The sequence below is a fragment of the Neoarius graeffei genome, chromosome 12 (genome assembly GCF_027579695.1).
Source record: "Neoarius graeffei isolate fNeoGra1 chromosome 12, fNeoGra1.pri, whole genome shotgun sequence".
Taxonomy (NCBI): Eukaryota; Metazoa; Chordata; class Actinopteri; order Siluriformes; family Ariidae; genus Neoarius; species Neoarius graeffei.
In genome coordinates this window covers 25,481,599-25,553,687 of record NC_083580.1, presented here as the reverse complement: position 1 = coordinate 25,553,687, position 72,089 = coordinate 25,481,599, and the positions used below count along the sequence as shown (strand labels likewise).

General features: G+C 44.8%; 1 long non-coding RNA gene across 1 annotated transcript; it reads left to right on the top strand.

The window, feature by feature from the left end:
- Positions 1–39,847: 39,847 nt before the first annotated feature.
- LOC132895304 (uncharacterized) lies at positions 39,848–63,287 on the top strand. The gene is made up of 3 exons (XR_009655718.1): positions 39,848–40,094; positions 40,188–40,257; positions 59,994–63,287. It is a non-coding gene; the product is annotated as an uncharacterized LOC132895304 (long non-coding RNA).
- The last annotated feature ends 8,802 nt before the right edge of the window (positions 63,288–72,089 follow it).

Sequence of the window (72,089 nt, the reverse complement as noted above, 5' to 3'; positions counted from 1 at the left end):
TTTGAGCCACATGCTGTAACAGCAACCAAGCTGTTAATTAGTATCTGGCTGTAGGTGGCTCGTTCGTGCCTTAAATAAGACCCTGGGAATTAATTGCCAGGATTGTGTTCGTGTGGTTCCATCTATATGACTCAAATTTGTGTTTCAAGAAAGTGCTTGTGAGAACATGGCACAAAGAAAGTTATGCTTGGCTTATGGAAAATATTTGTGAATGGAGATTATGGTAATTTTTCTTTTCTCTCATATTTTTTTAACCCAATTTGAAAATTAAGATTTAAGTTTTCCCATATGCAGACTTTTCCAATTTGCATTTTCTCACATCTGTTCGAGATTTGAATTTATACACATGGATATGCTCTCAGTAAAACTTGAACATGTCACTCTTCATTAGCAAACAACCAGTCAGACCTCGGGATCCATGACAAATTTATTAACATGGGTCCTTGTTTATCACCCCATGCAATCCTCCTATGAAGTCTTGGATTATCTGAATACTGTAAAAGATGTGAGCGCGCACAGTCATATGCAAGGCATTTTATTTGATGTTCCTAAATGTTTCATAAACTCATCTGTTGTACATTTCTACTGTTAAAGTATCATTATTTCTCAATATAAACCGGTACTCACAACTTACTTCCATTGCTTAACTGACCTGCCTTTTTTTTTTATATCTTTTTTTTTTTTCCTCTATACATGATAGCTTGCTAAATCCTTTTTTTTTTTTTTTGGGTGGGGTGTGGCAATTTTACTTTTCTGGTCAACTGAATTATAGCCTCTAATGATAAAACAGCTCTAATGTCAGCAGTACCTCAGGCTTCCCTCCTGGGGCCCAGTGAAATATACTGTGCAACAGCAATTCAGCCATAAAACGTGGCCCTTGAATAAATGATAAATGTGTATAGTGTCTGTCTGTATGAGACAAATGCTGAACAGGCACAAAGCAAAGAGAAGGGGAAAATAAGTGCATTTTTGTTGTTAAATTATGCAGTGTTTGGCATTAGTTAATAGTTTAGCTGTGGGTGAGCTGTTAATCTCACAAGGTAGGAGCAGGTTTGAAAGCAGTAGTTGGATTTTAGCTTTCCATATATACTTTCTCCCCAATAACTAGAATTATGACTGGGAAATGACGGTTATTCTTTTGGTGTCATCTAGAGTAATTTACAATCATTTGGATTTTCCAAAATCCCATAGACACAGTGTATGTATGGAAATTGTAACAGGGACTTAAAAAGTGATTCCAAAATGTGTTGGAGGCCCTCTAGGGGCTGGCTGCAGTACAATTTTTAAACCACCTATTCCCATGATTGTCAAAGAGAGAGCTGACAAAACTATATTTTAGGTTATATCTCCATTAATTATTTTCAGGAATAGAGTGTTTTTTATTTTATTTGTCAGTCATTTTTACAAGTTCAGTTGACCTTGATATCTCCCCAATATTTTTCCTTGGCATTAATGCATTTTATAGAAATTGTTTGATGATGCGGTGGGGTTGAGGTAATTTGACAATATTGGACATGACAGTCAAGCCTCTTGAATGTGAACACACTTTCCAATACCCACAGGGAACTCTTAAAGCTCTTAGCAAAGCCAGATCTTGTTCTTCTGTATACTGTTGTAACAAACCCTCAGCATGGAGTTCTTCATAGTCTTTCTAGTATGTTGCTGACTTAAAAAAAAAAAAAAGTAAGTTACTTTGAGTTACATTTTAAGATCACATACAGTCAGTAGTAAATGATGAAATCTAGCTCGTGTTGGCTGCCTTGGTTTAATACCATCACTTAATTCACTCATTGGTTTGCTAGTTACAGTATAAGATTACAATGAGCTAGGTTAGAAATAAGCAGAACATAAAAGAGCATTTCTCATTCAGATGGGTAACTTACTGCAGGTTTGAGCGCTAAATGAAAATCAAGGAGAGCAAGGATTTTTTTTCTTCAAAAAATAGTTTGTGTAAATGTTGACTGCTGTTTACCAGTATATTTTCAACCATCCATGAACTACTTATACTAACATTGTCTATCATGTTAAAGTAATGTCGGCTAGCTCAGTCATGACTCAAAGCTCCAAAATCTTTTCCTGATCATGGTAAAATCAAGACGCACGGTTATATATGCGCTGCATTAAACAACCAAGCCTCCGTATGCAGGAAATACAAACCAAAGTGAAATTGGACCAAGGGAAGTTACTGTAAATCTGACATGAAATCATGTGCACACAACCCAAAATGGTCAATTTTCCAGGCACTGACTACAGATGATACAGAACCTTGTGAATCCATCAGGAGATGATCTCGACTGTAGATTATTGGTGAATTTCCCAGATTTGTTGAGCAACAGACCACAAAATGCTGCTAGGAAGGTCAAGAAAACGCGCGGTGAACTATTAGCGCTGCCAAGCGAATGTTGTGCGAAAACTGCGCTTGCATGATCAACGCATTCTCACTTCAAATCAAAATGTCATTCACTGATTTTTACGGCAGAAAGATCAAGGGGATCTTTATACTTGACTCAGTTGTGGATGATGTTAAAAGTGGTAAATGTACCCCATAGGGGCGCTATTGAGGTGATTATTCATTGATAGTTACCGGATCAGAACAGTGCAAAAATATCGCGCGCTTTTCAATGCCATTTCTGTGCATTCTGTAAACAGAGCATATAGTACAAAAATTCCATCCAGCCATTATCTGGAGCCTATCCCATCTGACTATGGGCAAGAGGCAGGGTACACCCTGGACAAGTCACCAGGTTATCACAGGGCTGACACATAGAGACAAACAATCATCCACACTCACACCTACAGTCAATTTAGAGCCACCAATTAATGTAGCCTGCATGTCTTTGGACTGTGGGAGAAACCGGAGCACCCGGAGGAAACCCACGCAGACACAGGGAGAACATGCAAACGCCACACAGAGAGCCCCTCATCGGCTGCTAGGCTCGACCCCAGGACCTTCTGGCTGCAAAGCGGCAGTGCTAACCACTAGGGGAGAGCGGGGTAAGATGAGCCACCCCCTGTTTCTAAGAAACAGTAAACAAATGTGACCATGTGACCACATTCAAAGGGGGGCGGGACCATTTACTTACACTTGTGGAGAGGAGCACCACATGTCAAACTAGGTGAGGGGGATATTTATAAAAATGTGTTTTTGTGCTTTCTAAGTCAATTCCATGTTTGTCCACAGTGAAGATGATTTAGAGAAGACAAAAGTAGAATAATATTTAGACACATTAGGGTTAAGTTAGTGGCTTTCTAAGCTATGATATGAATGCTAATTAAAAATAATTTTGATTAGCCTAATCCCCTTTATTAGCATTTTTCTACAAAATGGTGGCCACGGGGTAAGATGAGCCACTGGCTCAACTTACCCCATTGGTGGCTGAGCTTACCCAATATAGATGACACTTAAGTTTTCACATTTACTGGTCATATATGACATCAGATGAGGAAGACCAGTTGTTAGATGTGGGGGATTATGTTGTGGCAAAATTCACGGGGAAGAAGAAAGTGCATTTCTTCATTGGCCAGATAATCAAATTGGATGTCTTCGAAATAGAGGCAAGATTTCTCAAAAGAAGCCGGTCATGCCATGGCTCTGCAAGAAAGCCAACCTTTGTCTTCAAAGAGAAAGATGAGGCTGTCCTGTCAAGACAGGATATTGTGAAAAAATTGCCCCGCCCCTTTACTGTTGGTGGGACAGCACGGAGGGAGAGGCAAATGGTGTTCCCTTGCAATTTGAACGCTTGGAACATTGAATAATGATGAAATGATTGATGGAATGATTGCTGCATGTTTTAGCAATGTTTTAACCTACTGAAAGAAATAAGATTTTTTGGCACTGTTCTACTGTTTTAGTAATTTCTATAATATAGTATATCTCTCATTCCCTCTCTAACCATCCCTCTTTCTATCTATCTACGCATATCTCTCTCTATCCATCTATCTATCCCTCCCTATCCCATCTCGTTCTATCACCTCTCTCTTCATCCCCCCTTCTCTATGCAACGGCCCTATCCCCCACTTGATTGACTTGACTTGATTCACTGATTGCATTTCTAATAATAAAAGTTGTTTACTTTGTTAACCTAACATGTTTTGTGTTGGCTCAATTTACCCCACACAGCGGCTCATCTTACCCCGTGCATGGGGTAAGTTGAGCCACTTGACATTTTTTTTTCAAGAGGTAATATCACTCTAACCATAAGAGCTTATCAATTATGTTTTGCTCAGATAGTAACAGTACACTTTGAAATTTGGTATGGTGTGTAGACTGGAAGCAAAAATGGCTTTAACATGTAGTTATGATGAAAAATGTAAAAAGTGGCTCATCTTACCCCGCTCTCCCCTATACTGCCATGCCGCCCTTATATATGGGGCAGTGGGGGCGTGGTCAACCGCTGGTTTGTGAATGGACAGCGAGGCTGGGGAAGGTGAGTGGCAAAGTGGAAGCGCCTGTTGGAAATTAATGTGCTGTTTGTGTGCAGTGAGGGGGAGCGGAGATTGAGGATCTGTTCCTTTGGCTGAAATCACGCCCGTGCATCGGGACAGTGAAGCTTCGTCAAGGCCGCTGAAAAGTGTTTTTTGTTTTGATTACCATAGAAAATAAAAACCGAAAGTGAATTTGATCCCACCTGCCTGTTTCAGTGTCGTCCACTGGACACTTTCGGTTTATATATGCGTGTGTGTACGTATGTGGATACAGTTTCTACAACCCCAAATCACAGAATGTTGGTACGGTATGGAAAATCTCATCTTATCTTATCTCAAGCCGCTTTATCCTGTTCTACAGGGTCGCAGGCAAGCTGGAGCCTATCCCAGCTGACTACGGGCGAAGTCGCCAGGTCATCACAGGGCTGACACGTAGACACAGACAACCATTCACACCTCCGGTCAATTTAGAGTCACCAGTTAACCTAACCTGCATGTCTTTGGACTGTGGGGGAAACCGGAGCATGTGGACACGGGGAGAACATGCAAACTCCGCACAGAAAGACCCTCACCGGCCACGGGGCTCGAACCCGGACCTTCTTGCTGTGAGGCGACAGCGCTAACCACTACACCACCGTGCCACCCCGGTATGGAAAATGCAAATTAAAAAAAAAAGAAATCAGCAATTTCTAACTTTACTTGTATTTCATTGCAGATAGTATTGACCCAAGATATTTAATGTTTTGTCTGATCAACTTCATTTCATTTGTTGATGTATGTCCATTCCTACATTTCAGGCCTGTAACACATAAAAAAAAAAGTTGGGTTGGGGCAATTTAGGGCTCATAATGAGGTAAAACAATTACATGATGTAATTTGAAACAGGTGATTCTAATCATGATTTGGAACAAAATCAGCATCCAAAAAAAGCCTAGTTTTTGAGGAGCAACAATGGGTTGAGGATCTCCGGTTTGACAACAAATGCGTGAGTCAAATTATTGAAATGTTTAAAAACAATGTTCCTCAAATAAAGATATGAAGGGATTAAGATATTTAGTCCTCTACAGTGCAGAATATCATTAAATGATTCAAGGAATTTCTGTGCATAAAGGGCAAGGGCATAAGCTTAAGCTGAACACCCATGATCTCTGATCCCTCAGACAGCACTGCATGAAGAACCAACATTCATCTATAGGTCATAACTGCATGACTGCGAGTTGGCCTAGTGGTTAACGTGTCTGCCTCTCGACCGGGAGATTGCAAGTTTTACTTGTGGTTGGGTCATACCAAGGACTATCATAAAAATGGTACCTACTACTGTCTGGCAAGGCACGCTGCAATACAGATGCGAGTAGGGAAGTCAAACTCTCACGGTTACCAGAGGACTAGCCCCCCACTGTAACCCTAGCTGTATAGGTGAGAGGCCCAGGGCTATGGAAATAGAGATCGGTGCCGTACCTATACACCTTAAAAGAGTTGGTTAGTACTGGGACAGGAGACTGCCTGGGAAGACCAGGTTCTGGCCTGAGATGGACTTTGACTTGACATCACTACATGGGCTCAGCATTACTTTGGTAATCCTACAAGCACTACAAAATGGAGTTGCATTCACAAATACCAGTTAAAACTTTACTGTGCAAAAAATAAGCCTTATGTTAACTGTCCACAAGCACCGTCAACTTCTCTGGGCTCCGAGGCATCTGGGATGGACTATCACACAGTGGAAACATGTACTGTGGTCAAATGAATCAGTATACCAGGTCTTTTTTGGAAGAAATGGATGCTGTGTGCTGTGGACCAAAGACCAAAATGCTCATCCAGAATCTTACCAGCACCAAGTCCAAAAGCCAGGGTCTGTCATGGTATGGGGTTGTGTCAGTGCCCTTGGCAAAGGTAACTTACACTTCTGTGATGGCAGCATTAATACAGAAAAGTACACTGAGATTTTGTAGCAACATCTGCTGCCTTCAAAATGACATCTTTTCCAGGGATATTTCAACAAGACAAAACCACATTCTGCACACATTATGAAGGCATGGCTGTAGAAGAAACATGCCTGTCCCCAGTAGAGAATGTGTGGTGAATTTTGAAATGAAAAATATGACAATCATGACCCCATACTGTGTTTCACGCTTTAAGACCTGTTTGAAGGAAGAATGGGGCAAAATAACATGTGAAACACTTCAACACTTGCTCTTCAGACCCTAAACATCATTTCAGTGTTGTGAGAAGGAATTGCAATTTATAAAGTGGTAAATGCTTTACCTTTATGAAATGTGTTGCAAGAATCAAAATTGAAGTGTTTGTTTTGAAGAAGGAAAAAGCAATAAAATTTATTGGGTAAAACATCAAATAATGTGTTGTTGTTTTTTAAGTGCAATACAGGTCACAGATTATTTATAAATCATTGTTTTCACTTTTAATATCAATTTCAACAAATTGTCCCAAACTTTTTTGATTTGGGGTTGTAATTATTGAATTCAAATATTTCAACCACACCCACTGCTAACACATGCATAAAATCAAGCATTTGACTATGCAATCTCCATAGACAAACACTGGCAGTAAAATAGGTTGTACTGAAGAGCTCAGTGACTAACCGTGACACTTTCATCGGATGCCACCTTTGCCATAAATCAGCTCAGGAAATTTCAGTCCTGGTCAACTGTAAGTGCTGTTATCTAAGGAAAGGATCTAGGAGTAACAATAGCTCAACCACAAAATGGTAGACTGTGCATATACACCATTGCATGCTGAAGCATTATGGATCCTGTGTTGCATCATTCATGACAAAGTTCCAAACTGCCTCTAGAAACAACATCTGCACAGTAATTGTGCATTGGGAGCTTCGTGAACTGAGTTTCTGATGGGTTCTGATCTGTCTGTACTGAAGGAGGTTGAATTGACAGCGTAAGATCTAGGCATGTCAACCTCTGCCATCTAAGAGATTCATGGACAGCCGGGAGCAAAGTCATTGATGCAGACACAACTGTTCAGAGATGTTTCTCAGTTTATTGTAGGACAAACATGAATACATATTCACCGTTTCCATGGCTGAAGGATAATGTTTTTCAGGACTTGGGTTATGCCCCTTAGTTCCAGTTAATGCTACAGCATACAAAGACATTTTAGACAATGCTTTACCAATTGAATGTGTTGCCAACTTTGTGGCAACAGTTTGTGCCCCTGTGCACAAAGCAAGGTATATAAAGACATGGTTTGACTAGGCTGGTGTGGAGGAACTCTAGTGGCCTGGGCGGAGCCCTGGCCTCAACAACAATTAACACATTTGGGATTAAATTAAACATCTACTGAAAGCCAGGCATCTTTGTCCAACAAGAGCTGACCTCACAAATACTCTAACACAAATTCCCACAGACACTCCAAACTCTCCAAAATCTTTGAGGAAGCTGTCCCAGAAGAGCAGTGGCTGTTGTAGCAGCAAATGGGAGGACTGACTTTGGAATGGGATATCTGACCATCATATGCTTTCAGTTTCACTGCAGCCTCAGAAGCTCTGCTTGCACAGCTGACGAAGGACTTTTGTTCAAAATGTTGTTTCACTGGAAACTTTGTGAATTACACTGAACATTTACCACCTCTACCATTATTACTAAAGTACACTACAGTTACTTTCTAATATTTTATTTTATGACAAGTAATATAGATAACTGGTAGCAACTGGTAATTTTTCCAACACACGATTTTATTGATGGTGACCTCCGGTGGTAAAATGTGGGATTGTCAGATGAGGTTGTCAGTACCTTGACTATCTGAGAGAAAATTCTCTACCCTTAACCTTATACCTATAGTTCATGTGCTATTGTTTGGGTTTTTAAGCAGAATATCGCCAGCATGGAGGGTGTGTGTGTGTTTGTGTGTATGCAGGATTTGTCATGGCTAGCTTGTCACTCTTGTGTAAATAAGTGAAGATCTGTATGATGTATTTGGCTGTGATCATACATGGCGTTAAAGGTTATTCTGTTCAAGTCTTGCCAAGGTGAGGACTCCAAGTTCCACACCAATATACAACAGAACAATTTCCTTATCTCTGTATAGTGAGGAAAATCAATCATGATAACATGCAGTTGTGAATGCCATGAACCATCACTGTCCAGTATATACAAGTAGAAGTCACACTTACATTAAATTTCTGCACTTTGGCTTTTATTACTTCAGTTATTTTTTTCAGTCATGGTATTTTTCAGTATGTATTCAAACGATTATCCTTCATAGAGATGTACATTTGATTGCTAAAAGCTGTAATAAAATTCCACTTGATTACTGCAGTGCAATTTGTAATTGTTCAATAATAGCCTGACTAGGATGTATTCCTGTGATAAAGAGTGTTTTCTTTTCATGTCAAAATCTCCATTTAAGACCTAATGTCCCTCACTTGTTCAAAGGCTTAAGTGCCATCGTGGCAGGTGTTTTATGAGCACCTTTTTTTTTTTGTAAAAGCAGAAAGTGCTTTGATGGCAAAAGCTCAAAGTACACTCTACAGTGTCTTAATTAGCTTATTGTGCATCAAGGGGTCTGAAATGGCTCTACTGGAACCATAAAACATGGCTCAGTATGTTTTTAGCCAGTGAAGAAAAGCTCAGTTGGTTAATTAAAGGTAAACAGACAAATGCATATATAGGCGTGTGTGTGAGCGTGCATGTGCATGTGTGCACATATTAGTGTAAATTGGGGGATACAAGGAGGAATCAAAGTGAGTTAATATGAATTAATGAGCTGAAGGGCTTGAACGCTGAGAGTGGATTTGGGTGACATGCTTGACTGAGCTATTCAACACTAATTTGGCCGTGTAAAGGTCGCCCTCCTGGTAAACACACAGAGAGAGAGAAAGAGAGAGAGAGCGCGAGCAAGCGCTGTGCATATCTTCAAGCCGAAGCCTAACAAAGACTTGCATTACTGTCTCCTTCTTCATGGCCACCATTTCTCCCCCTTCCCGTGAAGCAAAAAAGCATGCCTCCAGCATTAAAAAATCCTATCTGCACTCAGTCTTCAGTCTGGCTTTTTACATTAAGGCTTCTTTCATAAACAATTAGGATGCCGTCACTGGCTTAATCAAGTGGGTGCTTTGTGAGAGGACTTTACAGAATGGTTGGTGGTTAAATAGAGCAGATACAAATCAGGGCATACAGGATACATTATTGAAGGATTCTTCTTTTCTCTGTGTGCAGTATATGTAAAATCTAGGGAGAAAACCTATAATAATTTAATCAGCAATAATAGATGTTATAAAAAAATTATAAAACTTTTAAGACAGAACAGTATAGAAGCTTCTCAGAACAGATCGTTTACAGTATCAGAACTGAGTCTCAAAAAACTTCATGACTACTCTGTCGGCTGTCCATTGCGAGCAATGATGACTGCTTCATTAGGGTGTGCAGAAATGCAGATAGGCCACGAGGCCTGGATTAGAGCGACAGAGTTGTCCGCAGCAGTGGCCTGAATGGCCTGGTTGAGCTGCTATGGAATGTCTGGTTTTGTGAGCTCTCGTATATGCCCTTTGATGCTTGTCTTCAATTGCAGACACTGAGCTTTTAACAATGCTTCGCCATGTTACTCTATCCAAGGCATCCCTTTCCCACATCTGATCGATAACTCCGGCATTCTTCATGTTCCTCTTCAAGATGTCTTTGTACTTCATTTTCTGTCCTCCTTGTCTCCTCTTTCCTCGGCTCACTTCTCCGTAGAAAACGACTTTGTGTAGTCGCTTGTCAGGCATGTGCCAGATGTGTCCAGCCCAACGAAGTTGGGAGGCTGTGATAAGGGCTTCCATGCTTACTGTTTTGGCTTGCCTGAGGACTCCTACATTGGGGACCTTGTCCTGTCATCTTATTTTGAGGATTTGATGCAGGTGTCTGAGTTGTAGCCTGGTCAGTTTCTTGTAATGTTTAGGGTAGAGCATCATGCGTTTGGTGGCGTAAAGCAGAGATGGTACTGTAAGACTGTGGCGTTGTATACTTTCAACTTGGTAGTTCTCTTGATGTCATGGCAAGACCATAGTTGCTTTTGTAATGCACCAAAGGCTTTGGTGGAAGCTTGAATCCGGCAGTCTACCTCCAAGTCTGATGAGTTTGTGTTGGTAACTGCACTGCCTAAGTAGTTGAAACTCTCAGAACTCCTAAGAGGCATTCCATTGACCAAAACAACATTGTTTGACAGTGCCTGTGGCTTGGGTGAGGGTTGGTACAGGAGTTCTGTTTTCGTGGTATTGATTTTCAATCTAAAGAGGGTTGCAGCTGTGGCAAAGTGATCAACAATTTCCTACATGTCATCCAAATCTGCTACAAATGCAGTGTCATCTGCGTACAGCAGTTCTTGCACGCAAATTAGAAGGCTTCTTTTTCTTCATCAGGATAGGTCATGGTAGGTGCATACACATTGATCAGATTTAGGTAGTGATCATTCCTTGTGGGTACATGTAAACTTTTGATTCACTCAGATATTCCCACTGGTACTGATGGCAGTTTGCCAGCTATCTTATTTGGAATGTCAAAAGCGACTCCTGCATTTTTTCTTCTGCCTGTCTTCCCACTCCAGAAGAAGGTATATTTGCTCTCTTGCACTTGTCCTTAGCCTTCAAGCCTTGTTTCTTGGAGTGCAGCAATATCTATGTTGTAGTGATCTAGTTCCTTCACAGTCAGAGGTGTTCTATGCTCAGGTCTCTTATCATTGTCCAACATGGTGCGGACATTCCAAGACTATCAATTTAATATTTTTCGTCTTTCTACCACTATTATGGAGACCCGCTGGCCGCGGTGAGCCAGCCAGGTAAGGACTGGGTAAGCTTTCTTTACCTCACCATTTCTAGGGGCTTCCCTTTCCAGAACAGGCAGTGCTCTCCCTAAATAGGGCTGCCTCAGCCTGCTGTTACCCAGAGCTTCAACAAGGCTGTGACCATCAAATGTGAGCCGCCTGTGCGCAAAGTTCCTGCTAACAACTTCCAGCTTCTCAGACCTGCTGCTGTTGCATTTACTCCATTGCCACAGGGCTTTCCCATTCTTCTCTCCTAATGAAGCACCTTGCACCATAAGGTCAGACAAACAATGTCATACCCCATCATGTTGTCTCTCTGGACTTCCAGACCTGATGCCAAGTGGTGCACACAAAGTGTCACAGACCTGATGGGTATTGAAGTTGCCCTGCAGTGACAACTGACTTGCTGAGTGATGCCATCCATTGGCCATTTGAATGGCTCTTCTGCATGCCATCTGGTGGTGTGCCATTGACCCTGTTGGGTTCATCTTCCACATTTCACCAAAAAGTGCCCTGCTGCCAGCACCTTATTGGTGATGTACCATTTAACCCATAGCTGGAACCCAGGCAGGTGCTACCACTCTGGGTAAGAGCAGACCTGGGAGCAATGGTGATTAAGGGATATTAAGTGATTAATTATTGGGGAAAGTGATAAGCACTTTCCCCAATACTCAAGTCTTCCTGGACCTGAGACTCACCTCCGGTTGCAGTTTAAAGTCATACCCAAGACTAGGAATGACAGTATAATACATTATAGATAGAAATAGAGAATAGAATAGGATAGAGTAGGATAACTTAGGAGAGACTAGAATAGAATCAAAGTCCCTTCCATGCCAGGATCTGGTCTTCCCAGGCAGTCTCCTATCCCAGTACTAACCAGCTCTTTTGAGGCACATGGGTGTGGCACCAATCTCCATAGCCCTTGGCCTCTCGCCTATACAGCTAGGGTTACAGTGGGGGCTAGTCCTCTGATAACCATGAGAGTTTGGCTTCCCTACTCGCATCTGTAAGGGCATAAAGGTACCATTTTTTATGATGGTCTTTGGTATGACCCGACCATGAGCAGAACTTGCGATCTCCCGGTCGAGAGGTGTACATGCTAACCACTAGGCCAACTCGCGGTAATAGAACAGAATATGACAAAATAGTATACATTAAGATAGAACATAGAGAATAGAATGCATGGTCACAGAAAGAAGAGAACATGACAAATAATAATAATAATAATAATAATAATAATAATATAAAATAGGATAAACAATTAGGACAATATAATAGAGTACATTATGAGAGAACAGGAGGGAATATGATGTAGAAAACAATGAGACAAAATGTGACCCCTTTTCTTTTTAATTGATAGAAAAGAATAGACAATCATGACTAGAATAGAAAGCATTATGAAGATACAGAATAGAATACGACAAAATACTCATCTCATCTCATTCTCATTATCTCTAGCCGCTTTATCCTTCTACAGGGTCGCAGGCAAGCTGGAGCCTATCCCAGCTGACTACGGGCGAAAGGCGGGGTACACCCCGGACAAGTCGCCAGGTCATCACAGGGCTGACACATAGACACAGACAACCATTCACACTCACATTCACACCTACGGTCAATTTAGAGTCACCAGTTAACCTAACCTGCATGTCTTTGGACTGTGGGGGAAACCGGAGCACCCGGAGGAAACCCACGCGGACACGGGGAGAACATGCAAACTCCACACAGAAAGGCCCTCGCCGGCCCCGGGGCTCGAACCCAGGACCTTCTTGCTGTGAGGCGACAGCGCTAACCACTACACCACCGTGCCGCCGACGACAAAATACTATATATTCTAATAGACGTACTACTACTCACCGTATTAACTCTACATGTTTGACAGAAGTACACTATAAACCAAATGACTGATTCTTGTGTCCTGCTTGTGTGTGTCACTATAGTCATTTGGATTTAACCAAAGGTTAAGTCATTAGGAGGATTACTTTGAACAATGTGGCACAGAGATGCCAATTTATTATGTCACTCTTTAGCCATTTTATCAGATACAACTACCTAGGTCACTTTGTAGGTTTACAATTAATGAATACAGGCCATCAGGTTCTCTATACAGCGTGTAAACCCACCGCTATCTCTTCCATCACTGAATAGGACCCACCACAGAAACACTGCTGAGAATAAAATTTGAGTGTTGTGAATTCTTAAATTTAAGAGTCCTGAACGAAGAACATATATATATATATATATATATATATATATATATATATATATATATATATATAGCTTTGCAAAAATTACGAGTTTCTTGCTATAGATATTTTTTTTTCTCAAACACCCCTCCAATAAATAAATAAAACACCCAAAGCGAGCACGCGCGCAGGTGCGCGTATAGTGGCCGGTACTGATAGGCGAATCTGGTGGAACAGCATGAGAGGTGTGTTCGCCGTGAGGGGGGAAAAGCGAAAAACAAAAGCGAGCGCTGCCCCCTCCTCGCAATATGGATTACAAATTGGTTATTTGTGTCGCGCCTCTTTAGGGGCCAAGGAAGCAATAGACGGACACACACACCTCCTGCCCCCAAGGGATTGAAGGTCTATATGGCATTCGGTTTCTAAGCAAGAGGCAGGCCTGGTTAAGGATGGGGCATAATGATGTCACGGGAATGTGCACGCCGTGTCATTAAATGCCGCCTCCTACCACCCTTCTCTGTCTCTCATTTTGCTCCTATTTTGCCACGCGCTCTCATCAGCATGCTAATTTCTCCATTTAGAAACATTCTCCCCCATGGTGAAATGACTTTTTCCACAGATTTAAAAAAAATGATTATCAGGCACAGGCGCAAATAATTAAGTAGCGTACTAAGGCGGGGCAGGTATGGTCACGCGAGTTTAAATGCGCATCTCATTTTGCGCGAGTATGATTCAGGTCACTTTCGGTAAAGAAAAAGTGGACGTTTTGTACCCGCCCTTGAATATTTCTCATCCAACATGTCCCTGTAGGCCTCGCATGAGATTTAATAGCCTCAGAGGCAGCTCGCAAAAAAAAAGCGCATTTAAATGTGGTTCCTTTGTTCAGCTCGCGGTCCTGCCGCCGAATGCTTCAAATAGAGAGCGACTGGGCTCTAATTGCGCAGTTAAATAGAGAAAGTTGAACGGAGATTTTGGAGGGTACTTCACGCTAATCCACTCCGTTTTAGAGCTTTAAGACTAACTCGGGATCTGTGATCGCTGTGTGTGTGTTGCAGTGAAAGCCTGGGGATGTAAAATCTGGGATAACATAAATGGGCTACACTTACCCAATTAAAATTTGCGCTACTCTATTTAGCGTCTAAATGTCGTCGTTTTGGGCCGATCTAGTGTCAGATTAGAAAATAATAGGCCTAAGCATTTTTTTAGGACCGTAAGAGTGTAAGGTGTGTGTGTGTGTGTTTAATTCTTTCTCTATCTAGTTGGGTATATGAAAAATAAAAGCATGCAATAATATTGACGTGTGAAATGCATGCAACGGTAAACAGTTTGTATGGAAATCTCGTATAGAGTCTAAAAGCCGGTGTGCGCGTGTTGTACACCTAGTTTATGAAGTGGTGTGGGGGTGAGCGCGCGCGTGTAAATGGCTTCACTAATCACTGCGTTTGCAGTGCGATGATTTATGGCGGCTGCTGAATGCGGTCCATGATTAGAGGGGCTGGCACTAAGTGCATTCTGGGGCGTCTCAGCGTGACGGGGGAGAAAATAGGAGCTTTATTTATCGTCCTTTTTGCTGGGCGAAAAAGTCCTCTCCAAATTGAAATATAGTGCGAGCTTACTCTCCTGATTAGGGCCCAAAGCTATCATCAAAACGAAGAGTTACACCTAATTGTGACCGGATTAATGTGCTCCGAGTGACAGCAATAAACCTAGCGAACGACTGGTGGCCTACAGAAAGAGGGAGGCTCTAAAAGTCATGGCTGCGCGGGTGTGTGGGGTTAGCTCGGCTATTCTAGATCTAGTGTAGCCCGGGGCTGGGGGCAGATTATGATGTAAAAGTTTCTTTATTCATTTTTGTAATATATTGTGACAGGACCGCGCGTCAAGTGGTGTTGCGCGGTCCAGGGTGGTATGTTTTTTACGAGGCATGGGCTGGGGGAATGTTGCTTGTGTGTGCTGTGCAAATGAGCTATTAAACTGAAAACAACCAGTGCAGAAATGACAGCACAGAAAAATAAACACTGCACACCATCTTCTCAGATCTTTGCTTTAGCATCATAAATGGCAGGGACATGGCAAAATAAAACACATACAGAAAGTAAATATATTGCTGCCTATCTAATGCAGACTTTTGGGGTAAAAGAAAAGGTTTGCCTTTTTTAAAAATAGTTTTTGTAGACACCAGTTTTAGTTTACCAAGTTTTATAGTTCTCAGACGCCACTGCACAATACTGATTTATTATTACTACTTTCTGTCCTAAAACGAATGGTACAGACAAGTCGTAGCATGAAACTAGGTCAGTAGGTAGTACTCCCTCTTGTCACTCAAACAAGCGAGAAGTACTGGTCGGACTGATGGTGGCACTATAACACAGTGTTTTCGGCTTACGAGGTGGCGTGAAGACATGCAGTTTATCTTCGAGTGGTGAATATATTCACGAGTGAGCAAAGCAAACGAGTGATAAATGTATCAATTTGAGAAGATAAAATTAATATCTTTGTGCCACCGTGTAATATTCTTTATTATATGGAGACACACACAAAAAAAACAATACGCAAGTTCATCAAAAAATTTTTGATTTTGAACTGGTTTGCCATTTTAACAACGTGTGCCAAGTCAACGGGAAAACATTGGGAGTGACGTCATCTTAGTGAAGATACTGGGAAACATGTCACTCAGATCCGGGGTGTATTTCGTTTGAAAAATATGACTTTTTTTCAACACAAGAAGATAAACTTCATATCTTCAAGCCAATGTGTGAGTTTCTTTTTATTATATAAACATTCACAAACAAAGTGTGCAAATTTATCAAAACAATTAACTGATATCCTCACGAGTGAGGATATTGGAAATTATTATACATACAGAATACTTTTTCGATGGAATAAAAACATGTATTCTATTTCCTTCTAGTAGATTTCATTCATTTGGTTTGATCTAATGGAGTATTGTTAGCATATCCCTGATCCTATGTGTATTACATTTCTCTACCCAATGGAGAATGAGCATTGTATATGGCTTACAATATTGCATGGTCGTCAAGATATATCGTCACACTTTGGAGCTGATGTGAATATTCAATGAGAGAGTTTTCTGCTGTGCATGCACAGAAGCATTTCTTTGTTCTGCTGGTGGTGCCCACAGTCAACTGTTGCAGTAAATTGAAAATGCCATAAGATATGTCCATCCATCCATTATCTGTAGCCACTTTATCCTGTTCTACAGGGTCGCAGGCAAGCTGGAGCCTATCCCAGCTGACTATGGGCGAGAGGCGGGGTACACCCTGGACAAGTCGCCAGGTTATCGCAGGGCTGACACAGAGACAACCAACCATTCACACTCCATAAGATACGTATTACACGTAAAACTTTTACACTAGCGAGTGACTCTGACAATTTGTTAACAAACATGGCCGCCAGGTTTGCTTCATTAAATACAGATGTTTGAGAGAATTTTGAAAGGGAAAAACATGAATGTGTATGTATAATAATAATAATAATAATAATAATAATAATAATTTTGGCTGGGTTTTTTTGTGGTATATCAGATACATTCCATTCAGCTAGCAGGATATTGAACTCGTCTTTGACTCGTTCAATATCATGGTAGCTGAATAGAATATATCTGATATACCATGAAAACCCCCCCAGCCAATATTATTTAAATATGTTACCCAATGTCTCGGATGTAGTTCCTATGAAAAATACAAGTGGCATATTTAAATAATATTGGCTGGCTTTGAGTGGCATAACAGATATATTCCATTCAGCTAGCATGATATTGAATGAGTCGAAGATGAGTTCAATATCATGCTAGCTGAATGGAAAATATCTGATGTACCATGAAAAAAGCCATTATTATTATTATTATTATTATTATTGTACATTTGATGGAACAATTATAGATTTTACAAAAACTTAAGAACGGGGGGTAGGGGACTTGTAATATGTATCTTATGGCATTTTCAATTCACTGTGACCGTTTACTGCGGGTGCCACCGGCAAACAAAGAAATGCTTTTGCACATATGCAGCAGAAAACTCTCTCATTGAATATTCGCATCAGCTACAACGTATGACATCATGTTGTCTTGACAACCATGCAATATCGTAAACCATATTCAACGCTCATTCTTCATTGGGTAGAGTGATGTAATACATGTAGGATAAGCAATATGCTAACAATATTGCATGCCATCAAACCAAATGAATGAAACCCGCTAGAAGGGAATAAAATACAAATTGCAGAATAGGCCTACCGGTATGCTAAATCACCTTTGTGAATTAAAACTAAGACTTTTTTCCTATCTATCTTCACAAACTTGAGAAAAGAAAATACAGTGTAAGAAAGCTTAGCAGACTCTAAACCTCAAGTCTCTCTCCCTCCCCCCCATATATATAAAATATTTTTTTTCTTCTTCTGGCTGCTCCCAAGTGAGGGTCGCCACAGCGGATCTTTCGTCTCCATAGCTCCTTGTCTACCGCATTCTTCTCTACCACACCTGCCACTTTCATGTCCTCTCTCACCACATCCATGTATCTCCTCTTTGGCCTTCCTCATTTTTGTGTGCCTGGCAGCTCCATCCTCAACATTCTCCTTCCAACATGCTCTGCATCTCTTCTCAGGATGTGCCCATACCATCTCAGCAGTGTTGTATAGTAACGAAGTAAAAATACTTCACTACTGTACTTAAGTACATTTTGGGAGATTTTGTACTTTACTTGAGTTTTCAAATTTTTGAGAACTTTCACTTTTACTTCACTATATTTAACTTAATTGCATACTTTTACTCCGATACATTTTCAAAGAGCCATTTAGTTACTCGTTACAAAAAAAAGAAAGGAAAAAAAACGTGTTTTAACCTCACTGACTGCAACGAAGTCAGGATGTGCCTGGGCTTGTTCACCACTTGTGCATGACAACCAATAGGCTACACCTGTTGGCTTCACGCAGTAAGCAGAAAGCTAGCTTCGCAATCAACAGCCCTGATAGAAGAGGAGACGGAGACAGCCGCTACTTCAGCTACAAATGAAGAGGAACCTGATGATGAGCACCCCTGGCCGTATTTGAACACAATGTTCTCTTACGTTGATGTGAAGGATTCGTTCTATCGAATGAAGTGCCTCTTATGCCTTCCAAAAAACGTGGAAATTCTCTCTTATAGAAACTCCCCGTCCAATCTAAAGAAACACATTGAGGTAAGTTCTAGGTTTATGAAATTGTTACAGTATATTCCCATTTCAGCAACCATAGAATGAATATTCTAGACACAATTGTGAAACCTTGAGCATTCCTGTACAAACGAACTTTGTTCTTTGGTTCCACGCGGTTTTGGCATTTGTTGGCTGTAGCAGGCTACCTAGCTGCGAGCCTTTTCGGCTCAAGGAAAGGCATAGCTGTAAGTGTAATGAGGACAAATAGGGAAAACTGGCATACAAGTTCAAAATGGAAAAAACATTAACACAATTGAAATAAGCTTTGTGTGTGCTTCTTGCTTGTCATGAACCATTGGTGACAAGTTACCTTCAGTTTACCAAAATATTAAAAATATTACAAATTCAGATTGCCTTTGCTTGTTTACTTTTACGTGTACTTTTAATTACATTACTTGAGTACATTTATTTTTTGCATTACTTGTCATACTTAAGTGCAAGAAATGTCAGATACTTTAAGACTTTAACTCAAGTAACATTTCAGTCAGTGACTTTGACTTTTACCAAAGTCATTTTTTGGAAAGGTACCAATACTTTTACTTGAGTGTGATTTCCCAGTACTTTATACAACACTGCATCTCAGTCTCATCTCTCTTAGCTAAATTCCCAAGCTCTCCACATGTGCTGTTCCTCTGATGTGCTCGTTCTTTATCCTGTCCAGCCTTGTCACTCCCATCACAAACCTTAACATCCTCAACTCCGCCACCTCCAACTTTGCCTCCTGTCTCTTCGTTAAGGGTACTGTCTCCAATCCATACATCATAGCTGGCCTCACTACTGTCTTTATACATCTTACCTTTCACTTTTGCTGGGACTTTCCTATCACAAATGACTCCTGAAATCCTCCTCCAACTGCTCCACCCTGCCTTCACTCTCTCACCTCACTATCGTAGCCCCCATTTTCCTGCACAGTTGACCCCAGATACTTGAATTCACCAACTTTTGTTACATCTACTCCTTGCATCTTCACTACACTCTCATCCCCATTCTCACTGATGCACATGTATTCTGCTTGCTACTGCTGACCTTCATTCCTCTTCGTTCCAATGCATACCTCCATCTCTCCAAACCCAGCTCAACCTCCTTTCTACTTTCACCACATATCACAATATCATCCTCAAACATCATGTTCCATGGTGACTCTTGCCTCACTTCATCCGTCAAGCTATCCATCACTATGGCAAACAAAAAAGGACTCAAAGCAGATCCTTGATGAAGTCCCACTTTCACATTGAACCATTCAGTTGTTCCAACTGCACACCTCACTGCTGTTTCACTGTTCTCATACATGTATTGCACCACTCTGATATACTTCTCATTCACTCCACACTTTCTCATACAATACCATAACTCATCTCACGGCACTCTATCGTATGCCTTCTCCAGGTCTACAAACACACAATGTAGCTTTCTCTGGCCTTCCCTGTACTTCTCCATTAACATTCTTAAAGCAAAAATTGCATCAGACATGCTCTTCCTTGGTACTGTATAAACCCGTACTGCTGTTCACAGATTGCTACCTCTCTTTTCAATCTCGCCTCCAATACCCTTTCCCATAACTTCATGGTGTGGCTCATCAATTTTATCCCTCTCTAATTACTGCAGCTCTGTACATCTCCCTTATTCTTGTATATTGGGACTAGCACACACTTTCTCCATTCATTTAGCATTTTCTCATTCTCTTGGATCTTATTAAACAATCTCGTTAGGAACTCCACAGCCGTCTCACCCAAACATCTCCAAGCCTCAATCGGGATACTGTCTGGTCCAACTGCTTTCCCAGTCTTCATTCTTTTCATGGCTGCCCTCACCTCATCCTTACTAACCAACTCTGCTTCCTGATTTGCCGTCTCCAACAAATCTGACCTTTTCTCTCTTGGATTCTCTGCATTTAATAAATCCTCAAAGTACTCTTTCCACCTTCTTAATACACTGTTTGTCAGCACATTTCCATTTACATCTTTCATCACTCTTACCTGCTGTACATCCCTCGCTTCCCTGTTTCTCTGTCTAGCTAGTCTGTACAGGTCTTTCTCTCCTTCTTTGGTCTCCAGTCTTTTGTACAACTCCTGGTATGAATCTGGTTTTGCCTTCGCTACAACTCTTTTTGCCTTCTGTCTCATCTCTCTGTATAACCGCCTGCTTTCCTCATCTCTCTGATCATCCCAATTCTTCTTTGCTAGCCTCTTCTCTTGTATAATTTCCTGCACTTCTTTGTTCCACCACCATGTCTCCTTGTCTTCCTTCCTCCTTCCCAATGACCACCTTGACCGCCTTCCTTGCTGCTTCTCTTACTAGTATAGCAGTAGTATCCCAATCTTCTGGCAGACTTCCATTACCACTCTATGCTCGTCTCATTTCTTCCCTAAACTCCTTCTGATGTTCAACCTCTTTTAGTTTCCACCACTTAATCTTTGGCTCCACTATTTCACGCTTCCTCTTTTTCACTTTCAAGCTCATCCTACACATGACCACTCGATGTTGTCTAGCGACACTCTCCCCTGCCATCACTTTACAGTCTCCAATCTCCTTCAGGTTACCCCTTCTGCAGAGTATGCAGTGCACCTGTGTAGATCTTCCTCCACTCTTAAACATCACCCTGTGCTGCTCTTTCTTCTCAAAGTATGTATTGACTATTGCCAAATTCATCCTCTTTGAAAAATCAACCACCATTTGCCCTTCCACATTTCTCTCTCTTACACCATATCTGCCCATCACACCCTCATCTCCTCTGTTTCCCTTGCCAACATGTCCATTGAAATCTGCTCCTATCAGCACGCGCTCTTCCCTCAGTATACTTTCTACCACTTCATCCATCTTTTCCCAGAAAGACACTTTCTCTTCATTGTCACAGCCAACCTGTGGGGCATACGCGCGCACAACATTGATTACCACTCCTTGAATCTCCAACTTCATTCCTATCACTCTGACACCCTCTTCACATCAATCACGCTGTTGACCAACTCTCCCCTCAAAACAATACCAACATCATTTCTCTTTCCATCGACTCCATAATAAAACAACTTGCATCCACCTCCAATGTTCTTGGCCTTGCTTCCTTTCCACCTTGTCTCCTGCACACACAATGTCCAACTTCCTTCTTTCCATCATACCGGTACCTGCTATCACTCTTGCTCTGTCAGTCAGTGTTCCCACATTCAGTGTTCCTACCCTCAATTCTAAGCTCCTTCCCTTCCATCTTTCATGCTTTCTCCTCACACGCCTCCCCCCTCTCTTTCTCCTTCTCCATTTTGATGCAACAGTAGCATACATTCCACTGGCATCCTGTTGACCAACAGTATCAGAGGTAGTTGTTATTAACCTGGGCCCCAACCGATCCGGTATGGTATTTCTCTTTTCAATCTGCATGTTAGATTTGGCACAGTTTTACGCTGGATGCCCTTCCTGACGCAACCCTCTCTAATTTATCCGGGCTTGGGACTGGCACCAAGAGTATGATATATATATGGTTCCACAAAGATATGAAGTTTATCTTCTTGTGTTGAAAATATTTTCACTCGTACTCTTTGCTAACTCGTGAATATGTTCACCACTCAAAGATAAACTTCATATCTTCGCACAACCATATAATAGCCTCTCTCTCTCTCTCTCTCTCTCTCTCATATATATGGGGAGGGAGAGAGACCAATTTTTTTTTTTTTTTAATGAAGATCTTCCACATTTTTTTTTTTTTAATTTCCTAATTTTTGACACAGGGAAAAATATGTCCCCCTCCGTTCAAGATGTACATGCCTCATTTGCCTCTGTCTGTATACATGTTTAAAATTACAATACCACATTTAAATGAGTTATGGGTGACAGTTTGGGCCAGGGATGCATTTGTTGTTGGGCATTCTACTTTTAAAATAATGATTCTTCACAGGTAATTTGGTAAAGGCAATAATTTATATAATAGAATCATGACAATTCAAAGAACTAATTTAAGTTCTTAGAATGGTTCTTTGTGTGCGCTATTTCAATAATGCAGCAGTTAGCTCCTCAGCTAAGTTACTCTATTCTCTCTGGCAGTGTATACAAAGCAGTTAATCATCCTGCTTTAAAAAAAAAGTGTATCCATCCATCCATCCATCCATCCATCCATCCATCCATCCATCCATCCGTAACCGCTTATCCTGTGCAGGGTTGCAGGCAAGCTGGAGCCTATTTATTTATTTCGAACATGTATAAAAAAATGTAACTATTTGTACATACAAGAGAGAGAAAATGAGAAATCAAAAAAAATAAAGAGCTAAGAGATTACAAAACACCGCAAATTGTTCAAAAAAGGAGTGGGAAGAAGTACAATACTTTTTTAAATTTCCCACCCCTTTTTAACTACCCCAAAATCCAAACTACATTAATACACCTATAAAAATATATACCATATATACACTTCATGAATATTTATATAAATATATAATTACAAAGGGCGGCACGGTGGTGTAGTGGTTAGCGCTGTCGCCTCACAGCAAGAAGGTCTGGGTTTGAGCCCCGTGGCCGGCGAGGGCCTTTCTGTGTGGAGTTTGCATGTTCTCCCCGTGTCCGCGTGGGTTTCCTCCGGGTGCTCCGGTTTCCCCCACAGTCCAAAGACATGCAGGTTAGGTTAACTGGTGACTCTAAATTGACCGTAGGTGTGAATGTGAGTGTGAATGGTTGTCTGTGTCTATTGGCCCTTTTCCACTACCCTTTTTCAGCTCACTTCAGCTTGCTTCAGCTCACTTCAGCCCGACACGGCTCACGTTTCGACTACCAAAAACCAGCACGACTCAGCTCGCTTCAGCCCTGCTTAGCCCCTAAAACTCGCACCGTTTTGGAGTGGGGCTGAAGCGAGCCAAACCGAGCCGAGTGTGGTTGGGGGCGTGAGCAGACACTCCCCTGTGCACTGATTGGTGAGGAGGAGTGTCCTCACATGCCCCGCGAGCGCGCTGGGATCTGTAAACACCGCAAACCCGGAAGGAGAAGAATTACGAATTACGAGAATTTCTGAAGCCTTATGCGCCGCCTCGCCTCATCTATACGCTCTTGCCAGTATCTGTTGGCGTTGTCGGTGACAACAAGCCACAGCACCAAGACCAGCAACACTAACGACTCCATGTCCTCCATGTTTATTGTTTACTATTCGGGTTGTGAGACTACCGCTTAAAAGATCACTGATGTCACTGTTTGCGCTGCTTAACGACATCACCTGACGTCCACCCACTTTCGCTAACTCCACCCAATGTGTCCACCCACTTCCAGCCAGCACGGTTCAGCGCGGTTGTAGTCGAAATGCAACTCCAACAGCCCCGCTCAGCCCGACTCAGCACGGCACGGCTCAGCCCGACTCAGCCGCGTTTGTAGTGGAAAAGCGGCATATGTGTCAGCCCTGTGATGACCTGGCGACTTGTCCAGGGTGTACCCCGCCTTTCGCCCGTAGTCAGCTGGGATGGGCTGTAGCTTGCCTGCGACCCTGTAGAAGGATAAAGCGGCTAGAGATAATGAGATGAGATATAATTACAAAAATAAATATATACTACAGACCATATATACACTTCATAAATATCTATATAAATATATAATTACAAAAATAAATATATACTACTGTAGCGCTTTCGAAGTGTGGGTGGAGCACAGAGGACGGCAGGACAACGCTTTGGATGCAAGAAGGCTTTTTATTTCCCAACTTTTCAGTCTAATCGCCAATTCTTAACATGCGGCGTAACACACACACACACACACACACACACACTGCGTTCTTGTTCCGGGATGCGCTCCCCTCTGCCTCCTTAAATAGGGAGCGGTTACTGGGAAAACACACAAAACACAGGTTAATTACCGTCAGGTGTAGCGATTCTGCCACTCACCTTCCCTGGCTCCGCCCTCCTGTCACAGACCGGCGCTTGACCACGCCCCCGCTGCCACAACTACATACCATATACACTTCATATTTATATAAATATATAATTACAAAAATAAATATACTACATACCATATATACACTTCATAAATATCTATATAAATATATATTACAAAAATTAATATCTACTACATATCTATCCCTGTAAATATAAATATATAAACTATCCCCATAAATAAATATATACCATATACAGTACTAAGTTAGTTCTAATATAACAATCAACCCTATTCTATTTATAGATTTATCCCTCATCATCCTCCGTTAACATACTTCCTCTTCCATATACTTGTTTAAAAAAATTTTTTGTACCTTTTTTTAAACAGATTTATATTTGCACTTTGTTTCATTTCTGTCTCCAGTCTGTTCCATAAAGTCACCCCACAGCTCGATATGCACATGCTTTTCATATTTGTTCGAACCTCTGTTTTTTTTTTTTAAATTTAGGTCTCCCCCCTCCATCTCTCTCACTAAACATTCCTTGTATGTTTTTTGGCAATAGATTATTTCTCACTTTGTACATTATTTGTGCTGTTCTGAATTTGACCAGATCCATAAATTTCAACATGTGTGATTTTATGAATAGTGAGTTTGTGTGATCTCTGTATCCTGTTTTGTTTATTGTCCTTATTGCTCTTTTCTGTATTGTACATATCGGCTGCAGAGTGGTTTTGTAGGTGTTTCTCCAGACTTCGACACAGTAAGTCAGATATGGCAAAAACAACAAGTAATATAGAGTACACAAAGATTTGCGATCAAGAATGTTTTGTTTTCCACAAAATTGCAGAGCACTTTGCCAGTTTTGCTCGTATGTATCCTACATGAGGTTTCCAGCAGACCTTATGATCCAAAATCTCTCATCTTATTATCTCTAGCCGCTTTATCCTTCTACAGGGTTGCAGGCAAGCTGGAGCCTATCCCAGCTGACTACGGGCGAAAGGCGGGGTACACCCTGGACAAGTTGCCAGGTCATCACAGGGCTGACACATAGACACAGACAACCATTCACACTCACATTTCACACCTATGGTCAATTTAGAGTCACCAGTTAACCTAAGCTGCATGTCTTTGGACTGTGGGGGAAACCGGAGCACCCGGAGGAAACCCACTTGGACACGGGGAGAACATGCAAACTCCGCACAGAAAGGCCCTCACCGGCCACGGGGCTCGAACCCGGACCTTCTTGCTGTGAGGTGACAGCGCTAACCACTACACCACTCCTTGCGTCGGCGGGGTCCACCAGCGCTCCTACCACAGTCCCGTCTCCCCTCACCATCACCAAGATGGGCCCGCAGGACGACCCCGAGGCGTTCATCACGCTCTTTGAGCAAGTCGCCAAAGCCTCGTGGTGGCCGATGGAGCAGCGCGCAGCACGCCTCCTCCCCCTGCTAACAGGAGAGGCACAGCTGGCCGCGCTACAGCTCCCCGCCGACTGCAGGCTGGCCTACGTGGACCTCTGCCAGGCCATCCTCCAGCGCGTGGGGCGCACCCCAGAACAGCAGCGCCAGCGCTTCCACGCGCTGCGCTTGGAGGAAGTCAGCTGGCCGTTCGCGTTTGGCCAGCAGCTCCGGGACGCCTGCTGGTGGTGGTGGTTGAGGGCCGACAACCGCGACGCCGAAGGAATCATCAACCAGGTGGTGCTGGAACAGTTCATCGCTCGCTTGCCAGCAGGAACCGCGGAGTAGGTCCAGTGCCACCGCCCGGCATCGCTGGATCAGGCAGTTGAGCTGGCGGAGGACCATTTGGCGGCTGTCCCGGCGGCAGGACAGCAGACGGCATCTTCTCTCCTCTTCTCTCTCTCCCCCTCCTCCTGTGTCCCGTCCTTGCCCCATTCCCCCACTGCGGAGGCAGGGGCCGGCGCCTCCCCAGCCGGCCCGCCGCACCTGTGGTGCCCTCCCGTTTCTCCCTTCTGTGTCTGTCTCTCCCCCACCTCAGGTGAGTGAGCCCCAGAACACCGGTGCAGAGGGAAAGCCTGGGCCGGTATGCTGGTGCTGCGGGGAGCCGGGGCACCTCCAGCATCAGTGCTTGGCGATGGAGGTGGGCGCGGTGGTCCAGATCCCCGACGCGCCAGAGGCCGCCCTCGATCGGGCCGGAGAGTATCGCATACCGGTGAGTATCCAAGGGGATACATATCAGGAGTTGGTGGATTCTGGTTGTAACCAGACCTCGATTCACCAAAGCCTGGTGCAACACAAGGCATTGGGGGGTGCATGGGGGCATTCACAGCTACCCTTTGGTGTCGGTCCACATTTTTTTCCGAGGGGAAAAAATTTATAGTGAAGGTGGCGGTTAATCCTTGCCTTACCCACTCTAATTTTGGGGACTGATTGGCTGGGATTTCACGATTTAATGACACGCTTAGTAAAGAGTGGGTCCTGCCATTTGACAGGGGGAGGTCCCGGTGTCGCTTTGGCGGGAGCAGCTGTCACAGAGCCGTCCACGTCATCTCCGCCAGCTCCTCCTCTCTCTATTGGGGAATCCCTCGCTGATTTCTCATTAGATCAATCGCGGGACGAGACTCTGCGACATGCGTTTGACCAAGTGAGAGTAATCGATGGTCAAACGCTCCAGCTGAACGCCACCCCGTCCTTCCCCTACTTCGCGATTATGAAGGATAGATTATACCGAGTGACACAGGACACTCAGACAAAAGAGCGAGTCACACAACTTTTAATTCCAAAGAGCCGCTGGGAATTGGTATTCCAGGCGGCTCACTTTAATCCCATGGCTGGACACCTAGGGCAGGACAAGACACTAGCCTGAATAATGGCCCTATTCTATTGGCCAGGGATTCGCGGCGACGTTCGTAGGTGGTGTACGGCGTGCCGCGAATGCCAATTAGTAAATCCGGCGGCCATTCCGAAAGCGCCTTTGCGCCCTCTACCTTTAATCGAGACCCCGTTTGAAAGAGTTGGGATGGATCTCGTCGGGCCATTAGACCGGTCAGCACGAGGGTACCGCTTTATATTAGTTCTGGTGGACTATGCAACGCGATACCTGGAAGCAGTGCCTCTGCGCAATATCTCAGCACGCAGTATTGCAGAGGTGCTCTTTCGCGTTATCTCCCGAGTTGGAATCCCGAAAGAGATTCTGACTGATCAAGGCACCACATTTATGTCACGGACACTGCGCGAACTGTATGGGTTATTGGGGATTAAGCCGATCCACCCCAGCGTGTATCACCCACAAACAGACGGTTTAGTGGAACAGTTCAACCGCACCCTCAAAAATATCATTAAAAAATTTGTAAGTGAGGACGCACGTAATTGGGATAAGTGGCTCAAGCCCTTGTTGTTCTCAGTGCGAGAGGTTCCCCAAGCCTCCACGGGGTTCTCCCCATTCAAATTATTATATGGGCGTAAGCTGCGCGGCATTCTAGACGTGCTGCGGGAAAATTGGGAGGAGGGACCTTCACAAAGTAAGAACAAAATTCAATAAAGTTATGGACCTGCGCGCAAAACTCCACACGCTCACCCACCTAACCCAGGAGAATTTGCGGCAGGCCCAAGAACGGCAAGCCCGCCTGTACAACAAGGGTATGCGCCTTAGAGAGTTCACACCGGGAGATAAGGTACTCATACTGTTGCCCACGTCGAGCTCCAAATTGATCGCCAAGTGGCAAGGACCCTTTGAGGTCACACGGCGAGTCTAGGACGTCGACTATGAGGTAAGGCGACTGGACAGGGGTGGGGCACTACAGATTTACCACCTCAATCTGCTTAAACTCTGGAATGAGGAGGTCCCCGTGGCGTTGGTGTCGGTGGTTCCGGAGAAGGCAGAGCTGGGGCCGGAGGTTCAAAAAGGGGCATTGACATCACGTACCTCTCCCCGATCCAACTCACAGAGGTCGCCCAGTTGCAGACCGAGTTTTCGGATGTGTTCTCGCCCCTGCCCGGTTGCACTAACCTCATAGAGCACCACATAGAGACGCCCCCGGGGGTAGTAGTGCGTAGCCGCCCTTACAGACTACCCAAACACAAACAAAAAAAAAGGTGGTTCGGGAAGAACTTGAGACCATGCTCTAAATGGGCATCGTCGAGGAGTCCCACAGTGACTGGAGCAGCCCGGTGGTCTTGGTACCCAAGGCCGACGGGTAGGTCCGGTTCTGTGTGGACTACAGAAAAGTCAACGCGGTGTCTAAATTCGATGCGTACCCAATGCCTCGTATTGAGGAGTTGCTCGATCGACTCGGCACTGCTCGCTTTTATTCGACACTGGATTTGACGAAGGGATATTGGCAGATCCCCTTGACTCCCCTATCCCGAGAAAAAGCAGCCTTTTCCACACCGTTTGGTTTACACCAATTCGTCACCCTTCCGTTTGGGCTGTTTGGGGCACCCGCTATGTTTCAGAGGCTGATGGATAGAGTCCTCCGCCCCCACGCCACTTATGCGGCCGCGTATCTAGATGATATCATCATCGATAGTAATGACTGGCCGAGGCACCTTGAACATCTGAGGGCCGTCCTTAGGTCGCTGAGGCGAGTGGAGCTCACAGCCAACCCAAAGAAGGGTGCGATTGGGCGGGTGGAAGTACGGTATCTGGGCTTCCACTTGGGCAACGGGCAGGTGCGTCCCCAAATTAATAAGACGGCAGCGATTGCGGCCTGCCCGAGGCCCAAGACCAAAAAGGGGGTGAGATAGTTCCTGGGGCTGGCTGGCTGTTACCGTAGGTTTATACCTAATTATTTGTACGTCACCAGCCTGCTGACTGATCTCACTAAAAAGGGGGCCCCAGATCTGGTCCAGTGGACGGAGCAATGCCAGCGGGCTTGTTCAGAGGTAAAGGCTGCACTGTATGGGGGGTCACTTCTACACTCCCCTGACTTTTCTCTCCCCTTTGTGTTGCAGACTGATGTGTCGGACAGAGGGCTGGGGGCAGTTTTGTCCCAGGAGGTGGAGGACCGCCCCGTCCTCTACATCAGTAGGAAGCTGTCAGTGCATGAGGGGCACTACAGCACCATTGAAAAGGAGTGTCTGGCGAGCAAGTGGGCGGTCCTCACCCTCCGTTACTACCTGCTGGGGCACCCGTTCACCCTCTGTTCGGACCATGCGCCCCTCCAGTGGCTCCACCGCATGAAAGATGCCAACGTGCGGATCACCCGTTGGTATCTGGCACTCCAACCCTTCAACTTTAAGGTGGTCCACAGGCCGGGGGCGCAGATGGTCGTGGCGGACTTCCTCTCCCATCCGGGGGGGGGGGGCGCCCGGCCTGAGTCGGGCGGTGGGGGTATGTGGCAGCGGGGGCGTGGTCAAGCACCGGTCTGTGACAGGATGGCAGAGTCAGGGAAGGTAAGTGGCAGAATCACTACACCTGATGGCAATTAACCTGTGTTTGTGTCTTCCCAGTGACTGCGCCCTATTTAAGGAGGGAGAGCGAGAGCAGAGGAGCTCATCCCCTGGACGAGACGCTAGTGTGTGTCTGTGTCTCTATTTGTTGGGTGTAAAAATTGTTAGACTTAAAAGTGTGGCAATAAAGCCCCTGTATACACCTGATCTCTGTCCTGCCGTCCTCTGTGCTCCACTCACTCATATTGAACTGCCACAAACATGATCTTTGTTTTGCTTAGATTTAATGATGATTTATTTTTGTCAAACCATAGTTTTAGTTTATTTATTTCAGTTGTGATTGTCTCCAAAGTCTGCTGCAAATTCTCACTGGAACAAAAAATATTGGTGTTGTCTGCAAACAAAAATTTCAGAACTTGCGAAACTCTACATATGTCATTGATATATAATATGAATTATTTCGGACCTAATATTGACCCCTGTGGTACCCCGCATGTAATGTTCATGAAATCAGATTTATGGTCACCTATCTGCACAAACTGTTGCCTGTTTCTTAGATAGCTTGACAGCCAGCCCCACCCAACTCCCCTAACACCACACTTTTCTAGTTTACTTAATAATATACTATGATCAATGGTATTGAATGCTTTTTTTTAGGTCCACAAATACTCCAATTGCTATTTTTTTATTGTCTATACAGTTTGTGATTTCCTCTATTAGTTCCATTAGTGCCATCGATGTTGATCTGTCCGTTCTGAATCCATATTGACTGTCCGTAAGGAGGTTGTGTTTTTCAATGAATTTGTCCAGTCTATCTGAAAAAAGTTTGGAGTATTTTGGAGAATTGGGGGAGTAAAGAAACAGGCCTGTAGTTTGTGAAATGGTGTCTACCTCCGGTGTAGGTACAGTCCCTTTTTGAAACTACATTTCCCATCAGCCCACTTCCGCATTGGCCTGCGTCACGCTGGGGCGGGATCACCAACATCACGTCCTCTATATAAAAATGGGTGTCCGGTGATGGACAGGGTAAAGGACTGTATAGGAGGGACACTGGATCAGGTATACAGCAAGCTACACAGGCTGTCCGGTTAGAACAGGAATTAATGGATGTCCACTCATGAGAAACAGTGTAAACCGTGGTTTTAATTCAAGGACGCACGGAATGCTCACACGGCACAAATGATGGACGTTGGATCCTGACACGTCCGCGATAGAAAGATAGAAAGCAAGAAAGAAATGAAACCGAGAGAGAAAGAGAGAAACGGATCCAAATATTCACTGATGAGAAGCAGGTGTTGCATGGAGTCCCCGTCTGATGTGTGCTGTGTTTTCCTCGATGTTTGTGCGCATCTTATATAGTCCACGCAGCACAGTGTGATGGACAGTGGCGCCAGGGTGTCTGAAGTTGGCGTGTGATGGACAGTGGCGCCAGGGTGTCTGAAGTTGGCATGTTGTAACATGCCCTGACAACTAACGAGTTGGGAGCCACTATGTCTGACAAGGGTGCCTGTTTACTACTTTTAAAGGTCAAAATAATTAAGACCTGGCACCGCAATTCTGAACAGCCGCCCCCAATTTTGTGGAACAAAGTTGTGTCCATGATGTCAGGCAGAGGTGTCCTGAGGGAGTGAAGGGAGTCTCACCAGGCGTGAGACTGGGCGTGTGTAGGTCCGGTCCTTGACCTGCACCTGTGCAGTACGTACCCTGCCATCTGCTCCAGGGATGACAGCAGTGACCTTGCCCACAGGCCACAGGGCACGTGGGAGTTGAGGGTCGACAATCATCACGATGCTGTCAACGATGAGGTCCTCCCGGTCTCGTTGCCACTTGGAGCGGGTTTGAAGAGAGGGCAGGTAGTTCCTGATGAACTTAGCCCAGAATTGGTCCGCAAGGGCCTGGCACTGTCTCCACCTGCGCCTGCTCAGGATGTCGGAGTCGGTGTAGACCACTTGTGGTATGGAGGGGTCGTGCCGCCCCATCAGCAGCATGTTTGGAGTGATGGGATCTGGATCTGCGATGTCTGACGAGGTGTAACCCAAGGGCTTGGAGTTGATGATGCTTTCCACCTCGATCAGCACTGTCCTCAACACCTCCTCAGTGACTGTCTGTGCATCGAGTGTAGTGTGTAGGCCAGCTTTGATGGAACGGATCTCCCGTTCCCAGGAACCACCGAAGTGCGGGGCATGTGGAGGATTGAACTTGAAGTCAATCTGTTGACTGGCTAAGTGGGACTGTAGCTCTGGGCTGAGGGCTTTGAAAGTCTCCTGCAGTTCAGACTGACCCCCTCTGAAATTGGTGCCTTGGTCGGAGAGCAGCTCATGTGGCTTCCCTCGGCGTGCGATAAAGCGCCGCAGGGCCATCAAGAAAGCATCAGTGTCCATGCTGGTGAGGAGGTCTAGATGCACTGCATGGATTGTCAGGCACTTGAAAACGATGGCCCACCGTTTCTCAGTGCGTCGGCCGATTTTGATGAGGTACGGCCCGAAACAATCCATTCCAGTGGAATAGAAGGCTGGCTTGTGCAAGCGCAGACTTGATGGTGGCAAGTCAGCCATTCTGGGGATCACTGGTGTGCCTCGCCACTTCTGACACTCTGGACAGCTGTGCTGATGTTTCTTGACAGCCGCTCTCCCACGCACGATCCAGTACCGCCGGCGCAGCTCAGCAAACACTCGCTCTGGTCCTGGGTGCGCCAGGTGGCTGTCGAAGTCTCGGATGATGAGCTATGTGATGGGGTGCTGAGGGTCAAGCAGGATGGGGTGTAGAGTCTCCTCCTCAACCGTGTCACACCTGCGCAGACGACCTCCGACCCGGATCAGCTGTGTCTCAGCATCGTACTCCGGGGACAATGTGAGGATCCTGCTGTCAGTGGAGACTGGCTTCCCCGCTGAGAGCAGGGTGAGGTCTTCGGGGAAGGAGTCACTCTGTGCCTTCCTGAGGAGTGCCATCTCCGCTTGCCTGTAGTCCTCAGCTGTGATGGCGGATGTGGCCGCCCCGTGACGCGCTCTGACTGTGGCCTCCAGCAGCTCTGGATATTGACTGAAGTTCCCTGCATCAGGCAACGCAGGGTCAGAGGTCACGGTGATGTGGCCACAGAACTGGGACTTCCGCAGCTCGGTGGCGTCAGCAGCGATAGTGGGTGAGGGGCCTGGACCAGTCGGCCATGCTGTCTCGTCCTGCCACAGGAAGGGAGGTCCGCGACTCCAGCGATGCTCCTGGATGAGCTGTGACAGAGTCAGCCCCCTGGTGATATCATCAGCTGGGTTGTCTGATGAGTGGACGTATCGCCAAGTGCTGTCCTCCGTCAGCTCCTGGATGGCCGCGATCCTGGTCCCGACGAACACCTTGTAGCGGCAGGACTGGGACTGAAGCCAATCTAGGACTGTGGATGAATCAGTCCAGTAGATGATGCTGGTGATGGGCAGGGACAGTTCCCTTTGCAGGACAGAGCCCAACTGGGCACCTGTATGAGCGGCGCAGAGTTCCAGTCGGGGGATGGACTGCTGTCTGACAGGGGCCACCCGGGATCTGGCTGCCAAGAAGGCCACTTGGATGTCGCCAGACTCGTCCACTGTTCGCAGGTAGGCCACAGATCCATACGCGCTCTCTGATGCGTCTGAGAACACGTGAATGGTCTGTGTTGTGGGCCGTGTCCCTGGTCTGGTGTAGCATCGTGGCAGGGTGATGAAGGGGAGGTGCTGGAGTTCACTCTCCCAGGCACGCCAGGACCGTAGAACGTCCTCTGGAAGCTGTGGATCATCCCAGTCCCTCTTCTTGTCCCACAGGCGCTGGACAAGAATCTTGGCCCGAGTGGTGTATGGGATGAGCAATCCTAGAGGGTCATACTGACGTGCAAGGACCCGGTAGATGCTCCGCATGGTGGGCTCAGCATGGTCTGTGGAGCGAAGACGGTAGCTGAGACTGTCTGACATGCAGTGCCACAACAGGCCAAGAGCCCGTTCCTGGGGGTCAGCTGTGTCATGGGAGAGCCAGAGTTCACAGCTCTCGGACCGCATGTCAGGTGGCATGTGCCGAATGAGTGGTGGCACGTTGGTGGCCCACTGGCGTAGCTCGAATCCGCCAGAGGGGAGAAGATGCTGCAAGTTACTGATCAGCTGCCTGGCTTCTAATGTGGAGGGGAAACTTTGCAGCAGATTGTCCACATAGAAGCAGTGCTCGATGGAGTATCGGGTGTCTTCTGTGCTGCTGTGATCCAGGACGTGTTTCTGGAGGGCGAACGTGGCGCAGCAGGGACTGCACGTTGTGCCGAACGGCAGCACTTGCCATTCGTAGACAGTCGGGGCACTGCTACGGTCCAGGTCTCTCCAGATGAAGCGGAGGAAGGGCTTGTCCTCAGGTAGGAGACGGACTTTGTGGAACATCCCCTTTATGTCACTTGACACTGCTACCGGGTGTTGCCTGAAGCGGAGTAGCACACCCAGCAGAGAGGATCCGAGTGTGGGCCCAGGATGGAGCTGCTCATTCAGGTTGCCACCCTGGTATGTGTAAGAGCAGTTGAACACGATGCGGTCCTTCTCGTTGTGCGTGACCATGTGGTGAGGGATGTACCACGCACTGTCTCCCGCCTGGACCACCTCAGGAGTGATTCTGCTCACATAGCCGGCGTCCACCAGCTTCTTCACCTCACGGCTGTACGACTTGGCCTTGAGGGGGTCTTGTGACAGCCGCTTCTCTGTGCCGCGTAGATGGCCCAGTACAGCCTCAAGCGGTGCATTGAGCTGTGGGCTCCCTGCTTTCCACAGCAGAGGAGTGGCATATCGCTGAACGCCGTCGACTGTCACTCTGACGGTCTTCTCCTCCAGCAACTTGACAGCTGCAGCATCCTGCTTGGACCGGGTGATGATCTTCTCGTTTCGGTACGGCACCACATCCATCTGCCACAGCCTGGTGACGTTCTGCAGCAACTCCACTGATGGTGACGGTGCACTGATGAACAGGCACGCTGAGGTGGAAGACCGATGCTTGACAGCCTTGGCGGGGCCTTGAAGTGTCCACCCAAGGCGTGTCTTCAGGGCAATGGGTCCACCTGGTGGGCCTATGTGCACAGGCTCGATGGGGATGAGGAGGTCTGGGTAGTCAGACCCAATGAGGAGCAGCGGACGGGCCTGAGTAAAGGAGTGAAGGGGCAGCCCTCTGAGGTGGTGGTAGGTCCTTTGGAGAGTCTCGACTGGGTGTGAATGAGGGGACAGTCCCAGTTCGGGTGATGTGAAAGCCCGCTGTATCTTGTACCGCTGCTGCGGTTGACTGAGGGATGACACAGAGAAGGACACTGACCTCCCCGGCACCGTTCTGATGTCATGACGGATGGTGCGGAGGGCCAGATTCTCACTCTGTCCTTTGAGGCCAAGCTGCTGCGCTGCTTGGGGGAGGAGCATGGTGCGCTCTGACCCGTCATCGAGGATGGCGTAGGTCTCCATCTTCTTGCCCCCGTGATGAAGGAGCACCTTCACCATCTTCAGCAGCACACAACTACCTCTCCGTGCTGGGTCAAGGTAGTAGGTGGATGGCTGGCTGGTTGAAGACAGTGTCGCAGTCTCCGGCCTGCTTTGTGCATTCACCTCATGCAGTACCTCGAGGTGCAGGCGATTGCACTTCGGGCACCGTGCCTTGAGGTAGCACTGAGCTGCTTGATGGTCGCGTCCACACCTCCAGCACTTCTTCCCGGTCTTGATCCACTGGAGCCTCGGTTCCAGTGACATACTCTTGAACGCAGTGCACTGGTTGAAGTAGTGCTCCGTGCTGTTGCAGAAGGGGCAGTACTTCTTTGGAGGCTCCACCTTGGCGGGTGTGCGTGGAGCTGACTTTGATGGCTGCTGAGCTGACTTGGCTGGGGGGTCTACCAGCAGGACCGTGGTGGAGCGTGTGGCTGCCGGCTGCTTGCCTCTGGTGCTCCGCTGCCGCTCTGCCTGGCTCGCTGTTGCCTTTGGCGGGTCGTTGGTCTCGTCCAGCTGCACACCAACCTCGTGCTGTAACCATGCGGCGAAGTCCAAGAGTGTGGGGACAGGCACACGGTCTGGGTCGATGTACCGCCTGAAGGCAGTACGCAGCTCGTGAGGCAGCTTGGGCAGCAACCGAGACACATGCGAACCACACCGTAGCTCAAGCTGTTCCTGGGTCCCCATCTTATCCAGCATCCCCACCAAGGACTGCACCTTCAGGGCGAAGTTCCTGAAGCCTCTCTGGTCACCGCTCCTGACAGGGGGCTCAGCCAAGACCTGGTTGATCTGCCTGAGTGCCAGTTTGCGGGGCTGCCCAAAGAGCTTCGTGAGGGCTGCCATCGTATCACTGTAGGGATAGCTGCTGTGGCAGTAAGCATCCGCTACCAGGACAGCATCCTCTAGCTTCAGGTGGTCCAGCAGGATCTGATATTTGAAGCGCTCTGTCGCGTCGGGTGGTAGGACGTTGTCGAGTGCCAGCTGCATCCTGTTGAACTGCCGTGGGTCGTCCTCGGTGAACGCTGGGATTCTCATCTTGGGCCCGCGGTAGGTCAGCTCCTGAGGGGGAAGAGATGTCAGTCGCTGTGGGACAGGTGACAGCCTGTGATGATCTGGTGCCACTGCCCTCTGACCGGCCGACACCGGTGATGACGTCCGCTGTCTCTGAGCAGACGAAGGGCGCCGTGGGCTGAATGGTACTGAGTACTGTGGGGTGGCAGGAAAGGGTGAGGACGACGTGAATGAGTGACCCCGTGGCAGATTCATGCTCCTCAGGTGCTCTGTCAGCTCTGCCGTCAGTGGTGTTGGCAGATGGGGAGCTCCTCCGTGTGGCGGTGTGGACGTCGCTGCCTCAGCTCCTGCGATGTGTGGCCGAGGTAGAGGTGACGACTGCTCTGCCACCGGGGCGCGGCGATGTCCACTGGTTGAGTCAGCAGGGCTGTATGTCCTGTCATGCTGCAGTGGTGATGATAAGACTGCTGGGGGGGTTCCAGGCGTGACGGCTGGAACCTGGATGTCCCTCGCTGGAGTGCGTGGAGGTGATGCATAGTGTTGTTGTTGCAACAGGTACTGCACATCCCGCTGCAGCTGCCGATTGTCCTCCCGTATCTGCTGAAGGGCGAGGAGGATAGCTGCTGACGTGTCCAGGGGAGTCTGCCCAGCAGGGGGAGTGTGTGATGTCTCCCAGGGCCTGCTGTCTCCCACGTGGGAAGAATCATCCTGGGTATGTGCGCCGTCCTGTGGCAGCCGTCGCTGAGCCTGGGTCACCACGTAGTCATCCAGGTGCCTGGGGTGGTGGTGCTCACGGCGAGGACGGCCACTGCCATCATGAGTGGACATCCTGACTGTGTAGAATGCTGTATCCGGCTCGAAGGACCATATAAAAATGGGTGTCCGGTGATGGACAGGGTAAAGGACTGTATAGGAGGGACACTGGATCAGGTATACAGCAAGCTACACAGGCTGTCCGGTTAGAACAGGAATTAATGGATGTCCACTCATGAGAAACAGTGTAAACCGTGGTTTTAATTCAAGGACGCACGGAATGCTCACACGGCACAAATGATGGACGTTGGATCCTGACACGTCCGCGATAGAAAGATAGAAAGCAAGAAAGAAATGAAACCGAGAGAGAAAGAGAGAAACGGATCCAAATATTCACTGATGAGAAGCAGGTGTTGCATGGAGTCCCCGTCTGATGTGTGCTGTGTTTTCCTCGATGTTTGTGTGCATCTTATATAGTCCACGCAGCACAGTGTGATGGACAGTGGCGCCAGGGTGTCTGAAGTTGGCATGTTGTAACATGCCCTGACAACTAACGAGTTGGGAGCCACTATGTCTGACAAGGGTGCCTGTTTACTACTTTTAAAGGTCAAAATAATTAAGACCTGGCACCGCAATTCTGAACACTCTATGAAGACATAAATAATGGAACGACGCGGGACCAGCGGTCTGCGCACACAAAAAGAATGCTCACCCGAGCAAATTTAAAAACACCTCTTTCTTGCAAGATCCACGATTTAGCGCGATTTCTTTCTTACCCTTGGCCAAGGTAAACTCCAGAGTCGCGCGATCTTTAAACTCAACCTGAGTTACAACCGGTTTATTCGTATTAGAAGTGACGTCACGACTGCCGCCCAAACGCAGTTTTAATTCAAAGTTAAAAGAGTGGCTGGACCCTTTTTTTTTTTTTTTTTACAAAGCGCTGTGCACATTGTTTTAATCAGAGTTTTTCTTCCCATGAGCCACGAAGTGCTCTCCGAGGATCCTCTGTCTCCCACAGAAGTTTTTCCAAGCTCCTGTGAAGTCTACCGCTCCGAGGACTCTCTGCTTTCTACAAAAAGGCGAGATTTTGAAGTAACAAAATTTTGGGCATAAATAAAGATCAGTCTTAGGAATTTAGCTTTTATTGAAATAGTGTGAATTTAAACCCAGGTTTATTTGTTGCACTGTTAAACACGCAGCGTGTTGATTTATTTTGTTCTATGTTTTCTCAATTGTTTAATAGATAGGCTGTGCATGCTTTTCTTTATTCCTACTAACATTTAATTCTCTTATTATACATTTTGATTGTATCAAGATTTCAGTGAATTTGGTAATGTTATAAAGCTAGTGGATTAGCTGCTACGGCTAATTCTTCTATCTTATTAGCATCCAGAGATAACTTTTGTCTCCAACACGTGGCGGTCCTTCCCCCACACTCACACCTTTCCTTTGTTTAACTCCACGAGGTAGGGTCCTTGGGCTTTAGCTAGCCACACGGCTAATTCCTTTGTCTTGTTAGCAAGCTAGGCTAACCTTTGCTTAAGCCACAAGGCCTACACCACATGGGGGGACACACACAAACACCCTCCTTAGCTAGGCCATAGGGCCTTTCACAGGCCACACCCACACAAGGTCTCTCTCTCTCTCTCACACACACACACACACCCCCCCTCACTGTTTGTATATATTTCAATCTGCTATTATCCATTTTTTATCTTTGTTATAATAAATTCATTTATTATTGAAAACTGTGTCTTTATTTGTTGCGTCTAACAAAATCTTTGAAGTCCCCAATCTCCCAAAGAATTCAGAAAGGTGCATACAAGTTATGTAATACGGTAAGTGATCATAATTTGGAATATACCATAATTTGGCTGTTTGGTAATTTATTATTAAGCACCAAAATTAACGGTACGATTCACTTTACTAAATGATTCACTTTGAGTGGTTCACTTTAAACGATTCAAATGAGACTGATTCAATTTAATTATTAACCTTCAAATTTAATGAGACTGATTTAATGAGATTGATCACTCAATTACCCAAACGCACCTACACCGGTTTTAAACAATGGTATTACTTTTGCAATTTTCATTTTGTCTGGAAATGTACTTGATTGAAAAGATAAATTGCAGATGTGGGCGAGTGGTTTCACAATTCCCTCAATAACTGTCTTTACTGTTATGTCTATATCATTCCAGTCTGCAGAGGTTTTGCTTTTACATTTTCTTACAATTTGCATAATTTCTTCATCAGTTGCAGTTAGAAAAATTGTACTTGGATTTCTGTCCCCCATATCTTCTATGTCCCCACATTGTGTTGTCTTGGGTTCCTTTATTTTTGCCGCTAAATCTGGTCCCACATTTACAAAGAATTGGTTAAAACCATTCACCACATCCTCCATATTATTTATGGTCTTGTCATTTTCAGTGTAGTACTCCGGGTAATTTGTAGTTTTGGATCCATTTCTCACAATACCATTTAGTACAGTCCATATACCTTTAATATTGTTTTTATTTTTCTCCACTAATTTATTATAATAGTCTCTTACATATCCTCATAATATTAGTTAATTTATTTTTATATTTTTCCTCTGCCTCTATAGTTCGATGCTTTAAGAATTGTCTGTATAATATATTTTTCTTTTTGCAGGCATTTTGTAGTCCCTTGGTGACCCACGGACTATTTGTACATTTATGTATATTACTGTATTTCTTTATAGGACAATTTTTATTATATAGTTCATTGAATATTAAAAATTCCTCATATATGTGTAGCCAGGTGGATAGGGGGCACTGTGTTGTTTTTTTTTGTATCGGTTGTGCCCTGGTAGTGTGTGATGTCACGGCGCGGCCGGCCGGATCGGAGGGGTCTCGTGAGAATAAGGAAATCACGTGAGACTTGATGCGTGCGAAAACATTCCTCCTAACGCGGGCGGTAGCGAAAGGTGTGTAAGAGAAGAGCTAAGTGAGCTGTGTGCTGCGGGAAGAGTACATGTTTGGAGAGTGACTGGGGATTTTGCGCTTGCTTCTCATCAGTGACGTGTGCGCTTGTCTCGTCTCTGTTGTGTCTGGAGTTGACCTGGATGACCACGGGTTAGCGTAAGTGGTCAGATATAGTTCACATTAATCCTTGTTAAGATATTTTCAGTGTTAAATATTGTTTATTGATATTGGGTGTTATTGCTCATGTAGAGGGGAGACTGAGAACTGTGTGTGCTGCGTCCGGTGGGGGGTGCGGCCCTGGGCTGCAAGCTAGGAGTGGGTGAGCACCTGATTTTGTTTCCTGATTCCTAAAGTGTGTAGTATGTTGATTTCGAGGTCATTGTAAAATATATGTTGCCAAGTGATGTATGAATATGTAAATTTAAATTACTTCATAGTGTTTATTAAGTTAATCCGTGGAGTTTACTGAGTTCAAACCTGGTATGTACTATAAAATGTATAAGTTAAAAAGAGAAGCGTGGCTTTGAAATGTATTTATGTATGTTTTCTGTTTGCCTAGAAATACGGCCACTGCTCTTGTCTGTTTTGCTCTGCGTTGTCTGTTTTTTATTTTTTTTTGGGTTTGTTCTGACGGAGTCATAAGAGTCCGTATAGAGGGAAAATAATTTGTTTTATTCTTTTATTTCAAATGTGACGAATAACTGTCTCAAAATTATAAAATTAATGCTGTCCTTACTTTGGGTCAGTCGGGGTATTAAAGATCCTACATATATAACTCTGTGTCCAGTCCCATCCTTAATAATCTGGCCACATATGCTTTATCAACATCTTTTTCTTTATAAACTACATTCCAGTCCTGTATCATTAAGTCATTCTTTTAGTGCAATCATGGTTTCTTCAGTTTTCACTCATATATTTATAATCTTTAGTATCCTTTTTTCTTGCTATAATTACAGTAATATACATTAAAAATAGTTAGGTGGTCACTGATGTCTGTTAATAGTAGTCCACTCTCTGTATTATTTTCCAGGATATTAGTAAATATATTATCTATTAAAGTGGTGCTGTGAGAAGTGATCCTGCTTCGTCTGGTAATAGTTGGATACAGTCCCATACTGAACATTGAGTTAATGAACTTTGTCATTTTATGTTTCTTATGATTTAAGAGGTCGATGTTAAAATCACCACAGATGTACATGACCTTCTGTGTTGTTTTTATAAACATACTCATCTCATTATCTCTAGCCGCTTTATCCTGTTCTACAGGGTCGCAGGCAAGCTGCAGCCTATCCCAGCTGACTACGGGCGAAAGGCGGGGTACACCCTGGACAAGTCGCCAGGTCATCACAGGGCTGACACAGACAACCATTCACACTCACATTCACACCTATGGTCAATTTAGAGTCACCAGTTAACCTAACCTGCATGTCTTTGGACTGTGGGGGAAACCGGAGCACCCAGAGGAAACCCACGTGGACACGGGGAGAACATGCAAACTCCGCACAGAAAGGCCCTCACCGGCCATGGGGCTCGAACCCGGACCTTCTTGCTGTGAGGCGACAGCGCTAACCACTACCCTAAACAATTTTTCCATCCAATCTATAAAAACTTCTATGCTTGATCCAGGTGATCTGTATATACAGCTCACCATTATATTTTTCCATTTTTTCACAACATATTTCTACTGTAATACACTCCATCCAATCATCAACAGCTACCGTCATTTTATTATTAATTTTATATTCCAAACTATTATCAACATATATTGCCACTCCCCCTCCTCTTTTGTTCTTTCTGTTGATATAATTAAGTTCATGCCCATTTAGCTCAAAATCTACTCCCAACTCATCATTGATCCAAGTTTCTGATATGGTTATTATATTGAATGGAGTATTGAACTGACCAAGATATTCCTTCATTTTATGGAAATTGGCATACAGACTTCTGGTATTGAAATGAATAATTGATATCTTATTTCCTTCTCTGATCGTTGCATTGTATTGATTTTCAGTGTAATACCGGCAGCTGATATTGATGTTGCTGAAAAGATTATTTTTCGGATCAATATTATTTTCCATATCTTGTGTTTTATGCTCAGTATAAAGGAAAGTGTCCAGTTCTTGTGTCCAATGTCCCGTCCTTGTGTCATGATTGTAAGTTGCTTTGATTGGCTCCCTCAGAATTTGTCCAGTTCCCCAATATCTCGGATGACCAGGATCTTGGCCTCTTCTGGAGATCCCTTTAGCTTTATGAATATTTTGCAGTTTTGTGTCCAAGTGTTTTGGATTTTCCCCTGTTTCCTCAGGAGTCTCGCCTTTCTTGCAATGTCTGCATTTTTTTTGGTTAAGTGCTCATTTAGAAAAATGTCTGAGCTTTTCAGTTTCCTCCCTTGCTTTAACAGTTGCATTTTATACTTTCTGTTGGCAAATCTTTTATTAAAGCCGGTTTGTCTGTGTTGCTTCTCCGTGGGAGAGGGTGACATGCTTCGATGTTTGTGCTTTTTACCTCTATCCCTTTGGAGTGCAGGAATGCTACCACCTGTTGCTCCACAGAGTTAGCATCCTCCTCGTTCTGCTCCGCTCCATCTCCTCTTGCCACTGCTCCAGCATATGACCGGGGTTTAATCTGCAGTCCGGTCACAATGATGTTATTTATCCGGTGTATTGCTCCAGATCCTCCACTCGGTTCTCGAGAAAGGCAATCCTCTTTGCCTTCTCCGTGTTCTGCAGCCGCAGAACTTTGACCTCTTCCACCAGGTCCAGGATGGTCTTCTGCTGCATCCTGACAGCAGAGATTTCCTCACCCAGAAAGTCGAGGGATTTTTTGATGTCCTCAATCTCCTCGACCATAGGAGCTCTCTTCGGGGACATTGCGTTTGTTGTTGTTGTTATGCAGCCCGCAGGTAGCTCTCGGCCCACTCCCGCACAGCCTCTCAGCCCGCTCTTGCACTGCCTCGCTCCTGTGCAACCTCTCAGCCCGCTCTCGCGCCGCCTCGCTCCTGCGCAACCTCGATCTCGCGCAGCCTCTCAGCCCGCTCTCGTACAGCCTCGATCTCGCGCCGCCTCGCTCCCGCGCAGCCTCTCAGCCCGCTCTCGCGCCGCCTCGCTCCCGCGCCGCCTCTCAGCCCGCTCTCGCGCCGCCTCTCAGCCCGCTCTCGCGCCGCCTCGCTCCCGCGCAGCCTCTCAGCCCGCTCTCGCGCCGCCTCGCTCCCGCGCAGCCTCTCAGCCCGCTCTCGCGCCGCCTCGCTCCCAGCTGACTATGGGTGAGAGGCGGGGTACACCCTGGACAAGTCACCAGGTCATCGCAGGGCTGACACAGACAACCATTCACACTCACGGTCAATTTGGAGTCGCTAGTTAGCCTAACCTGCATGTCTTTGGACTGGGGGACCGGAGCACCCAGAGGAAACCCACGCAGACACAGGGAGAGAATGCAAACTGTACCCAGAAAGGTCCCCATGGGCCACTGGGCTCCAACCCAGAACCTTCTTGCTGTGAGGTGACGGTGCTTGCCACTACACCACCATGCCATCCCCCTTTGTGTACCTGGACATTGGGGGGGGGGGGAGATTGTAACAGGTCATGCATCACTTCACTGTAGCACCATTCAGATTTAAAAAAAAAAAAAGAGACAGCTAAAATAATACCAATTACAATAAAACCTGTAATAAAACATCCCATTAAAAACAACAACTTTGATGAAAGTTCTCAGAATTGCATTGCATCCTTACTGCTCAAAGGGCTATTATGTTTAATCAATTATGTCTGTATATTTCAGGGCTTTAAGAGTGTTGTGCAGTGTGATAGTGTTGCATCTTCAGTGGTATTGGTAGATGGTATTCTCTCACACACACGCGACCTATTACATTACATATCTAGTTAATGTTATACCAGAACATGCTGTCTCACAAGCTTAGCAAGCTCAGCAATCCAGGTCATAAACTGTATACAAGATAATATGCTATGTATCATACACAGTGGATTCAGAAAGTTCTTTTCAATCTCCATTAGTTTTTGCATTCTTTCTTTTATAGATTTTATTTAAAATAGATTAAACTGACTTTTTGTCATTAATCTACAAACAATAACTCATAATAACAAAGCAAAAACAAGTTTTTAGACATTTTTGCAAATCTCTTAAAAAGTAGAGCACCTGGGCAGCATGGTGATGTAGTGGTTAGCACTGTCACCTCACAACAAGAAGGTTCTAGGTTTAAACCTCACGGTCGACGGGAGCCTTTCTGTGTGGAGTCTGCATGGGTTTCCTCCGAGTGCTCTGGTTTCTCCCACAGTTCAAAGACCTGTAGATTAGATAAAATACTCAGCCACTGGGGTTGCACAAGCTAGTGTATTCTTGGGTTTCACGTGACATCACATCTCCCTCATTAATTATTCAAAACTTTAGCTGGTAGTCTACTAAAGCTCCGTTGACAAAGCGTTTGTATGAAGGTGGTGCATTGCTTGCATGAAAAATGCCTTATACTTGCATTGTTTTAGGTTGTTCAAATCGATCAAACCCTGAAACTGATAAGTTTTTTCAGGGTTCCCCATGAGCAAATAAAAAAGGGTGAACGAACACAGGATTTCACAAAAAGATGTCGAGAAAGGTGGCTTTTGAACTTCTCACTGAAATCGAAGGGAGCAGAGTTGAAGCATGCTCGAGTTTGCACTGATCACTTTGTGAAAGGTTTGTATATCCCTCTCAGCTATGTCCTTAGTGTTTTCCAAATACTCTTCTTGCTTTAACAGTTATTTTACGGTACTTTTTTTAGTCACGAAGTGCTAAAGTCCCCAGCTGTTTCTTTGTTTACTCCTCACTCGATGGCCGCCATACTGAAAACAATGCATGTCTTGCTTTCTTTAGCAGGGTGTCCTAGTGGTCTTTTCCATGAGTCTTTCAGCAAATGCACGTGATCAAACCAACCACGAAAAATAAAGTCCATATGGATGAAGGTTGCGACAAAATTCTCACCCAGCCATACAATTACAATGCACTGAGATCACTTCTCCGTCTTTAAAGGGGTTTCTGATCATCTTTGTGAATGATTTACCTGAGAGATAAAAGCGAACACAAGTGAGAATCAAGCAATTGTTGTTTGTTTACACTTCAACTTGCAGTGCTTGGTTGTAAAGATGTGAACAAAAAGCTTAAAAAAAACAACACCACATACTTACATGGGCAAAACCAATACAGGATTCATTCGGCAGTGACTTGATACTGAGGTCCTTTACCCAGCCACATACTAAAAGTTGTAAGCCTCCATACTCTTCCATGTTTCATCTGTTTTGCAGTGTAGAAGGATGTCTGCAACACCAGATAGTTCAAGATGTCAGGGAACTCAACTGAAGGGTAGTTTTTGAGATCATATGACACATTTTTCTTTCCCAGACTGTAGGGGTCTATTCCATTGCACATAGCAATCTTCTGAATATATCTAAAGCGAGCAGTGGCTTCTAGATTATGAGCATACTCTGATACGTTATTGCTAGTTGTTAGCACTACGGCAGCCATTTTGGTTTGCTTGACCACCAGCAGTTTTACAGAAAGTGAAATCGCTAAGAAAAGTCATGTGACTGAAACCCAAAAATACTTAGTGCTGGTCCTAAGCCTGGAGGGAGTGGGGAGTATTGCGTCAGGAAGAGCATCCAATGTAAAACCTATGCCAAATTGAATATGCGGAACAGATCTGCTGTGGTGACCCCTAACGGGAGCAACTGAAAGAAGATTAAAAAGTAAAGCACTATTGGCAGTGACTATTTATTTATTAATTTATTTATTTTTAGTCATCTTGTATAAATCTCTACAGGTTTTACACACCTGTACGGTATTTGGGAAGTTTCTCTCATTCTTGCTTGCAGATCCTCTTAAAGGAGATACGCAGAACCTTTATTTTAAAATAAATTTCTGAGTGGATAGTATCTCCATCCTTGACTCTTGTATGCTGCATAAATGGGAATAAAAAAAAATATTTTTGAGAGTTAAAATTGTCCGCAAAGTTGGCCTTTGAGCTGTCCCGCTGAGCTAGCCAGCCCTGAGTGCGTGACTTCACTGCAGTAACGGGTTTTAAGGCCAAGGCCTTTTACAGCTATAGACCAAAGTCATATAAATAATTTATGGTGAAAGTAAGAAATACCGTTACCGACTTGCTCAACTAAGACTGATTTGACTTGATTGATTATGGGTTGACACTCATTAAAACGGGATAAGTGTTATGACTTGTGCAACAATGTCTGAGTAATAATATATACAACTCACCACGCTACTGTATTAAACGTACATTCACGTCAACTACTGCACAGAGCTTTATAAATGATCTCCCAGAGTTATCAACTTTGATTGGGTCACTGTCAGCCCCTGCAGAACTTGATCAGGCAACTGAATGCTTAGAATCAACATTCCACCATACCTTAGATAATGTAGCTCCTCTTAAAAGGAAAATGGTCAGACACAAAAAATTAGCACCCTGGTATAATGACGACACTCACACATTAAAACAAACCACTCGAAAATTGGAACATAAATGGCATCAAACAAAATTGGTCGTGTTCAAATTAGTGTGGAAGGAGAGCTTCCTGAAGTACTGTATAGAAAATTTCTTAGTGCTGCTAGATCAACATATCTCTCCTCACTAATAGAAGATAAAAATAATCCTAGATTCCTATTTAATACTGTAGCAAAATTAACCAGGAAAAAGTCCACTATAGACACATGCATAGCTGTAGTATGTAGTAGCAACGATTTCATGAATTTTTTTTAATGACAAAAATGAGAATACCCGACAAAAAATTCAAACTACTAATTTAAGGTCAGGCAATGTAAGTGACCCTGTAGTTAACAATATACGGTAACTGCATCAGATCATCAATTAGAAAGTTTTACTCCCCTAAAAGAAACTGAATTACTTTCACTAATCTCGGCATCAAAAGCCTCAACTTGTGTACTAGATCCCTTAACTACACGTCTATTCAAACAGATAATACCTGAAGTAATTGAACCGCTTCTAAAAATAATAAATTCTTCTCTTAGGATTGGCTATGTACCCAAATCCTTTAAACTAGCAGTTATCAAACCCCTGATTAAAAAAACTTGACCTTGAGCCCTGTCAGCTGTCCAATTATCAGCCAATATCAAACCTCCCCTTTATCTCCAAGATCCTTGAAAAAGCTGTTGCACAGTAGTTATGCTCATATTTACATAGGAATAACATCCATGAAATGTATCTGTACTGCCCTTAGTCACAATCCAAGGCCCAGGTTCTTAATACTGATGTTTTTCTTTATTGTACAAACACAAACACTGTAGAACTACACAAACAGAACAAACATAACACAGTCAACCATACATTCATAAACACAAACGAGCTTAAACCTTATTAAAATAACAAACGGCAACATACCACTTTTGCCGGCTTGTAGACTAAGAGGGTTACAAGTTGTTGTTAAGCATAAAAGATGATATCAAACTTGATTTGTGAGCATGAGAGGACATCAAACTTGCAATACTTAAGCACAAGACACTAGAGAACTTCCAGCACATCAAACAAGTAGCCTTTCTTTGTGCTCACCTAAGAGCTCCTTCATTCATTAGGCACCAACAAAACATTTCACAGGAAGTGACATGCATAAATGCATCATGGGAGATTGAGTCCACCCAAACCATTACAATGTTCATCTTTACAATGTTTCTCTTTTAAATAAAGTCCATTACAATTTTAATACAGTCATAATTAAAATCATACAAATATGTGCAATATTTTAATATGTCTCTCTCATCTCATTATCTCTAGCCGCTTTATCCTGTTCTACAGGGTCGCAGGCAAGCTGGAGCCTATCCCAGCTGACTACGGGCGAAAGGCGGGGTACACCCTGGACAAGTTGCCAGGTCATCATAGGGCTGACACATAGACACAGAACCATTTACACTCACATTCACACCTACGGTCAATTTAGAGTCACCAGTTATCCTAACCTGCATGTCTTTGGACTGTGGGGGAAACCGGAGTACCCGGAGGAAACCCACGCAGACACGGGGAGAACATGCAAACTCCGCACAGAAAGGCCCTCGCCGGCCACGGGGCTCGAACCCGGACCTTCTTGCTGTGAGGCGACAGCGCTAACCACTACACCACCGTGCCGCCTATTTTAATATGCAAAAACAAAAAATTAACTTTAATTATGCAAAATTGCACAATACTTGAAGAACATAAATGGCTGCCTTCACACTCCCACCATCACACAAGTGTGATTTTAAAACCCAATAAGCAAAATTCACACACACACACACACACACACTGAAACATATACACGTCACACACACCCACCCTATTCAGACTCAAAGACACTGTTTTGTGTATCTTTCTAAATACACTGGTTTAGTGATGCGTGCACCTTTACTATCTAGTGTGGCATCACCAACTAGAAGTTTAACCTTCCTTACCCGCCCATCAGATCCCAGGAAGACCTCAACAATCTTGGCAAGCTTCCAACGATTTCGTGGTGTCAGGTCATCTTGAAGTAAGACCACATCATTGATCTTTACGTCTCGACGATTCTGACTCCATTTACTTCTTTGCTGGAGATTCAACACATACTCCTTCCTCCATCTGGCCCAGAACTCATTAGCTAAAAATTGGACTCTCTTCCATCTCCTTTTCAGATAAAGGTCTTCTCTAGAGAACTGTCCAGGTGGAGAGGCAATAATGTCTGACTTCATTGTTAAAATATGATTAGGTGTTAATAGCTCTGGTGCTAATGGATCATTCAGGTATTCAAAGGTCAGGGGTCAACTATTCACTATTGCCATAGCTTCATACATGAAGGTTCTCAAAGAGGAGCTGTCCAAGGTCCTGGCAGACTGATCCAAGATGGCAGTCAAGACATTCCGCACTGTTCGGATCTGTCGCCCCCAGACTTCACCCATGTGACTGGAAGAAGGTGGATTGAAAATGAAGCGACAGCCCAGATCTTTCACGCGCTTGAGTAATTCCTTTCATGAGTTCCATGAACTCTTTCTTTGCACCAACAAAGTTAGTGCCTTGATCGCTATGAAGCTGACTTACGCTGCCACGAATGGAAATGAATCAGTGCAGTGCATTCAGGAATGCATCAGAACTGAGATCGTCAAGCAATTCAATATGAACCACTCTTGAATACATACAAGTGAACAGAAGGCCGTGTCTCTTCAACTCTCTTCTCCCTTCCTTCACATAGAATGGTCTGAAACAGTCCATGCCACTGTATGTAAATGGAGGAGTGGGCTCTAACCTCTCAGGCGGTAAATCAGCCATAACTTGTTCTTGAGCGGCTTTACGATACTTCCTGCATTTTACGCATTTGTAAATGAAGGAGGACACCTCACTGCTACAGCCCAGAATCCAAATGCCCTTGGATCGGATCTCATTCATTGTCATGCCGCGACCTTGATGGCAAATTCGCTCATGAAAATGTTTTATGAGAAGCTGGGACACATAATGGCCCTTTGGCAGAATAGCAGGGTGCTTGACGTGTGAATGAAGTGCTGCTTTGGTCAATCTTCCTCCCACCCTCAGGACATTGTGCTAATCTACAAATGGGCACAGCTTGTACAGTCTAGAGGGCTGGTTTGATTTTACCTCTTTCCTTTCCTTAAGAGCCTTAAGTTCTACACTGAAAACATCCTCTTGGACTAGTCGGATTATGAATAGTTCAGCATCCGTTTTCATCCAGTGTTGTAGACTCTGATCTTTCTTTCAGACCCTTCACATTTCTTGCCCAACGCTCGAGTCTTGCTATAGCCTTCACCATTCTTCCCCAGTCTGAAAACTTCTGCAGACAGTTCAAGAGAGGTGTCTGCTCTGCCACCTTAGTTGTAAGGACTTGAGCCCTCCTGAGCTCTGGATCACCATCACTTAACTCCATCTTGACCTCATCTTTGGGGAGTTCTCTTTGCCACAGAAAACTTGGCCCAGTGAACCAGTTAGACTCCACAAGTTCCTTAGCTGTGAGCTCACAGGATGCATAGTCAGCAGGGTTATGTTCTGTGGCCACATACCTCCATTGACAAGGTTCTGTGATGGATTTGATCTGCTGGATCCTATTAGCTACAAAGACTTGAAAGCATCTTGCCTCATTGTTAATGTAGCCCAGAACAACCTTGGAATCTGTCCAATAGAATTGACCAAGTCGATCCAACTCCAGTTCTCTTCTTAACAGATCACCTATTCTGGTTGCAACTACAGCTGCGGAGAGCTCCAATCTAGGGATGGTCGTCACCTTCGTTGGGGCCACTCTTGCTTTACCCATGACAAGTGTGCAATATACCTCCCCGTTCACAGTCACTGTCCTCAGGTAAGAGCAAACTCCATAGCCGATCACACTGGCATCAGAAAAATTGTGCAATTCATAACAGTACATCTTTACATGCTAGTGGCACATAGCACCATGGTATTTTAACTGTGGACAAGTCTAAAAGGTCTCGGAGGCAGACTTCCCAATGCGGCTTCAGATCTTCTGGAAGTGGCTCATCCCAGCCTACCTTGTCTCTACACATGATCTGTAAGATCTTTCTGCCAACCAGAATGAAGGGTGCCACAAACCCTAGCGGATCAAATATTGAGACCACTGTGGAAAGAAAACCTCTTCTGGTGAATGGATTTTCCTTCACAGTTACTCTAAACTGGAATGTGTCGGATGCCACACACCACTGTACTCCAAGTGCTCGTTCTCCCTTGGTCTGTCCTAAGTCAAGATCCAAATCAGCAACGCTTTCCAGGCACTCTTCTCTTGACAGAGAGGCGATGACCTACTTGCTGTTGGAGACGAACTTGTGCAGGTGAAGATTACCAAACTTGCAGAAGTCTCCGACTTCTCTCACAAGCTGAACAGCCTCTGCGTCGGTATCTACACTTGTCAACCCATCGTCGACATAAAAGTTGCGTTGAATAAATCTTGCTGTGGCTTGACTGAAATAACCATCACCTTGAGCAGCAAGATACTTGAACCCACAGTTGGTGCATCCAGGCGAGGAGGCAGCTCCAAAGATATGAACTCGCATGCGGAATACTGATGGCCGTGCTTCTAGCTCACCACCTTCCCACCACAAGAACCGGAGGTAGTCCTGATCTTCTTGGACAACATGGAACTGATGAAGCATACATTCTACATCGCACATGATGGCTACTTGACCCTTGTGAAAATGACACAGGACTCCTATAAGGGTGTTTGTAAGGTCTGGTCCAGTCAATAGATGGTCATTTAGGCATGTGCCCTTGAACCTTGCGGAGCAGTCAAACACCACCCGGATCTTGCCAGGCTTCTGAGGGTGATAAACACCATGGTGAGGAATGTACCAGATGGGCTGACTGTCAATCTCTCCATCAGGAACCTTTTCTGCATTCCCACGAGTAATGATGTCCATCATGAAGGCCTTATAGTCCTTACAGTACTGTTCATCCTTCTTGAGGCATCTCTTTAAGCACTGGAGGCGATGTTCAGCACATGCTATGTTTGGCAGAGCTGGTCTGTCCTCTTTAAAGGGCAGTGGCATCTCAAAATGGCCATCATCCTTTTGCTTGATGCCTTGTTTCAATTTGGCTAAAAACCGAAGGTCTTCCTGAGACATAGCTACGTCTTCATCATTCCTTTCTGTGAAATTGGACTCCGAGATCTTCAGGATATCTGCTGGAGTCAGCATTTCCTTCACTTTAGTTCGATACACAAAGTGGACTTCAGATTTCAGTGGCTGAAGTGATTGAGTAGCTGAAAAGACTTCCCTTGATATAATAATTCGGTGGCTGATTCCAATTTCATCTGCAAACTCATTGTCAAGATTGCTGTAGCCAATAATGCTCCACCCCAACACAGATTTCTGGGCAAATGGTTGACCTTTCTTGCCACTGACCACACCTCTTGGAAGCAGGACTTCGGGGCAGTTGTAGCCAATCAACAATCCCACTTCACAATCAAGTTCGGGTGACATCTCATCAGCTAGATGTTCTAAATGAGACCAACGCTTTGCAGTCTTACAGGTGGGTATGTCAGACTTATTGGCAGGTATATACTCATGTACGTTACTGGAAGGTTGACTCATCAGACCTCAGACCTCTTACTTGCAGTCCATACAACTTATTGCTTGACACCACCATTGTCCTTGATGTAATTGTAGAGATCTTGAGCCTCACAGGATCTTTCCTGACATACAACAGGTCAGCTATATCCTTCAGAATAAAGGTAGTGTGGCTCTGAGTATCAAGCAAGGTGTACACTAAAATCTCTTCTTCAGGATTAGCTGCTGTTGACACGTACACAGGAAGAATTGATGATGTGTACGTGTTTCTATCCTGTTGAATCAGAATGACTCTGTTGGAAGTTGCCAGCTGCACCTCTAGATGGTCATTCGGTTGCTCACGTTTACTTTCTGCAGATCCTTGACTGACAGCAGACTGTTTGACGCACTTGAAGTCTTGAATTTCTCTCCCGGTCTTGATGCAAGCAGGTTGGATGGCGTTTCTCACATTTGTCACAAACACTCCTAAAGACAACGCTTGGAACTATGTCCGATCTTAAGACACCCAAAGCATAACTTTTCAGATTGAACAAACTTCACTCGCTCTTCAACTGGCTTTTCCATGAACTTCCTACATTTGTGCAGAGACTGTCCAAGCCTCTTGCAAAATATACACACAGGGTTGGTCTTCTCACTTGAACTTGTAGTGAAGATTTTAGGAGTTGAGTGACGATTTTTGTGAAGCTTGTGATCTGAATCACTCTGCCTAGAGTGCTCTTGCTCTAAGGCCTTCAATGCTTGGAGTGATGTAATGGGGTTACAGGCGATTCTTGCCTCCTTGTTGAGAAACTCAACAAAAGCTTTGAAGTCAGGAAAGGCTTTGTATTCATCTTGAAAAACTGTAGCTGTTCTGTTCCAACGGGAACTCAACCAGTCAGGCAACTTGGCTACAATTTTCTGAATTTCAATGCAATCATTTAGTATTTGCAAGCCTTGAACATAAGGCATGGCAGTTGTGACACTGGTTAAGAAGTCAGCAAACTCACGGAGATCTTTATCTTTAGAGGAAATTTTGTGCCATGACTGTATCTAGTCTCTGTATGCCTTGCCAACCATCAAGGGATTTCCAAAGCGGTCATCAAGTATGCTCCACGCAGCACAATAGGCAGCCTCCATTCCAACTAGGGAATATCCCTCGATAGCTCACTTGGCCATGCCTCCTACATACTTCCTTAAGAACAATTTTTCTTGAACTGGCAAGTTCTTGCGATCAATTAACGCATGGAAGGACATTTTCCAGTCTGTGAACTGCAGTGGATCTCCAAAAAAGACAGCAGGCTCTGGAATTGGAACTCTGTTTGCCATTATAGCCTCTGCGAGCATCCTTACAAGATCAACGGCTTGACTGTTGGCCAGAGGTACTGCAGCATCAGTGCCAGTACTGTGGCCTTGTAGGGGTGCTGTGGGAGGTGGCAGTGTAGAAGGTGATATACTTGATTGAACTTTATCTTGCACAGAGACAAATGGATAGGCAACAGGGTCAGACTTGGTGCCTATAGTGACATGACTGCCCATTCTGACTTGAGGGGCTGAGATAGGATGGTCTCGTTGGTCTTCCTCAGCATACACTTGAAGTCTGGCCTGTGCAGCATTGTGCCTTTTCAACTCCTCTAAACGTTCCACCTCCTTTTTCTTTTCCTCCAATTTCTCTTTCCTTGCAGCACTTTCTGCTACAAACAGAGCTGATTGCCTTGCCCTTTCTGCCTCCATTGCTCTTTCTCATGCCTCTCGCTCAGCAGCCACCCTCTTCTCTTCTGCTTCCAGTTTTTGGATCTCCTCTTCACATTCGTGTTGGAATTTCATGATTTTAAGCACTTCTTGAGTTACTGCCACTTCAGCTGCAGCTTGTTGTCTTTCCCGCATTGACTGAAGAGAGGCCCGGCTGGAAAGTTTGGAAGCTGGAAAGGATTGCATGGAGACGACGCTAGACTCTGTAAGATCGAACACCTAGTCAGCCTCAGGCCAAGATATATCATCTGGATCACCAGCAGCAGTGATAAAACACTGAGCCTTTTCCCTTGCAGTCTTAGTGATGGCATAACATGAGTCATTCTTCCTCCTAATTTCAAGATCAGGAACTGAAATGGCTCTGATTCGGTCATAAATGGCATTTAGATCAGCTTGATGGGCATTAACAACAGTGATGATTTCAGTAACAAATTCTGAATCTTCTTGATGCTTCATTGATCTTTTCAATCCATTGATGTGGCATTTCCACCTTTCGTACATGCGTTCAAAGGCCCTTTTTAATTCATTCAATTTGCTGTCTTGCAACTGCTTTCCCTTTTCTGTAAGCATGCGGGTGCGTTGACTTCCTCGAATATCTGGTGGAACAGAATCACCGACCTGTGCCTCTTTATGTGACTCGAGTTTCTGAAAGCTGCTGAATACGTACAGCATCTCTGCCAGCATCTTCATCATCCATTAGTACTTTCTCTGAATCTTCTTGGTTAGGAAGGTCTACTTTTAATTGTGTATATTATAATATGTTTTTACTAGAGTATGACAGTTTAACCTTCTGTATGTTATAAATAATTGTGCATAAAATTAAACTAATTTTCAATTAAATAATGTAATATTGCATTAGTATGTAGCACCAAAGTAAATTACAATATGTATTTTAAGATTTTACCTCAATTTTAAACAAATTAGGACTGATATGAGTGTATAAATAAAGCATCAGAATTGGAACACACAAACACAAATCATTGTTAAACAGGGCTTTGAACCAGAATTTTTTTCCTATTGGTTCATTCCGAACAGAAACGGAATTTTAACGTTTCCGGTTTTGGGTTCCACCATTAAATAGACGTTCCCGAACCGGTTAGAACAAAAAAAATTTCGTTCCCGGAACGGTTAATTACGTTCCCTGTCAGCTGTTTAACAAATGGCTATAAAATTATGTCTCTGTCTCATCCGGCTTAAGCCAAATGTAGGCTAATTCTATTACAACCTTCATTAAATAAGACAAGAAATATTTCAAAACAATTATTATTTCAAATGTTGGTGATTTGGATTCTCAGTACGTCTTCCCATCTACACAAACAGAAAAAGTGCCAAAAATGAAAGATAATTCGTTTAGTGTGTTACCAAAGGCTAGTCAGGCCCTATAGAGGGCTACCGCATGACGTCACCGCGCCGCGAGATTTTGTTAGGCGCCATATTGGAAGACCAAGTACACATCTATGCAAGTACATACATACATAAAACAAACTACACCTGAAATGTAGCCAGGGCCGGTTCTGCCCTAATCTGGACCCGGGTGCAACATCGCGCAAACCCCCCCCCCCCCCCCCCCAAAAAAAAAAACCCAGTCTAAATCAGGACAACCATCACATAACTATAACTATAAACATTTTATATCAACTATTTTAACTAAATGGGCTATAATAAATAAGCCTGCAGGCAGCCACGGCGGGCTGCCTCAGAAAAGTAACCATTCAATGACAACTGAAAGCCTGCAGCCACGGCAGGCTGCCTCAAAAAAGTAACCGTTTGTCCTACCTTAAAACTCGTTTTGCATTTTCTGCCTCCTTTTTTGTATTTTCAACCCTCCATTTAATTTCTTTCCTTTTCTGAAAACCCGATTTGTGTCCAGACATTTTGTTCTGCTACCAACGAACTAACTCGTCAGGTCTCGGCTCTCGAGCCCGCGATGATTCCCGTGGGAAGGGCAACAACTGATACATTTTTACAAACAGCCAATAGGGAGGTTGCATCGTTCAGGCTCTTCTTTGCTTAGACGCTCAGTAATTCACTTATCACATGGAGACGTGATAGTAGTCCACCTTCCCGCTCTCTCCATTCAGTCAGCGAACATCACACAGGAAGTGAACCCCAGCGGGTCATAGAAACTTGCGCAGGAGAAGAATGGCTATTTTATTTGTAGGCTACGGAAACTTTGAGGAACGAAATAAAAACCGGTATTAACCGGTTACCATTATTTTTAATAAGCGTTTCTGTTCCGGAACATAAAAAATAATAAAGTTTCTGGTTTCGTTTCTGTTCCATGTGAAATAGAAAAAGTTCCCGGTTTTCGTTTTCGTTCCTTGAACCGGTTCAAAGCCCTGTTGTTAAAATATGCTAAAATGCAACACCAAGAACAACCTTAACTATGGGCACAATAGGTAATTCAATAGAAACACACTTAAAAATTCAATAGGGGTCATGTGCAAAACAACAGTACATTCATTCAGTCACATTTAAACATGAATCAATGCAAACCACAAATAAACTAATGCAATCTTAATAATATAATGAATTCAAAATATAAATAAATACAAACTAATTTAAACTTGTGCAATTTTAATAATATTCTGTCACTCTTGAAGTAGCATAATGAAAGGGAATGTTCATAATCCTTTAGAATATAAGCATCAGAATATCCATAGTCCTTACCGGTACAGGGGCAGAAAACAGTTAAAGTTCTGATAGTGGTTCACATATGCCGCGCAACCTTCAAGACACCAACCTTAAGTGCTTGCTTACTTGCTTAGCCTTACTTATCTGCTTGTTCCTTCAGTCCATTAACAAGATCCATCCCGTTTGTGGAGACCACTTCTTCCCAAACTTGCCACAGGCTTGCCACTTCGCATGCAGGGTTGGCCACTTCTGGTCCTGGACTTCACCGAAGTGTTCTACTGTACCACCCTTAGTCACAATCCAAGGCCCAGGTTCTTAATACTGATGTTTTTCTTTATTATACAAACACCGTAGAACTACACAAACATAACACAGTCAACCATACATTCATAAACACAAACGAGCTTAAATCTTATTAAAATAAACAAACAAAAGGCAACATACCACTTTTGCCGGCTTGTAGACTAAGAGGGTTACAAGTTGTTGTTAAGCATAAAAGATGATATCAAACTTGACTTGTGAGCATGAGAGGACATCAAACTTGCAATACTTAAGCACAAGACACTAGAGAACTTCCAGCACATCAAACAAGTAGCCTTTCTTTGTGCTCACCTAAGGCAGCTGGGCCATAGAAGGTTCACGCTGCACGCTGCATGCTGCACCATACACGCGTGTAAAGAAAAGTGGACAAACGTAGCATGACTTGCTCTGGGCCATAGAACGGCGTTCACGTTGCACGCTGCACACTTCACGCGTGAAGCGAGAAATGAACATACACACTTTTTTCTAGGCGTGAAGATGGAAATTCCAGTCAATGCATGCGGTCACCGCCGCGCCAGCCAATCAGAACGGGTCTAGGGAGATAACTCTATGCTTTCAGGGGAAAACTTCAGAAAAAATATAATTGAATGGTATAATTGAAAAATAGTTCTTCATCGGGATTGTCAAGCAGATTATAGAATGTTCGGTGAAATTCACCACGGGTTTCTCTCAGAAGGAAGTGTTCTCGGCTCCAAATTCTGTTCCTTTTTCTCTTCCTCTGTCTCAGTAAAAGCAGAATGAGGCAATCGTCGTCATCCGAAGAGTCCATATTGTTGGTTACTCGGTCAAAGTAGAACAGACGCAACACGTGAACATCCAAGCATGAAGTTTAATGGCCCAGGGTCCGGTTCTTCACGTGAACGTGTAGCGTGCAGCGTGAACCTTCTATGGCCCAGCTGCCTAAGAGCTCCTTCATTCATTAGGCACCACCAAAACATTTCACAGGAAGTGACATGCATAAATGCATCATGGGAGATTGAGTCCACCCAAACCATTACAATGTTCATCTTTACAATGTTTCTCTTTTAAATAAAGTCCATTACAATTTTAATACAGTCATAATTAAAATCATACAAATATGTGCAATATTTTAATATGTAAAAACAAAAAATTATAACTTTAATTATGCAAAATTGTGCAATACTTGAAGAACATAAAGGGTAGCCATTACTTTCTATGGCTGCCTTCACAGTATCAGTCAGGATTTAGACCTCATCATAGCACAGAGACAGCTTTGGTTAAAGTAGTAAATGACCTACTGTTGGCATCTGATCAGGGCTGTATCTCGCTGCTTGTGTTGCTTGACCTTAGTGCAGCATTTGATACCATTTGATCATTCCATTCTTCTGGATAGACTAGAAAATGTTGTGGGAGTTAAGGGAACGGCTCTCTCCTGGCCCAGGTCTTATTTAACTGATCACTGTCAGTATGTTGATATAAATGGTGATATTTCTAGATGTACTGAGGTAAAGTTTGGTATTCCACAAGGTTCTGTCTTGGGTCCATTGCTTTTTTCTTTATATATGTTACCTCTGGGTGATGATATTCGTAAACATTATATTAGTTTCTGTCACAGTGTTTTTTTGTGTGTGCTGTGTAATCCATGGTTACTGTGATTGTTTGCTGTGTGATCTAATTTAGTGTGTGGCCTGAAACTAAACTCACAGGTGTTCCTTATGATCGGACAATGGCAAAGTCAATTATTCTATTACAAACGTGGAAAGACTAATTGGGGGACAGGTGGGGTAGGCGTGTTTTTTTCCTATTTATAGGGGTCCTGCGAGGAGGAATGGGGTGCGACTGACCAGGAAAAAGAGCATGACAGAGCAAGTGGAGTGCAACAGAGGGTGCTGGCATTCAACTGTGGTTTCCACTTTGTGTGTGTACAATGCGTTTGATACTTCATCTGGGTTGTGGTTAAGCCACACCCAGATGTGACCGACCAGGAAAGAGAGCACGGCAGAGCAAGCGGAGCGCAACAGAGGGTGCCGGCATTCAATTGTGGTTTCCACATTGTGTGTGCACAACGCGTTTGATACTTCATCTGGGTCGTGGCTAAGCCACACCCAGATGCGACCGACCAGGAAAGAGAGCACGGCAGAGCAAGCGGAGTGCAACAGAGGGCGCCAGCATTCAATTGTGGTTTCCACATTGTGTGTGCACAACGCGTTTGATACTTCATCTGGGTTGCGGTTAAGCTGCACCCAGGCAAAGTAAGTACACTTTTGAGCTATATTGCCTACCAGATATTCTGTTGGTTGTGATGGCACTCTCCACTGCTGAGACCCTCTTTCTCTCTTTCTCTCCCTCGGAGGCATCGTCCAGTGCCAACTTGATGTAGGGAGGAGGAGCTGACTGGAAGGGTTGGTACCGAGCATGTTATGCTAAGCTAACTGCTGCTGACTGTGGGATTGCTTGCTACTGCTTAATTGCCTTGCTTGCTGGGTCGCTGGGATTGCTGCTGGCCGCGTGTTGCTTGCTTGCTGCTTCTGCTGCGCTCTGGGGGTGGGATCGCGCTGATTTTTAGTTATTGCATGGATTGAGTTTTAAAGGATTTTTTGCATGGGTTGTCATTTTAATGTTTTTGAATTACAGGTGCATCTACTGTTAACTTTAAATAATAAGAATTTATTGAAACTTAAACTTTGTCTGTCTGCTCACTGCTTGCCACCACACCTGTATAACTGTCTGGTCACGGACAAACTAAAACTTGGTGACATAATTTGGCGTAGCCAGCAGGATCTTGTGGACAGTGAGTGGCAGCAAAGATGTTTTTTGTTGTTTTTTTTTTTTTTGGTAGATTTTTATATTTTGATTGTACTGTGGCGGCACGGTGGTGTAGTGGTTAGCGCTGTCGCCTCACAGCAAGAAGGTCCTGGGTTCGAGCCCCGGGGCCGGCGAGGGCCTTTCTGTGCGGAGTTTGCATGTTCTCCCCGTGTCCGCGTGGGTTTCCTCCGGGTGCTCCGGTTTCCCCCACAGTCCAAAGACATGCAGGTTAGGTTAACTGGTGACTCTAAATTGACCGTAGGTGTGAATGTGAGTTTGAATGGTTGTCTGTGTCTATGTGTCAGCCCTGTGATGACCTGGCGACTTGTCCAGGGTGTACCCCGCCTTTCGCCCATAGTCAGCTGGGATAGGCTCCAGCTTGCCTGCGACCCTGTAGAAGGATAAAGCGGCTAGAGATAATGAGATGAGATGATTGTACTGTTTTGTATACAATGATGATGATGCCTGTTTTTGGTGGGGCTCCTTGGGTTCCAAAATTTGATGGTACTGCGCTAGGTTGTAAATACTGTGAATGGAAACAACAAATTATGGGTTTAATTACAGCCGCTGCCAAACAACACGGTGCCTTGATGGGACATGTCTGGACTGCCGCAAGAGGAGGAATCCGGCTACCAGCACGAAGTGAGGTCGTTTTATGGGCACGTGTTCGAGTGTCTCTAGGGTGCTATCAGAAGTTGGGGCAGTTGTATCGGATGGAGGAAACTGAGATCCATGGACAACGTGACTTGTCACTCGCCACTTATCAGGAAGGAGTTGTGGAGGTAAGAGTGGTGGATACTGTTGCTGGTGGCCTGCCCATGCCTTCCCCAGACCCTTGTGCTGATCGTGAGGATCTCACCAATCAACAGAAAGATAAACTGGCAGTATCGGGGGGTGAGCAATCAGATCCTCCCATTTATGGGTTCTGGGTACCTGTCCCTAATGTACCCGGGGATCAGGAGCCCCAGGAAGCCTGCCGGTCTGCTAGACAGAATTTAGGCCTGCCACCGGAGCGCTACTCTCCGTGAGTTATACATGACTGTTCATTGCTTGTCAGGGACTGCCAAGGTTAAAGCCTGGGGGGGTGTCAGTGTGTGGGTTTTTTTTGTGTGTGTGTGCGCTGTGTAATCCATGGTTGCTGTGATTGTTTGCTGTGTGATCTAATTTAGTGTGTGGCCTGAAACTAAACTCACAGGTGTTCCTTATGATCGGACAATGGCAAAGTCAATTATTCTATTACAAACGTGGAAAGACTGATTGGGGGACAGGTGGGGTAGGCGTGCTTTTTTTTTTTTTTTTTTTCCTATTTATAGGGGTCCAGCAAGGAGGAATGGGGCGCGACCAACCAGGAAAGAGCACGACAGAGCAAGTGGAGCGCAACAGAGGGTGCCGGCATTCAACTGTGGTTTCCACATTGTGTGTGTACAACGCGTTTGATACTTCATCTGGGTCGTGGTTAAGCCACACCCAGATGCGACCGACCAGGAAAGAGAGCACGGCAGAGCAAGCGGCGCGCAACAGAGGGCGCCGGCATTCAACTGTGGTTTCCACATTGTGTGTGTACAACGCGTTTGATACTTCATCTGGGTCGCGATTAAGCCGCACCCAGGCAAAGTAAGTACACTTTTAAGCTATATTGCCTACCAGATATTCTGTTGGTTGTGACGGCACTCTCCACTGCTGAGACCCTCTTTCTCTCCCTCGGAGGCATCGTCCAGTGCCAACTTGATGTAGGGAGGAGGAGCTGACTGGAAGGGATGGTGCCGTGCATGTTATGCTAAGCTAACTGCTGCTGACTGTGGGATTGCTTGCTACTGCTTAATTGCCTTGCTTGCTGGGTCGCTGGGATTGCTGCTGGCCGCGTGTTGCTTGCTTGCTGGCTTGCTGCTTCTGCTGCGCTCTGGGGGTGGGATCACGCTGATTTTAGTTATTGCATGGATTGAGTTTTAAAGGATTTTTTTGCATGGGTTGTCATTTTAATGTTTTTGAATTACAGGTGCATCTACTGTTAACTTTAAATAATAAGAATTTATTGAAACTTAAACTTTGTCTGTCTGCTCACTGCTTGCCACCACACCTGTATAACTGTCTGGTCACGGACACACTAAAACTTGGTGACATTTCCACTGTTATGCTGATGACACACAGTTGTATGTTTCTGCAAAACCAGAGACACCAGCTTAATAGAATTGATGAATGTGTAAAGGACATTAGACACTTGATGCTTATTAATTTCCTTCTGCTTAACTCTGACAAGACAGAAGTACTTGTACTCGGACCACATGCAGCTAGAAGTAAGTTTTCTGATTACACAGTAACTCTGGATGACCTTTGTTTCTTCACGTGCAGCAGTAAAAGACCTCGGAGTGATTATTGACCCCAGTCTTTTATTCGAAACTCACATTGATAACATTACCCAGATAGCTTTCTTTCATCTCAGAAATATTGCTAAGATAAGAAATTTAATGTTACTACATGACGCGGAAAAACTAGTTCATGCTTTCGTTACCTCCAGGTTGGATTATTGTAATGCCTTACTGTCTGGATGTTCCAATAAGTGCATAAACAAGCTCCAGTTAGTTCAAAATGCAGCAGCAAGAGTCCTTACTAGAACTAGAAAATATGACCACATCACCCCTGTTTTATCCACACTGCATTGGCTCCCAATCAAATTTCGTATTAATTATAAAGTACTACTATTGACCTTTAAAGCACTGAATGGTCTCGCATCACAGTACCTGAGTGAACTTCTGCTCCTCTATGACTCACCATGTCTACTTGGATCAAAAGGTGCAGGCTATCTGCTGGTACCTCGTATAGTGAAGGCTACATCAGGGGGCAGAGCCTTTTCTTACAAAGCCCCACAGTTATGGAACAGCTTTCCAAGTAGTGTTTGGGAATCAGACACAGTCTCGGTGTTTAAGTCTTGGCTGAAAACATATCTGTTTAGTCAAGCCTTTTGTTAATGGTGTCTATGAGGTAAAGGTGTAGATCTGGAGGATCCTCAGACATAGTGTTTTGGTAAGCTGGGATGTATGGATGCTGTCAGTCCCCACTCGCTTGCTCACTTGAGTTTGTTGATGGTGTAGTGGCTGGCTGCTTTATGTCCCGGGCTCCCTCATGCCTATGTTACCTTCTTGCTCTCCCCTTTTAGTTATGCTGTCATAGTTAGTTGCCAGAATCCCTGCTTGTACTCAGTGCAATATGTATACTGTTCCTACTTATTGAGGTGACATTGGGCATACCTAACAACCTGTGTTTTCTCCCCCCCCCACCCCCCCCACCCCCAATCTGTCCCTCTGAGTTACATGTTGGTCCTGGGATCGAGATGCTGACCTCTTGTGCTTCTCAGACCTGCCTGATCCATCCTGGTGCCCTGTGTCTGGAGTCTCATCGCATCGCTCCTGTGGAGGGCGGCCCCATGTGGACAGTTGGGGGTCACACCTGGAGGACACTCTGGACTCTTGCAGTGGTGCTTTTGTGGCTGGGGACTGCAGTTGACTTGCTGACTTTGGGACCACGGTTGTCATAAACGGTTTTGCGCTCGGGTTTCCGTCGGTGGGGGTTTATAGCATCAACGAAGCTGACTTTATGTTCGGACTGTTAATGTTAGTCATGTTGTCTGTTGTTGCCTGGATGGGGATGGGTTCCCTTTTGAGTCTGGTTCCTCGAGGTTTCTTCCTCATGTTGTCTGAGGGAGATTTTCCTTGCCACCGTCGCCACAAGCGTGCTCGTTGGGGATAGATTAGGAATAAAATTAGCTCATATTTTAAGTCGTTCAAATTCTGTAAAGCTGCTTTGCGACAATGCTTATTGTTAAAAGCGCTTTACAAATAAACTTGACTTGACATACATGTACATGCATGCATTTTCACTGATAAAATGTAAAAGTCTAATTAAATAATCAGATGAACTGAGAGAATCACATTCTGAAGCAAATTAAATAATCTTATACCGGTAACTTAAACACACAATACAAGTTCCATGTATTAATCTAAATTCAGGTAAATGACATGTTTTTTTATCCAAATGAGAGTTGGAGCTTACGTGTCTGTGTTCTTGCTTCTTGAAGACCGATCTTGTGGCTGATTGTTTTGAAACAATTTGACTTTCAGTTGTTCGTTCAGTTCTCCATTCATTCACTTCTTCCACATAAGGGTGAGATGGCAGCAATATCCAGTTTAGAAATAAGACAGCTGCTACACTCATTCATTGCTTTCTTCAGACTGTGTATTCTGCCATTACTGCTCGGCTCAGGCAATTGTTAAAACCTGGGACGGGACGGAATGTCACCGGTTTTAGCAACAGCTGTGGGGAGGTCACTGCCTGAGCGATTATGTCAAGTTCCATCTCAGGTTTTAGCAACAGCCCTCAGCTCACTCAGGGAGGACTGGTGCAACTGAACTCACTTTTCTTTGAAAAAAAATAAAAAATAAAAAAAATATATATATATATATTAGTGCTGTCAAAAATGTCGCGTTATTAACGCGTTAGCTTGACTCAATTTTAACGGCGATAATTTTTTTTTTTATCGCGAGATTAACCCTCTGTGACATGATGCCACGCCCCGCACAGCCAGAGTCCTCTGCCCTCCCCTGAAGAGCCACGGTGCTAGGTTTTGTTTTCCCATCGGCGGCTCCAGCCCCACTTTGCAGTGGCTGTGACAAGACGTGTTATGCTCTGCAATAAAAAAAAACATTAGTACAACCAGTGTTCGAACTATGCCGATATTTTCAGGGGGTCCCTTTTTTTTCCCTTGGGGGGGTGCTTGCGCTTGTCTCAGAGCGCAGATCTCCATCGCGCGCTCACTTCGGATATGCAAATGCTTCCCGTTACACACGATTGCTATGTCAATAAACATCATTTTGCCAATATTTTAGAGACCCCCCCCCCAACATTTCCCAAATCATGTTTTCAAGGGATCTCATGCCTGTTTCAGGGGATCTCGGATCCCCCGAGTACCCCCGTAGTTCGAACGGTGAGCAAGCCCATTCACTTTTTTATGCTGATAAGAGAATTACATGGTTTTTCATGTGACAAAAATGTGCGATTAAATTGCGATTAATCGCGAGTTAACTATGACAGTCGCGACATTAATCGCGATTAAATATTTTAATCGCTTGACAGCACATTTTATATAATAATATATAATAATAATTTTTTTTCTTGTAGTTTTCTTTAATTGTTGATATTGTACCCTTTTTCAATACAGGCTTATAGCCAACGCTCCTTAACAGATCAGAGGTCTCGTACGAGTCTTCAGTAAAATGTGCAGAGCAGAGGAAAGACCACTTCATAGGCGCCCAGTGTGCCCATGAACTTCTTGCAAAACGCGTCCAAATCTTTGCAGTTTGAACATTCTTGGGCCATGAATGCAACGTAAATCCAGCTTCTGTCATGTTGCTGCACCAGCCAGCAACACATCTACGTGGCATGGCAATAAATTAGTTCAAAATGGAGGATTGGAGTTGCAGTCAACTCTGTTTTAGTTTAGCGGAAATGGCGATGAGACTGACAGTGTCATGATCCGCCTTGGACTTCCACTCTGGAGAATCATTATCCCCCAGTCCAGCGCGATCCGGGACGGGACTTCCATCTTGCCGGCATCCACTTCCTGGTTTGCTCTGCTGTGCATAAAAGGGCCATTCTCAGAAGGGGACTTTGCCAGAATTTCTTGTTGGTTTCTCACGTCATCTCTGTGCCATTACTGCTTTTTGCTCTGTTTTTGCCTATTCTTTGCCACAGTTTTTGCATTCTCATCTTGCCATTTTTTTCATGTTTTTTGTGCTACGTTTTTTGTTTACAGTTTGTCAGGACTATAGAGATCTTGCATGTGACGTCACAGCCGATCCAGATTGTGACAGACGCCATCGTGTCGGTCAAACGCCATATTCCGCCTTCTACTTCTGGTTCTACTTCTGCTTTTACTTCTACCTTTTCTTCTGGAAAACCCTACTATATACAATTCTACTACAACGGCTGCGGCTACAAGCTCTCCCTACCTATGCACGGTTTTTATGTTTTTTTGTGTGTATTTTTGCATGTTGTTCGTCTGTACCAGACTTCAATATCCACTACAACCGTATGGACTTACTGGACATTGGTTTCCAGCAGAAAATGACGGTTTGTAGCAATTTTCATTGCATGCACAACATTCCGGACGAGAAAAAAAAAAAAAAAAAACATTCCGGACGAGACCAGATTGCGAGACCAGCGGGGTCTCCGTGGATTGTTATCGGAAGCAAAGGGAAGGAGGCGGCGCCGGGAGCCGAAGCAAAAGCGAGGCTACAGGCAGAGCTGGCCTGTTGACTAAGCTCAGAAAACAGCTACTCAAACCTCCACTGCCAAGCCTCTACCTCTCCAACGCCAGATCCATGTAAACAACACGGACGATTTGGAATTACCTTATTCTATAATCGGCTGGTCAGTGCTATACTCAATACTAAAGTAACTTACCCATCCAGTGAGGATCATTTTCTTGTTTACAAGATGCCACATCTGAGTCGCTGACAAATCCTGAATTTCTGTAAAGAAAACTGTCCAGAGATTTATAAGCATGCAGTGCTTCACCACTGAACAGCGAGAGAAAGTTGATGAGGTAATCATACATGTCTGGGTATTCTGCTGGCAGTTCAAAATCCGGTCGTGAAAACTCCGTCTGGAAAGCCATAAGGGTCACAAATCTGTAGATCGTTTATTTTAGACATATATATCTAGTTATCTGTTCATTAGAAAAATGAGCCGTGTAGTCCGTCGGTTGAAATTGATCCATTCTGTACACGAGTGCAGCAGTATTCAGCGGTGTTTTTGACCGACACGATGGTGGTTGTGTACTTTCCGGTCACGTGACTGCAAGATCTCTATTGTTCATGTTTTTTCATACTTGCATTTTGTCTTTGCCTACCTCGTTTTTTGTCTGGACTATTTTTGCTATTTTTGTTCATTTACTCTCTTGGAGTTCAATTAAATCCTTTTTTTTTTTTTTTTTTTAATTCATTGGATTTTCTGTTTTGTGTTTCTGCTTTTGGATCCTAACTCACATCTCATCACCCATAATAGTACGTCCTGGCCAACATGGATCCAGCGGAACTCAACCATCTGAGAATGGCTATGCAGCAGCAAGGAGCCCTCCTAGGGACTCACCAACAGGAACTCAGGCAGATCATTCAGAACCTGGCCACCCTGTCCGACTCACTCAACCTCCTAGCCACACAACTCCAGCACTCCCAAGCCATGCCTACCCCTGCCCAGCCGTCTCTTTCTTCACCTCCTGCCGCTGTCCACGAACCAAGACTCCCTTCACCTCAGCCCTACAGTGGAGAACCAGGTACCTGCAGATCTTTTTTGTCGCAGTGGTCACTGATCTTGGAGCTTCAACCTCTGGCTTTCCCAACAGAACGCTCCTGGGTAGCCTATACCGTCATGCTCCTCACTGGCAAGGCCAGGGAATGGGGGATGGTGGTCTGGGATGCCAACACCCCCTGTTGCAGCTTCAAGGAATTCTCTGAGGAAATGAGGCAAACATTCGAACACCGAGTGCGTTCGAGCCGCACGTTTTGATATATGGCTTGCCCGTGTGCGACGAATGGTCACTGAGTAACAGTGCAAATTTGGATTGCGTCTACCTCGGTCACCGTTCATCGCACTCGGGCAAGCAATATATCAAAACGTGCGGCTCGATCGGACTCGGTGAGCTGTTGCTTTGTACGTTATTCTGTGAAACTCTCTAGCGCCACCAATGGCTCAAAATCTCAGGTAAATTTCCCATTCATTTCTATGGAGTTTTTGGAAAACTGCACACATCCCCCCTCTGCGTATCCATAGCAACCCCTTAACGTCGTGAAATTTTGCACACTGTTTCTTCACACCCTCACGGTTCGTCTCAGCAAGTTTCAAGTCACCGCCATAAACTCTCTAGCGCCACCAACTGCTCAAACTCGCGGGTGCATGTAGCCGGCACGTTTCTGCTTGTAACTTTGGAACCGTTGGTCCGATTTTCGAAAACTTGGTATCACTGGACTCCTTGGGCCAGGACGAATCCAGCACACCCTCTGACAAAATTTTCAACACTGGAAAGTTTTCCCGCAATTTTGCATTTTGTGAAAATCACTTAAATTGCTTCTCATCCCTCAATTTTTGACCCATTTCTCCCAGACTTGGTAGATGGCACCAGTGGACTCAGCTGCACAAGATAATTACCCGGTGTTCAGAATTTCGTATGCGCGGGGCTGTGGCGGCCAATCAAATTTGCACCCACGGCTCTAAGTCGCTGGTTCATTTCTGTTTGTAACTTTTGAACCGTTGGTCCGATTTTCAACATCTTGGTATTGCTCGAACCCTTGGCCCTTGACGAATCCAGCACACCCTATGACGTCATTTTCACCCCTTAAAGTTTTGTCGCCATTTTGAGTTTTGTGCAAATCAATCATGCTGCTTCTCCTCCCTCAATTTTTTACCAATTTCTCCCAAACTTGGGACATGGCTTCTTGGGACTAACCTGCCCAAGACACTTTCCCGATGTTTAGGGTTTCATGAGCATTTGGCCATGGCTGCCAATCAACATTGGCCGCGCAGACGCGAAACAGGAAGTGTGCTCATATCTCGGCCGCCCTTTGGTGTACCTTTACGAAACTTGGTGGCACTATGCCTCACCCTTCCACAGAGGCCCTCAAAAACATTGGGACAAGTTGGCCGCTAGGGGGCGCTATACCTAGGGACAATGACTTTTGCCTCTTATCTCATGCTGCCTTTTGGGTGGTCCTTTCACCTTGCCTCATATCTCATGCTGCCTTTTGGGTGGTGCTTTCACCTTGAGGCATGTCTTCACTCACTGCATCACTCTCGCGATTTCCCGCAGGGGAATTGTCTAGTTCTTATTATTCATCTTCCGTACAGGTTTTGATTGCAAATAACTCAATAACCGTGCATCGCACACGGGCAAACCATATATCAAAGCGTGCGGCTCGCTCGGACTCGGTGTGCTATTACTTTGCCCATTATTCTGTGAAACACTCTTGCGCCACCAACGGCTCAAGTCCCGGGTACATTTCTGCTTGTGACTTTTCAACCGTTGGTCCAATTTTCGAAAACTTGGTATCCGTGGAATCCTTGGCCCAAGACGAGTCCAGCGCATCCTATGACGTCATCTTCCGCCCGCCTACTTTTCCCGCCATTTTGATTTTATTCTTATTCATCTTTCCATGCAAATTTTGATTGCGTGTAACTCGGTGACCGTTCATCGCACACGGGCAAGCCATATATCAAAACGTGTGGCTCGATCGGACTCAGTGTGCTGCTGCTTTGTGCGTTATTCTGTAAAACTCTCTAGCGCCACCAACGGCTCAAAGTCACAGGTTAATTTCCCATTCATTTCTATGGAGTTTTTGGAAAACTCCACACGTCCTCCCTCTGCGTCTCCATAGCAACCCCTTAACGTCGTGAAATTTTGCACGTTGTTTCTTCACACATTCACGGTTCGTCTCAAGTTTCAAGTCACCGCCTTGAACTCTCTAGCACCACCAACTGCTCAAATTCGCGGGTGCAGGTCGCCGGTACCTTTCTGCTTGTAACTTTTGAACCATTGGTCCAATTTTCAAAAACTTGGTGTCCCTGGAATCCTTGGGCCAGGTCGAATCCAGAGCACCCTCTGACAAAATTTTCAACCTTGGAAAGTTTTCCCGCAATTTTGCATTTTGTGAAAATCACTTAATGCTTCTCATCCCTCAATTTTTGACCCATTTCTCCCAAACTTGGCAGATGGCACCTTTGGACTCAGCTGCACTAGTCAATTCCCCGGTGTTCAGAATTTCGTAGGCGTGGGGCCGTGGCAGCCAATCAAAATTGCGCCCGCAGCTCTAGGTCACTGGTTCCTTTCTGTTTGTAACTTTTGAACCGTTGGTCCGATTTTCGAAAACTTGGTATCCCTTGAATCCTTGGCCCGTGACAAACCCAGCGCACCCTATGACGTCATTTTCAGCCCTGAAAGTTTTCCCGCCATTTTGAGTTTTGTGCAAATCAATCATGCTGCTTCTCCTCCCTCAATTTTTCACCATCTTCTCCCAAACTTGGTACATGGCTTCTTGGGACTAAGCTGCACAAGACCCTTGCCCGGTGTTTAGGGTTTCTTAAGCGTTTGGCCATGGCAGCCTATCAACTTTGGCCGCGCGGGCGTGGAACAGGAAGCTTGCTCATATCTCGGCCACCCTTTGGTGTACCTTTATGAAACTTGGTGGCACTATGCCTCACCCCTCCACAGAGGCCCACAAAAACATTGGGAAAAGTTGGCCGCTAGGGGGCGCTATACCTAGGGACAATGTCTTTTGCGTCTTATCTCATGCTGCCTTCTGGGTGGTCCTTTCACCTTGCCTCATATCTCATGCTGCCTCTTGGGTGGTGCGTTCACCTAGAGGCGTGGCTTCATGCACTGCATCACTCTCGCGATTTCCCACAGGGAAATTGTCTAGTTTTATATAACTGTTATTCTGGAATTGTAGGACTGATTGAACTGCAGTTTGGTATACCGGATCTCTATGCTAATCTGTAAGTGGATGTTTCATAATTGCCTGATTACTTAAAAACATGGCAGGCAGTTGACAGCCAGGATAAGCATTCGGTTATTGTCCCAAACCTGGAATGGTGTGTCCTTCTAGGGCAGGGGTGTCAAACCTGATCCATAAAGGGCCGTGTGGCTGCAGGTTTTCATTCCAGCCATGCAGCAGCACCCTGATTTGGCTTATTCAATCAACTGACACACCCACCCTTTAATCAAGGGTGGGTGTGGCTGCAAGTATTTGACTGTGTGAAGACAGTTCAGTTGATTGAATGAGCCAAGTCAGGTGTGCTGCTGCATGGCTGGAATGAAAACCTGCAGCCACAAGGCCCTTCATGGATCAGGTTTGACACCCCTGTTCTAGGGAGTCCCTAGTAATTGATGTAATCTCATTCAATTTGGCCACTGGGGGGTGTGATTCATCTTTTCGCACATTAAAACAAGCATATTGCTGACAAAAGATATACACAGAAACTTCTTTCCCTTTCTTTGTTTCATCATAAATTGCTTTTTGGACCATTTACCATCACTTAAATTTATCATAATTTACTTTATGTGCAAAACCTGCTTTTGAGAACCTGTCCTAGGATTTTTTTGAAATATTTTCACAAATTTGGTGGCATCTTAAAAAAACTCAATAACTATCAAAAACACTGAGATTTCTAAGCAGTATGGCAACCACATGCCAATTATTGCACATCAGAGCTTAATTTACAACCCCGATTTGGGGTTGTACTCAACCATCTATAAAACAGGGTTATCTTTGAGCTATCGACGCCAAATTTAGTCATTATTTCCCAAATCCCACCCACTACAGGAAAATGCTATAATAAATGAACTTATGTTTGGTTAAAATCTCCCTAATCATATTGAGGTTTTTCACCCACGTGACCAAGTCATGCGAGGCTGCCATTTTGGACTTCATGGCTCGAATCAGTTTGAATGCGAGGAAGGCGACAAACGAAAAACATAAAAGAAAAAGGAGCGAGATGCAGAAAACACCTTCACTATCCAGCGATGTAGGGCATTTACAGGGCGAGCAGAGGGAGAGGTATTTGCAAAAATTGAGGTTAGCAGGCTTAGAGAACGACGTTTACCTGCTTCCACCAGGATTGTTCACTGACGTACGGAAGTACACGAAGCCCTCGTCTTTACCTGACTTTGGCCCACATGATCTGTATACCTATGTCGTTAAAAACCCATCGCCATACACAGGTATTGATCTGAAAGTGTATGAGTTTGGATACCTACAAATATTTTGTCAGGCTGGGTAACATGCCTACATCAGCGGGTCGTCCCTGGAGCCGGTGGTCGCCATCTTATTACAGCTAAGGTTTGTTCACATTTTCATTTACTTTCGGTCCTCAGGATAAACAAAATGTTATTAAATGTCATTGAAATAACTTCTTAGTCTGTTGAGACATGGCCCATTATAAATTTGCTGTTACCAGGCAATGACCAAGAACTGTATTATTAGGGTCAGTGTCTGTGTTGTAGCAGTGTACTAGCAACTAGCTGTTAGCACTAGCTAATGTCAACAACATCATAGCTGGTATGTTACTGTAGCAATGTTTACGTTCAGTCATTTGGATGACTGTTAAAACCTTTCAGTCTCAAGTTTTTCCTTTACTGTATTTACTAGTTTACTGTAATTATGATCCGGCAGCTATTAACACCGGATCCAGTGTAAATAGCTGCCAGAGCGCGCTCCAGCTTGCTCCCCCTCATATTAAGCAGTGCGCTCCGGCTTGCTCCATTTCATATTAGCAGCTGGAGCGCGCTGCTTAATTTGAGGGGGAGCAAGCCGGAGCACGCTCCGGAACCTCGGCCGGAGCACTCCGGGAGCAAGCCGGAGCACGCTGCTTAATTTGAGGGGGAGCAAGCCGGAGCGCGCTCCGGCAGCTACGTATTTACACTGGATCCGGTGTAAATAGCTGCCGTATCATAATTACAGTAAACTAGTAAATACCGTAAAGGAAAAACTTGAGACTGAAAGGTTTTAACAGTCATCCAAATGACTGAATGTAAACATTGCTACAGTAACATACCAGCTATTATGATGTTGACATTAGCTAGCTTGACCTTCAAAACGGCGGACACCGGGGCGTCAC